The 68,326-nt window shown below is 59.0% G+C and overlaps 4 protein-coding genes and 1 pseudogene across 7 annotated transcripts in view; 3 read left to right on the top strand and 2 right to left on the bottom strand.

Annotated features, from left to right (window-relative positions):
- Nucleotides 1–8,532, top strand: part of LOC123828713 — a 25,363-nt pseudogene extending 16,831 nt beyond the window's left edge.
- Nucleotides 8,533–19,085: 10,553 nt separating this feature from the next.
- On the top strand, nt 19,086–24,139 carry SYCE1 (synaptonemal complex central element protein 1). Of its 2 annotated transcripts, none has more exons than XM_045854472.1 (12): nt 19,086–19,137; nt 19,750–19,809; nt 20,142–20,216; nt 20,796–20,843; nt 21,095–21,149; nt 21,879–21,968; nt 22,221–22,284; nt 23,085–23,151; nt 23,225–23,348; nt 23,426–23,536; nt 23,685–23,772; nt 24,010–24,139. In XM_045854472.1, exons 1-12 carry the CDS (start codon nt 19,110–19,112, stop codon nt 24,067–24,069), a joined length of 870 nt encoding a protein of 289 aa, XP_045710428.1. In that variant the 5' UTR covers nt 19,086–19,109; the 3' UTR covers nt 24,070–24,139. The 2 variants fall into 2 exon arrangements, with proteins under 2 accessions (XP_045710428.1, XP_045710429.1); XM_045854473.1 differs by having other exon boundaries at nt 24,030–24,099.
- Nucleotides 24,140–25,444: 1,305 nt separating this feature from the next.
- On the bottom strand, nt 25,445–41,749 carry LOC123828775 (cytochrome P450 2E1). Of its 3 annotated transcripts, none has more exons than XM_045854078.1 (9): nt 41,522–41,749; nt 40,287–40,446; nt 35,559–35,708; nt 35,148–35,362; nt 34,532–34,708; nt 33,450–33,591; nt 28,806–28,993; nt 28,180–28,321; nt 25,445–27,436 (listed from the first exon to the last, which is right to left on the bottom strand). In XM_045854078.1, the coding sequence occupies exons 1-9, from the start codon at nt 41,696–41,698 to the stop codon at nt 27,246–27,248; spliced, it is 1,542 nt and encodes a 513-aa protein (XP_045710034.1). In that variant the 5' UTR covers nt 41,699–41,749; the 3' UTR covers nt 25,445–27,245. The 3 variants fall into 3 exon arrangements, with proteins under 3 accessions (XP_045710034.1, XP_045710033.1, XP_045710035.1); XM_045854077.1 differs by having other exon boundaries at nt 35,127–35,362; nt 41,522–41,747; XM_045854079.1 differs by having other exon boundaries at nt 35,127–35,287; nt 41,522–41,744.
- An 11,634-nt stretch (nt 41,750–53,383) lies between these two features.
- SCART1 (scavenger receptor family member expressed on T cells 1) lies at nt 53,384–61,501 on the bottom strand. The gene is given in 14 exon segments (XM_045854482.1): nt 53,384–53,527; nt 53,983–54,189; nt 54,667–54,801; nt 55,300–55,335; nt 55,616–55,977; nt 56,224–56,386; nt 56,389–56,532; nt 57,150–57,414; nt 57,416–57,858; nt 57,983–58,288; nt 58,649–58,957; nt 59,242–59,538; nt 60,397–60,714; nt 61,384–61,501. Coding segments are annotated over 14 exon segments (3,195 nt in total). The 5' UTR covers nt 61,451–61,501; the 3' UTR covers nt 53,384.
- Nucleotides 61,502–67,994: 6,493 nt separating this feature from the next.
- Nucleotides 67,995–68,326, top strand: part of SPRN (shadow of prion protein) — a 1,321-nt gene continuing 989 nt past the window's right edge. The window contains exon 1 of the mRNA XM_045854326.1: nt 67,995–68,124. The gene's annotated coding sequence lies outside the window, so the exon portion shown is untranslated. The remainder of the gene's footprint in view (nt 68,125–68,326) is intronic.

Here is a 68,326-nt window from a genome sequence, read left to right as displayed (position 1 = left end):
CGCAGCACTGAGATCATGTACAGTGTGTGTTTTGCTCTCATAGCACTTAAGCTGGAATTCATTGAAAGTGGGTGACTGTAAAATTCTGTTGTTTGGTGCTTATGAAATAGACTCATAAATAACCTCCAAAATGAACCACTACTTGAGTTACAAAATAATGAGCTGAATAATTCTAAAAACACTACATACCAAAATTCCAGGAAGAAATCTTCACCCTTAAATGCACATGTTAGAAACAAGTAGAAACGTACAAGTTTTGCTCCTGTACAGGGAACCTCCATCAGAAAATGAATGAAGTCCAGGCACAGTGGAGGAAATGAGCCCGCAGACATGTCCGGAGGGGCATGTATATAAAATGATAGATAGTACTTTTTTTTACCTCTGGGTGGAAAATTTTGAATAAATTTTACTTTTCTCATTGTTTAAGGAAGCTGCAACAGACAAAGCCAATTACAAACAATTTTCAAGCACACTTGGAATTTTTAAAAACCTGACTTTATTATGCTACAAAGCCAGTTCCGAAAAATTTCACATTAGACACACTTTTTCCTCCTTTCACCTTTAATCTGGAAACCAGTCACCAGGTACCAGAACAGTCCTTACATTTAGATGTTTTCAAATGCACCTGGAAATACCACTGCCATCAAAACTCACTGATATTCCACTGGAATCAACCACTTTTCTTGCTGGCCCGCACTAAGGTGTCATTCCCCAAAATGACCACGAGATGGCAGCCAAGATGCACACTCAGAACACACTTCTAGGGGCCTGGCCACAAGGTTCCTTCGGTTTTCACTGTGAGATGCACTGGCAGGCATTTTTCATTTTCTCGAACAACGTGACTAGACAGCATACTCACCGCTTTGTTCCACTGCCCTCTGCCATCTTTCAGGCTGCTTCACCATTCCATCTTCCCACATCTTTATATATTGGAGCAGAGACATCTCCCAGGTGCCATTCCACAGAATGGAAAATTTTCTCCATTAGGAGAACTTTGGAAAGGCTGAAATAAATGGCAATCCAAAGGGGTGGGTAGGTGAGCACTGTAGATGAATCAGAACAGCCAGGCTGCAACCGTTTTCTCCTGGTCACCACAGAGAAACATGTGTTCTCACCTTATCCTCTCTGAAGATCACGTGTCTTCTGCTGACAAATTCAGGACTCTTTCCCTCAGGTGGTGCTTTCCATTGGTCTGACGGGGAGCAGTGCTTGTTGGAAGTAACCGCCTGGTTTCTGGTGAGGAGCTCCTACTACAGGACTCCCTAATGACCCCACCACATACACAGCATGGCCTCCTTTGGGTGCAGACCGCCCTTTGGAGTGGGTGGTGGTGGTTCCCTCCCTGTGCCCACAGTCTCTCCTGTTCCACATTAGTGTCAAATATCAACAGTTCATCCCCTCCCCCAATTTGTCTTGGAATTGGAAGGTTTTCCTTACTTTTCAGTAGAGAATTCATTTGGAAATGCGGCTAAGAAGGTTCCCCCCTCCTCCCTGCTTAACTTCTATGGGACACAAACATCAAAGCAATTAACATAACTGTGCCAGTGCAGATGATTTTTGATGCTATTGATTAGGATACTTTGAGTATGTCACCTGCTCCCACATGCCATAACATGGCCTGTCCTCAGTTAACATCTGGACTGGATGGCTCTGCACTGCAACTTGTCCCTATGACCCAGAGGGCAACTGCACATGAGAAGTCTGCAGCATGAAACTTCGCAATCCACTTCTGACACATTTGGTTAGTTACAGCACCTTCTCCACACACACCACAGACCTTTGTTTGCATTTCCCTTGAGTTTTCACCTTTCTTGAAATGACAAAGCCTAATGTGCAATAATGTCGCTATGCTCATCCATCTTTAATACGAAAATGGCCAAATATTTATGAGTTCTGGTCAGATTTTTAATGCATGCTGAGACGACAGCTGCCACAGTAAAGTCCATAAAAATGGTTTCAAATGAAGTTAAAGACAAGTCATGGCATCAACCACAACCGCAACCCCCTAACCCTAACCCTGAACCATGCCACACACCAGACACTGGACTGGGTGTCCAAAGCCTGTCCCTGACTCCAGATGCCTGGCTCTGGACATCATACCACAGAGAACAGTCTGTCTTCCTATTTAAACCTGTAAACCCTTGGAATGTAAACATCTAATGTCTAAAAATATAAAGCAGGTTTCTGTAAAAAAAAAGTTATATTAAATCAAGCAAACTAAATGATGCAATAATGATGCATATTAGACATGAGATGCAGGAGGCTGCTGCTGGCATATCATGGCATACTCTTCCAAAGCAAAATCAATTAAAGTAAATGAGTAAATGTGGTATCCTCCTGATTAAAAAATTCTGGATAACAGGAGAAGCTATTCACAGAGTAAGAAAACCACCCACAGAATTGAAGAAAATGGTTGTACATTATACTCTTGATACGACTCTTGTTACCACAACAAAGAACTGTATAACTCATCAATGGAGAGATATCTATATTTTTAAAGAACTTTAATAGAACCTTGTAGACAGAATATGTACATAAGAGTGGTAAAAAGAAATTAGAGAAAACATTCAATGTTTATATCACTGCACAATACACTTCCCAGTCACTACAAAGGCTATAGTTCAGAAAGCAAAACTGAGAAATGTTTATAAGCACAAACAAAAATTAGGATTCACCATTACTTGGCTGAATGTAAAACATGGCAGACCTTATATAAAATGGTTTGGCATTGCCTCAAAAAATTTACCCTACTGTGTTCAATAACTCCACTTCGAAACACATACCTGAGAAATTGAAGACAGATGTTATAACAAACTTATACATGATTATTCACAACAACACTGTTAACAACAACCAAAAGGTGGAAAGCATTCAAATGTCCACCTACAGTTAAATGAATACACAAAATTTGGTTATTCTGTCACCAAAAAGGTACCGGACCCAAGGCAGTTTTGCTCTGGCAAGGTCTCATACATGTAGACTCTTGACTTTGTGCAGTAAAAATTTCACAGCGCAAAGCTAGGGAATTTTGGGAGTTTGTATATTAAATCCATGGACAGTGAAACAAAGAAAGGGCTTCAGATAGAAGAGGTGAAATCACAGCAACAAGAGTGAGCGTAGGCGGAGCTGCTTCTGGGGAAACAGAAAAGTTAGGCACAAAGAAGGACCTTGGAGACAGGATCTGGGGGTGAGCCAGGGATGAGCTGCCCACCGCTCCCCTGGCTGCAAGTCTCCTGGGGACCTTTGCAGATAGGGAGAAAGAAAAAAAGATACACGATTAAGAAAAGAAGAGCAGGGAAGGCACACATGTGCTCAACAAACAGTGCATGCTAGGTCCTTTTTTTAGGGTTTTACCTGTTTTCTAATGTGGAGGACTTTAGAGGAGGTCTCAGAAGAGTCAGCTCCACAGAACACTCAGCTTTCCAGGGGCGCCCTTTGATGTGCTGATGCAACACAGCGAGCACACAGAGTGGTCAGGGTCCTTCTCTGGTGGACTTCTCCTTCAGAAGAGTCACCAGAGAAGGGCTGGGACTGAGGTGGCTCTTCCCCTGCCTGGTCTGGCATGTCTGAACCATTTGCTCTCTCTCAAATGTCCTTGGTCAGGGAAGATAAAATCCTCAGATTTGTTACCTGGCTATAAATTGCTAGGCCTTAGTTAGCCATCAAGCTCAGTTTTCCCATTCCACTTCCAAAGAATTTTCCTACCTTTTTTATTAACCTACCTCAACTCCATACACTTGAGGACTCATATTGGCATTGAATTTAACACATTGATCATTTGTTGACAGACACCAGACACCAGAGCCAAACTTGGGACCTTGGACACAGACTTGGACTCCAAAACCTGTACCCTGGAGCAAACCAAAACCAAAACCAGGACTCCAGGCCCAAAGCCCCAAACCCAAAGCCATGTGCCCACACCCGAGCCAGACCATGCAGTCTGAAGGCCAAACACCAGATGCCAGGGACTGACACCGGACCTTTAATACCAGGTTCCATACACCAGAACCAAAGGCTTCATCTGCACATGGACCTCGCATGTGAACCCAGGACACAAAGCCACATCCTAAGAGGTGCAAGACTGCAGACACACAACCGAATACATTTTGACTCTGAAGCACAGACCCTGGACACAGGACGCAGATCTATAACCAGGATGCCACGGACAGAATTTGAAGCTGGAGCCAGACTCTGGGGCCCCACTGCCAGAGGCCAGAGGCAGAAATTGAATCGGATCCTCACATTGTAACAAACCTGTTATTCAATAAGATAAAACTCAAGTCTCCCTAAATGCAAACTTCCACATTTTACCAAGCCCAGCAACAATGGGCCAAAGACAGAATGAACAAAAAGAATGTTGACTTTGGAGGGCAGGTGTCCATGATCTCTCAGCGGCAACAGGCTCAGGACTTAGCACTGTGTCACCATTCATTCCACACCGCCATCTTTTCAAAACTGTGGGGGACTAAAAAGGGATTATTTTCCACAAACCTTGTTGGCTCTAACACCTGGGATAATAATCAAAATATCAGAATTGGATCAATACGAGACATTCAACATTTAGTATGGGCACGAGCATGAACAAATACCAGGCAGGACAGGACATCAATGCAGAAAGGACAGCGGCACAGCTGACGTATTGACTCGGCTGAGGCATCGACGCAGACGGTACAGAAGTGCGGCTGGGACACCAGGGGAACCTGGACTTCAGCAAAGATAGGAGAGGGGCACAGCTGAGACATCTGGTCAGCCAGGACATCAAGGCAGAGGGGACCTGGACACAATCATGATTTCGGCAAGGCTGGGACATTAGCGTGTCGGGGACAAGGGAGGGACACCGATGCTGCCAGGATGCCGACACACACTGGACACTGGACCACAGAGACATGGACACAGCTGAGACAGGAACACAGGTCTGGCCCAGGAGAGGCGCCTGGGTGCCTGACGTAAAGACACCACTGTTATACATGGGGGAGAAGGAAAAATGAACTACGAAGTCCATTTATATGAAAGTAATAACATCCACGACTAAGTGCCACTCCATTCCACATTCGTAGATCATTCACTGCAGCTGACAGCCTTTCCTGCTGGCCTGCACTAAGGTGTCCTTCCCAAGATGCACTTGAGACGAGAAGAGAACCACACTTAGGACATTTTCCTAAGTGACCATAATGAGCCATAAAGTAAGATTTAAAAAATTACAAAGAACTAAAATTATATAGAATATAATTCTTACTCTCATTTCTGTGAGTTTATAAATCAGGAACAAATGGTAATTAGTAGGTCCTTAAATTGAAAAGTTATGAAACACGCTTCTAATACCATTGCAATCCACAGTCGCTGATATTCAACTAGAATAACCACTTTTTCTGTGGACCTCCACTAAGGTGTCATTCCCCCAAATCTCCACGAGATGGCAGCAGAGATACACACTTGGAACATTTTCAAACCTGACCGTAATTAGTTATAAAGCACGTTTCATTACACTTGCACAGCTTGAAACTGCATAAAGTATGTTTCTTGCTCTCATTACAGTTAATCTATAAACTAGTAGCAAAAGATAACTAGAAAGTTCTTATATGCAGAAGTCATGAATACACTTCTAAATAATCCTCCAAATAAATCACATTTAGAAAATACCTCAAACTGAGTGATAATAAAAATGCTACATACCAAAACCAACAGCAAACTGCATAATCTTAAGTAGTGCATGCACTGGGAAAAGAGAAAACCTGAGGATTCACAAGGCTTGCACCCATCTGAAGGGCCTGCTGCAGTAGAATCCAGAAAGAGCACCACAGAATAAAGGCAATGTTCACTTACCGATGCCTGAAGAGGTAGATACTTATGACTAGAACAGTTCTTACTGTTTGGAGTAGGATTTCACATCAATTTCATTTTCCTGTGTTGTCCCACCCAGGCCACTCAAGGTCGCTGGGGGCAGGGACCTGCCCTGACTGCGGTGGAACTCAAGGATCTGCCCTGGTCTGCCCTGACCCAGCGCCTCTCTGATGAGAGCTGTGGAACTTCCTAGTGCCTTCTTGAAGGCAGTGCCTGGCTACCTCTGCTATGAGCACATCTGGACTGCAGGGTCGATGTCAACAAGTTGGCCTCTCTGACTTTTCAACTAAGAGAAAAAGCACATAAAAGCTTTCCCATTGGGGCAGCTCACGCCAGGTGGCGTCCCAGTGCCAGCTGAGGGGCCTCGAGCAGGGGCACCTGGTACCTGCAGGACGCTGGCCATGACGCAGTGTATGTGTCGTGAATAAAAACGAGGTCACCCCTGCCCTGGGGTCTCCTTGAAGTCCACCCGGGAAACAGGCAGGGCCCGGCCAGGAAGGTCAGGGCGAGCCCCCAGCTGGAGGGGAGGACGGTGTAGCTGCCCCCATCTGCCACGCCCACTCCCTAGGGAACCAGAAAGTGGGTTCTCTGCCCTTCACTAGGAAGTTCACCTTCCTAGTGAATCTGTTTGCATTTCAGCACCCCCAACTTTGGCTGAATTAACAGCAGCTGCATCTAAAATGTGTCTGCCTTCAGTTCTCTCTGAGGTCTTTTAGATATTCAGTATTGCTGTTACCACTCTGGTTGCTGAAAGTAGTTATTACCACATTGCGTTTAATTAGGTCCAGCCTAGCCATTCAGGCTGTACAGGGGCTCAGCTGTGGGCTCAGGTGTGGACTCTGGTGCAGGCTGTGCAGCGAGTCCCAGGTGTACCCTCCACGCTGTATGTCAGCAACATCACTGAGCTTACAAACGATGTTGGCACGCTCCCCAGGGAAAGCAGCACAGGAGGAGGGCGGGGGCCAGGTCTGGCCAGGGGCCTCTGAGCCTTGTCCCCATCCTGTGCAGAGTTACCCTAACCCTAACCCTCCTTTTCTCTGACCCGGATCCCCAGCCCCTCCAGCCTGGAGGACCAAACTCCTCTGCAGGAGAAACAAGAAAGGAGTCAAGGAGCAAGTGCCACCAGGCGGCAGCCCCAGTGGCCGCACAGGACACTTGCCTTGGTGTCCCTCAGAGACCCTCGGGGACAGGTGCAGGTGGAATGTCTGCAGACAGGAACCCGGGGTCATGTGCACTGGGCCGTCCAAGGTCATAGCGACAGCGCATGTCACAGCCCAGGGGGGCCAGGCTCAGGGAGGCCACGCGCCTCATCTGTGGTCCCAGCTCTTCAGAGAAGGGAGGAGGGCCCCATGGCCAGGGTCTATGGTCGACCAGATGTCTCATCTAGAAAGTCAGTCTTTCTACAGGGACATGAGCTCCCAGAGACCACCAGACCCCAAAGCAAACCTGGGGCAGCAGGGTGGAAGGCGGGAGCACTGAGCTTATCGCCCTGGAGTCGGGGAGCCCAGGCGAGGGTGGTGTCTGTATTCGCCAGCCCCCATGGAGCTCCGAGCAGAAGCCACGTGTGCTGACCCAATGAAAGAAACTCAGTGGCATGCCCCTGCATCGAAACCCAGGGGGCAGGGTCTGCCAGCAGATGCACTCTGACCTGTGGCTACCAGGCAACCATGCTGCAGCTGGGGGCCAGGCTGCAGAACTGGGATGGGCAGCTGACGAGCCACCTGCTGGCGGCAGGGCCCGGGGTAGCCCTGAGCTGAACAGCAGTGCGCCGTGCCTGGCCCCACCGCAGGTGTCCTGCCACGGTTTAAGGCTCACGGGAGGCACCCCCCCGCCCAGGCCGGGGTCTCCCAACACTGTGGGCTGGCTCTGGAAGGAAGGTCGTTCCCTGCTGCTCCCACCGCTGCTTCTCTGTCCCCAAAGCCAGCGGTGACTCCTGGGGGGGCTGTGTGCAGGGACGGCTGCTGTCCCCAAGGAGGGCGGGGCGCGGGGCGTCCCAGGGAGGTCAGGGGTGCGAGGAAGGTGCCCTGCTCGGAGCACAGTTCCCGCCTCCCCGCACACCGGCCGGGAGCCTGCAGTCCCCGACGACAGGTCCGCAGGGAGGAAGCGGGCGGCTCCCACAGCCGTGGTGCAGCTGCATCTGTGTCTGGAGAGCCTGCCCACACCTCCCGGCCTTCGGCAGAGACCCCCTGGCACCCAGGGCCGGCGTCTTAGTGCCCGCACCGCCTGCGCCGTCCCCAGGAGCCAGTGAGTGACCCTGAGACACCCCACCGCCCACCACCGCAGCCCGTCATGGCAGCCTCCAGGTAAGTCTTTGCCGGCTTCCAGGTGCCGAGAGCTGGGCACAGCCGGTGGGGAAGGGCAGCGACTCCCCAAAGCCGAGGGCTCCTCTCCCAGGTGCGAGGGGCAGGCCAGCCCTGGGCTGCAGGTAGACAGCTTCCTCCGGACATCTCGTGTGCGTGGCGGGTGCTGGAGAAACGCTGCGCTCAGCTCTGTGTCTGGTCTGCAGGTCTGGGGTGGCGCCGCGTTTCCCTGCGTCTCCATCTCCCCAGGAACAACCCCACCCCCGCCCCGGCCACCCCCAGCCCCGGGTCCGACCGCACCGCCCTCTCCCCGATAACCCTAACCGTCTGGGCACTGTCTCTGCAGAACTCGGGGACCACGTCCCAGGGGGGCAGGGAGACGCTGAGGTAGGGCCCCCAGGAGGCGGCCACAGGGGCAGACCGAGCACAGGGCGGCGGGTCGCATGGGGCCCAGCGGGCGGAGCGCTGGCAGCAGGAGCGGAGGGGCCAGTCTGCAGCTCTCCGCAGACACTCGACCCTGACTGCCTTGTTCAGTCTGGGCGTCACAGGTTAATTCTTAGGTGCCAGAGGGTGGTCCTGGCCCGTGGGCGGGACTTGGGAAGCTCGGGAGACGGAAGAGTTAAAGAGTCCACGGAGGGGCCAAACGGGTTCCCCCGCGTACCCCCCCTCAGCGCGGGTTTTCAGATTGCAGGAGGAACAGGCGCTCAACGTGAAAACTCCGAGACAGGCTGAACAACGAGCAAAGGGCTCCTGCCCACCTTGCTGTCTCCCAGGAGCATGACTGACGCACTGTTTGCAGACCGTCGCTGCAGAAAGCCCTCACAAACCCGTTAAAGGCAAGGTGGGTGGGTGCGCACTGTTTTTCCACAAAACCCCAGCCTGGGGGGGGTTTGGGGATTAGCCACCGAGAGAAGGCGTTGCTGGCCCTGTCGTCGGTACCGCAGTCACACAGGGAGGGAGCAGGGCACGGGAGGCCCTCTGGGCTGCCCTCTCCACTTCTGGACGCGGAGCGAGGGACGCGCACCTGCCGCCGGAGACGTTCCCACGGGGCCAGACCGTCCTCAGGCCGAGCCGTCGGAGGGCGGGTCTTCGTTCCCAGCCCCAGGCTGACCCCAAGCGCAGGGCACCAGACCCATTACAAGAGCAGTGGCAAGAGTTACTTGGGCGCGCGCCCCGAGTTCCATGGCAGGACGCCACCCCCAGAGGATCCCCAATTTGGCTGAGAAGCAACTGAAAAGTAAGCTCGGTCCGAGGGGAACGTGACTTTGCTGATAACTCTTCCCACTCAGGCTTGTCGTGAAAAGGCCCGGGCGAGGAGCCGCCGGCGGTCGCGCGTCCACTGCGCACCTGCCTCCAGGGCTCACTGGGCCTCCGCGGGCTCCCCGCCCCCCTACCTGCTACTTCTCTCCGCAGAGGATTGGGGCTGCGCCAGGAGCCGCTGGCCTTGCTTTGCTTCCACTTGGTTTCAGTGAACCCGCTCCTCTCGGGAGGGCGCCTCCGGGACCCTGGCCAGCGACGCAGCCACGTCCGTCCGTGGCGTCAGCTCCAGCCTCGGCCCCTTTAGCTCGCCGGCAGCGCCACCTCGGCACAGACGCAGGCTTGCACGGACCTCGGGGCCTCTGGGGAAACGGCGCATCTGGAAGGGTCTGGCAGGACGGCAGAGGGGCACACGTCAGGCTTCTGTGGCCCACGAGCAACGTTCCTCCACGGCCCTCTGAGGACCCTCCTCCTCACCGTCTTCCCGGCCCCCGGGGCGGCGCACCTGCTTCCACAGCCGCACCAACTGGGCGTCCCGCGGCGCGTGGGGAACAGGCTCCCAGTCCGGGTTCCGCGCTCCCGGAGCCAGTTTCGGAACCTTCCTGTGCGTCCGGGCCAAGATTTCTCCCTGCCCGGGAGCCGCCAGCGTGCCCTTCCCGTCCCGGGACCAGCAGGGACCGCGCCCCGCACTTGCGCCCGCGCCCCGAAGGGCAGAGTTCCCGCACAGCGCGGGGCTCAGGCCGCGGCAGGCAGTGGGCACCGCCTTGGTCCCGAGAACCCGGGGCCTCAGGCTCCGGACAGTGGCCCCGGGTCCTCCAGTTGCCTCTTCGGAGAGTGCAGAGCGTGTCCGCGCAGACCTGGGGCCGGGCGGGCGGGCGCACCGCGGGACCTGGAGAGGCGCAGACAGCTGCCCCAGGGCGCCCGACCCGGCGTCACAGGGACAAGTTCTCTGCAAAGGGGCGGTGCCAGCAGCCCCTTCCTCGCAGCCCGCTTCGGCCCCGGGTCCGTGCCCTGAGACCGTGGCGTCACGATCACAGAGCCCTTTCAGTGCCAGAGAGCCGACTGGACGTGAACTTCTGTCCGCCTCGCTTCCCCACACTCTACCAAACGGGCCGCTGAGGGCCCCGGCCAGGCCAGGCCAGCGCACGTTTGCGCCCCAGCTCCACAGCCCGCGTTCTCACTGGCAGGCGCCCAGCTGCGGCCACTGCGCCTGCCCTGGTGATGCGCAGCGTGTGGTTTGGGGCTGGAGTTCGGCTGTGGCTCCTCCGGGGTCTCCCCTTGTCTCCAGGTTTAGCTGCTCATTGGTTCGGGGTCTGCTTTGTTGAGTTGGCAAAGGCGGGGTCGGGGGTGTGGGTCGGGGAGGCACACGGCTTTGCCCAGGGCAGGGCCTCTCCAGAGGGTTCCCCGGAGACGAGGCTCTGACTGCAGCACCAGGGACTGCTGTGCCCGGCAGTTCCACAGACAGCGTTTCCGGGGCTGACCGCAGGGCCTGGGCCCGGGAAGACCAGGAGAACGAGGGGAGAGAGCACCGCACGGGCCTCTCACAGCTCAGCTCCTCGGGCACCACCGACTCCCGTCACTGTGCGTCGTGACCCAGGAGATTCTGCTGACAAGCACCCAGGGGAGCCTGGAGAATTGCAGCCCCAAAGCAGCTTGAGAATAGCAGCAGCTCACTTCTGCTCGCAAAGCCCCAGGCTGCTGCTGGAGGTCACCTTGCCCGAGGACGCACTTGGAATGCGCTGCTGTCAGCACCACAGATAGAGGCGTCAGACCGGCCCGTTGCCTGGAAGGGCACAGTCCTGCCTTTGGGGGACCATGCAGAACCCCCACAACTGCCACACCTTCCTGCCGTCTGTCACGATCCCGGAGACACAAGCACCCTCCACTGACGGCCGTAGCCAGCATCGCAGGAACACAGGCGTCCACCAGCCTCGTCCTCACTCCGTGTCACTGATCCTCTGGTATTTGTCCTCCGGCAAAGCGGAGCCAGGCTCCAAGGCTGGGAGGCGGCGCTCGGTGAGGAGGGGCGGGGAGAAGGTGGCAACAGAGGCCGGTGGGTGGGGAGAGCTGGGTGGGACCCAGCCCCCTGGCTCCTCGTGGGGCTCGGCCTTACTGGGGTCCTTTGTAATCCCCCAGGAGAACAAGTGTGTGTGTGTGGGGGAGGGGGCCTGAAATCCTAGCTCCAGGGGCTGAGCTGCTGCAGAGTATCTTTTCTTTCTCCGAAGGAGGAGGAAACAGGCCCAGGGGCCTGAGGGTGGGCTCAGCCACGCAGCCTGGAGGAAAGGGGACATTCGTTTTCTCCTGTAGCAGCGGCTGTCTCGGGGGTCTGGAGTCACTGAGGGGAGGCCAGTGGGGACGCAGGACCCAGGGTCGCCTGGGCACAGCCTGGACCCGGAGGCAGCCCGGGCGGGAGGGGTGAGCCCGAGCAAACAGACTCCCCGTTCGGGAAGACGAGGCTGCGCTGCGGAGCCGGTGTCTGGGAGACGTGGCTGCGGGCGGCCTGCCGTGGACGGTGGTGGCGGAGCAACGCCCTCCCGCAGCGTCCAGGCCTCGAGGCCGGGAACCTGTGCGTGCCTGGCTTCCGTGGCCAGGGCGGTGAGGGGGTTCTCCCGGGCTGTCCAGGTGACGTGACTGGTCCTCACGAGAGGCACACGCGCCACGCCCTCAGAAACGCGTCTGCACCCCTGTCCTCACCGCAGCGTCATCCACAGCAGCCCAGGCGCAGACGCAAGCCCGAGTCTGCGGCGGAGGAGTGGACACGGGTGTGCGCTGTGGGTGTGGATGTGAGGGGCGCGGCTCGGCCCAGAGCCGGGAGGAAACCCGGCGGCCGTCTGCAGCAGCACGGACGGCCCTCGAGGGCGGCGCGCTCAGTGCGATGAGCCGGGGAAGACGCGTACCGCTGGACACAGCTCCCAGTGCTGCCTGCCGGTCCTGTCTCGGTGAAGCTGGGACGGGGGGGGGGGGGTGAGGGGGGCGCAGGGTCCGGGGCCACACCAGCCCGGGAGACCCTGTCCACCTTCCTTCCCAGAGCCTCAGGCACTCAATTTCGGTGGTTTGCGTGCCCTGGTCGGTGGTGAACTATGACAACAGCCACAGACACTGGTACCCACACCACTGGCACACTCACCTGGACCCCACAGGCCGAGGGAGTGGCTAGCCGGCACTGGGATGCCTCAGCTGAGGGGCGTGCAGTGCTTTGTCTGGTGCCCAGCAGCGCCGCAGGACAGAGGGGCAGGGCAGAGGGAAGGGAGGCAGTGCTGCCCACACTTGTGGCTGAGGGCTGTCGGGGACAGACATGCACAGGTGCCACGTCCAGAAGACGCAGAAGGCCAGGAACACCCAAGTCCACACTCCTTTGTTGGGGTCAGAACACTGCCACCACCAGCCATCCCCCACCCCCACCCCCCAGTGAGAAATCCTCCTCCATGAGGGACCGAGGCCTCCATGGCTGCAGCCTGTCGGGGACCAAAGGGAAGGTCTGGGGCCACAGAGATCAGGGAGGAAGTCGGGCCCTGGGTGGCATTGGCCAAGGAGGAGGGGAAGCAGGTGGAGAGCTTGCCCCTCTCTGTGAAGCCTCGGGTGCAGGACCCAGGCAGGGCAGCCTCTGTGGTGGGTCTGCCCCTGCCACTAGGTCACACCCGGGTGCTGTCCTGGTGGGAAAGGGAGCCACAGCACTTGAAGATGAAGCCTTTGACCTGGAAGGACTTGATGCTGCTGAGCAGGTGGCCTTTGCCATGGAGGGTGGGGCCCTGATGCTGACCAAGGCGCCCAGGCTGCTGGGTAAGGCCCTGAGACTGGAGTCCCTGTGCATGATCAGCAGCCCCCAGAGGTGGCTTCTCTGGGAGAACTTGCTCCAGGGCTGACACAGACCTGTCCCTGCCCACACACCCCAAGGCGAAGGGGACGGTGACGAAGCCCACGTCCTTGCTAAAGCAGTGGCTGCTCTCAGAGAGGGGTTCCAGCACAGAGCGGGGGACGGAGCTCCAGATGCAATCGACCATGGGGCCGCTGCTCTGGGCTGGCCTGGCCTGTGTGATGCTGCGGCTCCGGAAAGAAGCAGACACCCTGAAGCAGACCTGGGCCACTGGTCAGAGCAGATGCTCTGCTGGCGGCACTTCTGCAGGACGAACAGGGCCAGCTTGCTGAGGAAGAGCCGTGGGGTCAGCAGCCTCACCTGGCAGTGTCTGGGTGTCTGGCAGGCCCAGCTGGCACCATAGGGCCCAGATGCACATCTTCACCAGCCCCAGGCAGCTGTCCTCAACCCACCTCCTGTGGAACGCAGTGTGCATGTGGGCGGAGGACCGGCCCCACCGGCAACCCAAGAGGAAGGGCAGTGAGTGGAAGGGAGGGTGACCTGCCCCCACGCTTCACACTCCTTGGCCTGGCGGGTGCACAGGGCACCCAGCACCAGCTCTATGACTCACCCCCATCTGTACAGGGACCAGACGCAGGTGCACGGCCCTTCCCTGCAGCCCACAGACTGAAGAGCAAACACCTCTTCATCAGATGGGCGCCACAACTGGGCTGGGGGCTGGCCTGGCCTGACACATGCAGGGTCACCCTAGCACCAGGCAGAGGGCGGCAAAGGTGGGGAAACTGGGACAACTGCAACAGCATAATCAATAAACATTTTTTTAAAAGATTGCCAGAACTTAAACTAAGTGTGAACTGGAATCTATTTCAAGTGCAGGCAAGGGGTGTGAGCCTGTGAGGAAATGCACTGAGCAAATGCAGGGTCTCGGCCCTGGACGGGGGTCCTGGGGCTGTGCCGTGAAGGGCTGGTGGCCACGGTTGTGGGTGGAGCCGAACGAGCCACAGGTGTGTGCACAGGGGTTGGAACACGCCCTGTTGGTCACTGCTCCAGACAGCGTCTGGGTCAGACCAAACGCATGGTCTGCCATGACTGCCCGTGGCTGGAGCCAGGTGTGTGGAACACAAGAGCCAGGTGTGTTATCTCCTGCACATGTGCTGCTATAAGTGGAATTTTTTGGTATATAATATAAATTCACTGAGTCAAGATATATTGATCCCCTGAACTTAATCACTTCCTTCTGATCTTTGTTCAAATGCCCTTGCATTCAAGAGGCCTTCCTTATTGTCCTAAGGTCGAGTCCCCAGTCCCCCTCAAACTCCCCACTCCATCACTGCCAGTCAGCCTGCCACAGGGGTGCTGTTTGCTCTGTCTCAGGCGTGCTCCTCCCTGGGAAGGAGCTGGGGTTTTCGGCCGGCTCCATTTTCAGCACCCAGGACAGCAGCCGGCACAGTGTGTGTGCTCAGGAAGTATTTCTGCTTGGAAAGCGATGCCCTGATGGCTAGAGAAAACTAGAGCCTCTAAAAGAGTAACAGCATCATAAAACACGAGCTGGGTGCTCTTCACTCCAGGGAGAGGTTCTGGAACCCTCTATGAAAAGGCAGGAGAGAATGGGAGCACCACACCCTGATTCAGAAGACCATTCGTGAGCACCTGCACACACTGGAAATCCTCGGAGCCTCCCGTCTGAGCTCTGTCTGTCTGGACCCATGCTTCCCCTGGTGCACAGGAGGGCCTGCCCCGGATGCCCAGAATATTCAACGGCTTTACAGCTGTGTTCTTTCACGTGCTGATGCATCAGAATGAGTGTATAGACAGTTTGGGATCATTCTCTGGTCAGCTTCACTTTTATCTTGCATTTTTGTCTGGCTCTCAATGGTTTTTGTTATTTATTCCCCTGAATTCATCCATGTGGGGGTTTGGCTGATGTTAATGGCACCTTTGGGTCTCTGTTATCTCTCTCCTTGACCAGGGTGATTTAAGCTACTCACTCTCTGGCTGGGGAGAAGAGGTGTCAACCATCCGCTCCTAAGTGTCCTCAGTTAGGGAAGACAAGATCTCTTGACTTCTTAGCTGGCTGTTACTTGCTCAGTTGTCTCAGGTTCCCCATTCCACTTGCCAAGGAATTTCCTACCTTCTTACTAACCTGCCTCACCCTGACCCTAACAATGAGAAGTGATTCTGAATCTGGCCTCTGACATTGACCACTGACCCTTTCCGTGACCTTGGTCCAGACTCAGACCCCTACCTTGACCTTTAGTCCTAACACTGGCCCTGTGATTTTTTCACAGCCTTATCATGGGAGGGGTGGACTTGCAAAAGGCATATTAGCCTTGAAGTGACAACTCAAGTTTTGACCCTTTGGAAGGGTGCTCTTGGTAGAGGTGACAGCCTTTCTTTGTAAAGGGTCGAGGTGGGTCTAAGCCTCTTTGTTTTGAGGAAGAAGCCTGGTGGCTGGAGCAGAGTGGGTGAGGGGAGCCGGTTCAGGCTGCGTAAAAGCTTCAGTGAAGGAACCCTGTGCGTGGTAAGGATGGCAACTTTCACACAGGCATGTCCATTCAGTGCTCCCTCTTGCTATGGTTACTATTCCCGTCTACGGAGGAGCGACACTGAGAGCTGGCACTCAGGGCAGGGCTCTGCACACGCGGTGCTGGAACCTGCTCCTATGGCATCTCAGACAGACTGTACACACGGGACAGGCTGGGAAGCACCCAGGCACGCCGGCCTCACCTCTCCCGAAAAACGGGAATTCCGCAAGGCAGCAAGCGGCCAGGCTGGGTGGGCGCCGGCCCATCCGAGGCCTCGCCTCCACCTGCACAACCCCAGGTGGCCACCTGCAGGCCAGGACCCCCTCGTGCCCAACCGGCCGCCGTCCCTGCACCCACGGCCCTCCCTGCAGACACCGACACGGCTCACCCCTCGGGGCCCCTCCGGCCCTGCCCATCCACAGGGAGGCGCGGCCAGCCTCGGGGCCCAGCTGGGCCGAACGAGGGTCTGGCCCCAGCTTCGTGCTCACCTCTGCACCCACCCGAAAGGAGCAGCCGAGACTGCTGCTGTGGGGCCAGCGGTGCCTCGCTCCAGAGCGCCCCCGCAGAGCCGTTGCTGCCACGGCAAAGCCGCGGTCTGTGCGGTGAGAGGCTCCGCGCCCTGCGGGCCTCCCAGGAGCACGTGCTGCAGCGCCAGCGACGCCCGGCCGCACAGGCCCTGGGGAGCCTCCGCACGTGCGCAGACCACAGGCTCCTGCCATTGGCCAGCCGCCCGCCGGAAGTCTGCACACAGCCCTCCCCTCTTCCAGCCGCTCGAGGACACTCACCAGCGCGGGTCCAGGGCCGGAACGTCTGGCGGGAAGGGGAACGGAGCACACTGCGCAGGCGTGCTCCAGACGCCCCGCCCCCGCCAGGCTTTCCCACAGCCCCGCGGAGGCACCTACCGCCTGGGGCCCTCGAGCTGAGAGGAGATGGCGGCGCGGCCCGGACCTTCCAGGGCGGAGCCCGCGGGAGCCGCGGGCCGGGCTGGGCAGGCCGCAGGTACAGCTGGGCGGCGCGGGCCTCTGTGGGGAGCGCAGGCGGCCTCTCCCTCCGAATTCCGCGGTCGGGCGGGCGGCTTGCGGGGCGGGCTGCGCTGAGCGCGGCGCGGCGGCACCGGAGGAGGACCCGCAAGGAGGGGGCGTGGGTCCTGCGGGGAGCGCAGAAGTGAGCGGCTCGTCTGATCTCGCGCGGCGTCCCGCGGGGCCTGTGGGGTCGCGGCTGGCGCGGGGCGCGCCCCTTGCGGCTCAGCGGTCGCCGTCCGGCCCTGACTGACGGCGGGCCGTCCGCGGCGCGCGCGTGCTCGGCCGCCGGCGTCCCTGCAGGCCTGGCGGGGCCGGAGCGACGCGTCCGCCCCGGGCCTCCCCCGGTGGGGCACCTGGTGAAGGGCGTGCAGGCGCTGCCGGCGCTGCTTTTGCAACTTTGAAGTAAAACAGGTCGCAAGTAGGGGCTCCGCCCGCTCCGGCTGGGTCGCGAGGCCGCAGCCGGCCCACTCCCCAGGGCTTCGCGGCTTCCCCGCGCGTCCCTCGGGCGACACGCGCCGGGGAACGGAGACCTTCCTGCCGGGCTGTGGGCCGCGTGTGCGGCCCGGGGAGCGCGGGCTCTCGGAGCTGGGACCGCGCGGGACGTGCACGCGGCGAGGCGTGAACCCTGCGCTGCGGTCCTCGCCGCGTCCTACCGCGGCGGGCGCCGCTCTGAGGCCGCGGCGCGCGGTCGGGAACGGGTAACCGAGGGTGGCGGCGTCCTCGGACGGTGGCCGCGGGCGCCGGGCCGGGCACGGGCGTGCTCGCGGCGGGCACAGTGAGTGGCTGTCCCCACCTTCGCGATGACGGAGGCCGTGCGTCTTTTCGACCGACCCCCGGCCGTTCGGGTGGTTTTCGGTGAACTTCCCCACTCTCCAGCTGCAAGGGCGGTTTAGCTTTTCCGCATTGAGTAGTTGGTCGGTGGGTTGATTTTTTTTAACTTTTAAAAAATACTTGTTTCTAGAAAGGGGAAGGGAGGGAGAAAGGGGGGAACAGCACTGTGTGGTTGTCTCGCGCGCGCCCCCTGCCGGGGGCCTGGCCCGAAACCCAGGCATGGTCCCTGACTGGGAATCGAACCGGCGACCCCTCAAGCCACTGAGCCTCGCCAGCCAGGGCTACGACTTTGTACCCTGAAAAATGTAAACATATACAAAGTTTGGAGACAAGTGTAATTACTCCACGAACCCGTCTTTCAGCTTCAGTGATGATCGGGTTTGCTCTTCGTCCTCACCCACTCCCCTCGTTCATTCGGAGCACTGCAGGCACCAAAGCACGGAATCCGCGGGCACTTCCATGTACATCTCTACGAGTTATCTGCAGGGTCAGTACTCTCCAGAAAACCAAACGCAGGGCCATCAGCTACATAACTGCTTTGTTTCACTGGGTATCCAGTCCATTTTCAAGTTTCCCTGATTGTGTCCTCAATAGTTTCAAAAGTGCATTTGTTTGAATCAAGATCGATGTGTGGTCCATTTCCTGAGACTGGTTAACATGTCCTTTTAATTAATAATCTCTTCAAGTCTGCAAGGGTCTCCCTGCTCCCCAAAATTTATTTGTTAGAGAAGCGGGGCTGCTTTTCCTGCGGAGCCTGCCAGTCTGAATGCTGCTCCGTTCGTACCCATGAGCGATGCAACGTGTTCTTCTGTGCCTGCGTGTCCTCTGAGTTGGCATTCAGATTGAGAGGCTTAGTAAGTGTGTGTCGTTCTTGGTCAGGAGCCCTATAGGAGCACATCAAGTGTCTCGTAAGTCTGGCTACCTTTCTTGTGGTGATAGTGCCCGTAGTAATAGATCTACTTCGTTAGGGAGTGAAAGAGTAAGCGCCTGTATTGATTACAAGCAAGTCAGTATGAACTACTTTACTGGGAAGCTTCAGAGTAATGATTGATTGCATATGGAGAAGCTATTTGCATTTGTATGTCCTTAAGTGAGACATCTTACCAAACTGTCTTACTAGTCCTCGTAGGTTTTTTAAAATAAGATTCTCTAGCACTTTCCAGTTGATTGTGCTGTCTGCCAGTTACGGTGAGTTCTGATTCCTTGCTTCCAGCTTTTCAGATCCCTTCTTTTCTTTCATCGTTACATCAGGAGTTCGGCCAAACTTTGAACAATATCAGCGGCGAGGTGTATCCTGTCCTGTACCCTGAGTTTTGCTAAGGGGACATCTCTGTGTCATTTCTCCCTTTAGGAACAGCTGGCCGTGAAGAGACTCAGTTTACCTCTCGTGCAGTGTCCGCCTCAGTCCCGCCCAAGGCTGCCAGGCCCTTCCTCGAGCCCCTCTCTCGTACGGGGTTCTGAGGTGTCCCGTTTTACCTCCACAGGGACCGCCCAGTCCTCACAGAAAGTTGAAGACTTGATGGAAATGGTGAAGAGGTTGCAGAAAGGTCATATGTCTCCCTTATAACTCAGGCTCAGACAGAAATGGATTCACTTCCAGACCCTACAGTTCATGGCCTTGGGAAATGAACTCATTACTCTTAATTTTAAAACTTAATTTCTTTAAATGAAAATATGGACCCATGATCCAAAATTAAAATATAAGCAGATAGCAAGCAAAACTTTTTCTTAAAACGCAGTTGCAGCCCCCTTGCTGCACCCATTTGATTCCCACTGCATTCCGTTAAACCCGGGTTTACACCTCCACCTCCCTGCCCTCGACCTCACCCCTGCTGCTCTCCGCTCCACACCCCCTACTCCCCCACCGCCACGCGGACCTCTGCACTGACTGCCTCCCACTCCCACCCACGGAGTGCAGAGCCTGTCCCCTCCCTTGATTTGGGACCCTCGAGCCTTCCCTGTATCTGAAGAATTATGTCCTGCTCCTTCCATCTTCAGTCCTTTCCCCTCTATTTCTCCTGACTACGGTTACTATAGCCTGAGTCAGTGTCTCGGTGTATCTGTTCCTTGTCTCCCCTACCTGCAGTGAGAGCCCCCGCGGCGCTCCCACCCACCCCGCCTGCCCTGCAATCTTCACTCAGCCTTCTTTCCTTCTGCAGTGGGAAGCCTAGAGCCCCGGGTTGAGGTCCTGATTAACCGGATTAATGAGGTTCAGCAAGGTGAGCTCAGGAACCTTGGTTTGTAAGCCAGGCGCAGCCATGTGAGTTGCAGGACCCCTGGTCCAGAAATTACTGTTTCACAACAGCACCACCAGGGCATTAAACCAAGCTTGATCCCAAAGCAGTTGTCACAGTAATGTGCCCATTGACCTGGGCCTGCTGCCAGCAGAGCCCCACAGGAAGGCCTCTGGAAACCTTGTTTTCCTGCTTTGTAACATCAGGGCCCCTCTAGTTTTGCTTGAAGACAGCTGTAAAATGTTACTCTTTGCAAGGAATGGTGCAGCTGGAGGCCGCACTTTCACAATGTCTGTCCTTCTTCCTTTTGGGGACAGCAAAAAAGAAAGCCAGCGAAGAGCTGGGAGAGGCCCGGACTGTCTGGGAGGCCCTGCAGAAGGAACTGGACTCACGTAAGCACTCTGGAGCTCACTCCAAGGTCCCCAGTGTCATGCCTTCCTGAACCCAGTTTTCCAGACACTCAGCTTCTTTGCTGTGGCCAAGGGCCCCTAGCCCCTCTCCAACCTCAGGTCCTACCATACTTCCACCTCAGGGCCTTTGCTGGGCTCTTCCCTCCAGATAATATAGGTTCCTGTTGCTTTACATCATCATTCAGCTCCCAGCTCAAATGTTCCGTGGTCAGGGAGAACCCACCCCAGTCGTCCCATCTAAAGACAACACCCTGCACCACCTGATCACATGCCCCCACCGCTGGCGTGTTTCTTCACAGCCCTTGCTCATGTGATGTGTTTACTTTGGCTCTCCGCTCTCTGTAAACACCTCTGTTCTGCAGGGTCCTCACAGCCACCTGTTACCAACATCAGGGCCCTTTGGTGCTCACAGGGAGTGTGGAGGGAGTTTGCCTGGAGGGGTCCACATTGGTGTTTCGGGGTAGGGCTGTACCAAACCACCCATGTGACCGTGGGCAAGCCCAGTCCCTGAGGGTGCGTTGGGTGGTCCCTGAGGACTGAACGTGTGGCTGTGTTTTCCAGTGAGTGGAGAGAAAGTGCGCCTGAAAGAGACCTTGAGCAAAAAGCAAGGTAATTGCGGCTACACCATCCCCAGGCTTCTGCCTTTGCTGCCCTTGGGAAGCTCACCGCCTGCAGAGCCGCCAAAGCCTTTTGACACTGGAATCAGCTTGCATGCCTCTTGCGGCTCCCACCAGACTTGCAGTCAATGACAAAGTCCCATCAGGTGTCCACGAGACGCCACGTGATGGGACCCTGTTACCTCTCCACAAACCTGATGCCGTGAGGGGCTCTCTCGGAGCCCCCGGTTCCTCTCCCTGCAGAGACCCTCCGGACCCTCCGGCTGCACTGCCAGGAGAAGGAGAGTGAGGCGCAGAGGTGAGAGCTCCTCGGGGCTACCTCCCCCTGCTCTTTCCTGCCCTGCCCCACCCTGCCCTCTGGTAAAGAAAGGAAGGGACGCCTCGCAGCCCACAGCGCTAGTTTTCTCCTTCTGTCGGAGGGACAGGCCACAGGCGTGTCTTCTCGTCTCACTCCTGCAGTCCTGTCACAGGTGGTCTCGCCGGGATCATCGTTCTTTGACCACAACACCAGTTCAGCCCCTTCAGCGGGTTTTCATTCTGTGCCTTCTGCTCTTCCCATGGGCTCCTTGACTGCCTGCTCTCTCACCTTCCCATCTGTCCCTTCATGGAGGGGTTGGGCCAACCCTCTGTCCTCTCAGCCTCTCACCAGTCACCCACTGCCTTCCCACCCACCCAGCTATTTGTGCGTCCACCTCCCCACCTCCTGAGCACTTAACGAAGCTCAGCTTGCAGCCAGAGGCACCGAGCCCTGGCATGCTAAGTAAGACTGGGCCTGTATGGGGAAGTCAGAGGAAACTAACGTGTGTGTGCTTCTGCACTCGACCATACCCATGTCAGTCTCCCTGATCTTCACAAAGGTATTTCCAAGGGCCATGTGCTCCTGTCCCCCACCCCCCACGAAGTTAGAAGAACCCCCATCTGGAAGGCTAGAGCAGCCCTTGGCAGAGGGAGGCAGCAGCCCCACCCCAGCCACTTCCTGGGGACACATTAGGAGAACATGTCTGAGGGCTGCCTCGCCTCCTCACAGGAAGCAGACCCTGCTGCAGGACTACAAGGAGCGGATTTCTGCACTGAACTCGGAGATTGAGGAAGAGAAGCGCAAACAGAGGCAGCTGAGGTAAAGCCCAGTGCCTGGGGGTGGGGAGGACAGCGGGGGTGGGGGGGGAGCTGGAAGGGATTGTGGGTGCGGCTGATGTCAGGGACGAGGTCAGAAGAACTAGCTGAGCTGCGGGTCAAGGCACTGAAGGTGCTCCAAGCAGAGCAAGGGACATAGGCAGCGCCCCAGGGCTGCAAACGAAGATCCCTGGCCTGGGCCAGGTTGGGAGGGGTCGCGGCCCATGACCCCTCATCCTGTGTGGTTGGCCCCCAGATTGGATTTCGAGGAACAGTTGGAAGATCTGATGGGCCAGCACAAGGACCTCTGGGAATTCCATGTGAGTCACTCAAAGAAGCCACCTTCCCCATCTTCCCCAGCAGAACCAGTTCCAAAATTCAGGGTCATCCTCCAGGCTTCCTTTCTGTCACCTGCTACACCCACTGCCCGAGCAAGTCCTGGTGGCTATACGTGAGAATCGCCTCCAGTCAGAGCCTCAGCCCCCCCCTCACTGCCTCCCACTTTCCTCCTTGTCACTCGTCCTGCCCACCCATCCCCACTGCCTTCCACGGGCCCTTCAGGGGTCAGGAGGGATCTTGATGACCCAAGGAGGGCTCGTACGTCAGGGAGATCCACGGACATGTTTGGGGACATCACAGCACAGCAGTGAAGAGGGTGAAGTGTTTACCACCAAGGATCCCAGCCTTCAAACCAGAAAATGGGCAGAGAGTGAATGTCAGATGGAAGGGCTCAGTGAGGGGCCACGCAGAGGGAAGAGGAGGAGACACTGTGCTGGGCCAGTAACTGATTCTCTGGAGAAGACCTCTGATTTGTAGTGTTGGCAGCATCCACAATAGTAAATAATTGCCCCAGGACTGCTTTCAAAGCTTAGAAAATTCCTGAACATTAACCCCTTTCGGAGCCTCTCCAGCTTGGCCCCATAGGTGTCTGGGGAGAAACAGTTCCAAGCAGAGGCAGTGGCCAGTGCAGAGGCCCTGAGGCCAGACACTGCCTGCCATGCTTGGAGGGCCAGAGTAGTGGGAAGTATGGCGTGCTGAGTGAAGACTAGGTCCAGGCAGGCCTCTCTGAGATGATTGGGGGAGACAGGAATGTGCATGGGCCTCCTTTCTACCCCCTCAGAGGCCAGAGCAGCTGGCGCGAGAGATTGGCACCCTGGACAGCAGCAAGGAGCAGTTGCTCAAGGAAGGTGAGAATGGGGAGGTTCTGGTTGGCCCCAGCCCGCCCCGCCCCGCCCCGCCCAACTGTCCCTTCTGCTGCAGAGAAATTGGTGGAGGCAAAGCTGGAGGACGTGAAGCATCGTCTGTGCTCCCAGTTTGGGGCCAAGGGCTGCTCTGCCATCACCGAGGGGCTCTTCCTCCGCAGCAAGGAGGCAGCAGCTGCAGTGTAAGACAGCAACAGGGTGGGGAGATGGGGCGGAGGGAGGATGCTACCAGCACTGATGCCCCCCACCCCCGCCCCAGACATCTGTTCGAGGAAGAGAACAGAAGGGCCCAGGAGCTCCTGGATAACACTGCCCAGCGCCATGAGCAGTTGCAGGAGAAGTGCAAGCAGCTGCAGCAGAAGAAGCAGAGGTGGGCACGGAGCCCCTCCCCAGCCCGTAAGGGAGGGTGGTAGGGAGGGTCTCTGTCTCCAGCCCCTGCCTCCTGGTCTCTGCCTGCCTTCTTGCCCCTCCTCCTGCCCTCCCCCTCTCCACTCTCCTGCCCATCCCTTTCCATCTAGGCTGAAGGAGGAGCTGGAAAACCTCGGAGTCCAGGTCACTGCTCAAGTCCAGGACAAGCAAGAGGACATGGCCAGCCCAGGAGAAGCTGTGAGCCCTGGAGTCAAGTGGCAGGAAGCAGAGACAGCTCGTGAAAGGAACTGGGGGGCGGGAAGGCAAGGAGGGGGCCCAGGGAGTCCTCAGAGGATGGTCTTCGGGGAAGAGCATTCCCACAGGGTACAGCCCCAGCAAATGTGTAGAAGCTGGCAGTGGTGGGGTGGGAAGGCACAGGCCCTGGGAGGGTGTGGCCACAGGGAGGCTTCCATCTCAGACCCTGACCTCCCACAGACCAATCCAAATCCCCTCAGAGTCAGCAAGGAGAAACGCTGCCCACCAAGCAGGACCTGATACCATCCTAGGCAAGGAGGCACCACCCTGCCCTGGAGCCTGCGCCATGGGCTTCAGGAAATAAAGGCACTATTTCTGCACAGCTGCCTCAGCCGGGTCTATGCCAGGGGCTTGGAATTAGGCGGCTCTAGACACCTGACCCCAGAGAGTGGGGCATCCTTGGCCACACTCTGGCTCTTGGCCTCAGCGGGCACTCAGACACTTCCCTAACCTCATAGACTCTGGTCTGCTCATCCCTAGGACCTACTGGTCTGGGTCCCCAGGCAGAGGATGCAGGCCTGAGACCCTCGCACAATAGGTGCAAGGGCTCTGAGAAGCCTCCCTGTGAGGGTCTCTTGCTCCGGTGTGGACTCCACAGAATCCCAGAAACCCCAGCAGTGAGGACCCAGGTGCCGCAGACAGCCCGTCAGTTGCATGCCCACAGTCGCCCCCGACTGGCTGTGGAAAAGAATGCAATTGGAAGCTAAGTGTGCATTGTGCTTTTGTGGGCACAAAACACATGAGACTTGTTACAAGAATACAATGTTAGAAAACCTCAGTGTGCTCGGAGCCGGTCACTTGGGGCTGTTGCCTCTGAGGCTTATTTCAGGTCCACCCCGTACGTTGACCCAGTTGAGGGCAATGTTGAGAGTCAGGTCTGTGCTCCTGGGTCAGAGTACAGTGAATTAAGTCCAAGGAGGTTCCCTGTCCTGAACGGCTCCCACACTCAGGACAGTGGGTGGTGGGGCTGGCAAGGGGCTCTCACAGGCCCCCAACCGAAGCATTCTGGCTCCACGGAAGAGGAAGAGCCTGTCTGGGGGACCTTGTCCAGTTGGTTGGAGAGCTCAGGTGTCCAGCCTCAGATGCAGACTCAGTTGTCTAGCTCTGAGATGGGGATGGTCATACTGGTGGTGTGTGTGAATCGGCTGTGTCCTGTCAAACATGAGTCTCATGAAATTAATATGTTCACCAGAATGATGTGGGAACATCACTTTTAGAAAACTGCAATCAGCCAAGTCCCTAAGTAGAACTAATTCTGAAGACTTAGTTCACAACAAAAAGTAAATAATCAGCTCAACTGATGATTAAAAGGCCTTTGACATCATGCAACACACACACCAAAAAAATCAAAAAGCTAGAGATAGGTGGTAACTTCGTTTACACTTACTGGTCATGTGTAAGGCACATTATTTGTGTTCAAACACTGTCCGCCCACTAGAAGTTCCAGACGGTGAAGCAGGAACCCAAGAGCAGAACTGCTAATGTGCTTCAGAGATGAGTCTACAGGTACATTACAGAATGGCTGGGGTACAAAGGTTTGCTAAACAGAGGTCAGTATTTTTAAAAATCTAATAGATGTGCCTGTATCAGGGCACAAGACCTAAAGTAACAATGCTGAGGTGTCTACAGTTTATTGCAAGAAAACAGCGGAGTATCACAGTAGCTTTCAAGTAAGGGTATGCCTCTCGGCCAGACACTGCTCACAGCAGCTGCTCGGGGGACACCGGGCACAGATGCAGCTTTCCTCTGCGTGGCTCACAGCCGCACTTCCTCGTGTTGGGAACCACCTGTGCACCCGTGCACAGGACACCTCAGACCTGGGGAGCCGTGTTTTTGCTGCAGAACAGCCTGCCTGTGCCCTCACCAGGACGAGCTGAGGGCCTGGTCAGTCCTGTGTTTCTTCTCTCGGTGAACAGCAGTAAGATGGTGTGAGCGACACCCGGGCTCAGCTCACACTAGTGTTGCACCTTTCGAGTCTGGGTCAGAGGTCTGTATGGGGCAGCTGCACTTCCTGCTCCAGCAAAACAACGCAGCCACTTGCAAGCATGCCAGGATTAGGCAGCAAGTGGCAAAAGGAAGTTCTAAAAATAGTATTTACAGTAGCATAGAACACCATGCATCTAGGAGTTAATGTAATGACAGGTGTACATGAACCCCCAGAACTGTGCAGTCCCCAGAAACGTGGACAGCCCACACAAGTGGAGTAGGATGTGTTTGTGAGCTGGGAACTGATGGTAACGGTGCCGTTTCTGCCCATAGTAACACGCGAATCCTTTGCAAGTTCAATAAACATGTTTTGGGTCTGTGCAAGTACAGATGACTGTAAAATGGGTGTGTAAGTGCAAAAGATGCAAAAACCCAACATTCAAAGGGCACCAGCAACATAGCCCCCAGCCGCGTGTCGGCTGCTTGAGGGCAAGCTGTGCCCTGAGTCTCGCCCCACTTCATGTGAGGGGTGTTGGAATGAGACTTCGGGCTTCAGGGTGGACGTGCAGCAGGTTCGACTTGGGGCTGTTGGGGTGAGGTCAATGTGTTTTGCATGTGAGGACACGGGCTCTGGGGGCTAGGGGCGTGTTGGAACCCTAACCCCAACGTGACTGCAGTAAGAGGTGGGGCCGCTGGGAGGTGCTTAGTCCTGAGGGTGAAGCCCCCTTAATGGGATTGCTGCCCTTGTATGAAGAGGCCAGAGAGCTGGCCAGCCCTGTGAACACACAGGAGTCGGCCGTCTGCCAACAGGCGGGCTGGCACCACAGCCCAGCAGGAGTCCGCCTGGGCCCTTCAGCCAAATGCCCCTGCCTGGGCTGGTTGCACATTTATGCTCAAAGGGCCCCCACTCCCTCCCAACTGTTCCCACCCCTCGGAGCAGCACTTCAGAATTTCCCTAAGGCATTCTCTCAAATTAAAATCGCCAAAGCAAGTGAAACGGCATTTTCTGGTCTCTCTCTGTGGCAGGAAGTTTGTTCTGCGTGGTATGATGAGACTGGCAGGCTCCTTTCACAGCAGGAGTGGTAGGGCTTCTGCAGTTGACTGGTTCGCCAGTTTGTCCAACTCAGGTTTGGGTCACACCCCGTGGTGGATAAAATGTGGAACAGTGGGCCCAATGGCATCCTTGTTCTAATCCAGGAACTTGCGAATGCGGTACCTTACTCGGCAAGGGGGCCTCGGAATGTGTGATGAGGATCCTGAGATGGGGGGGGTGACCTGGGAGGACCCCCATGAGAGGAAGGCAGGATGGCCGTTCAGAGAAAGGCCGGGAGATGCTGCAGCTGCTGGCTTTGGACGCGCCCCGCTCTGTTGAGGCCGGGGCGTGTGTGCAGCACGGGGAGGCCTGGCCTCCCTCCCCACTCTGCCCACCCAGCGGCCAGCAGAGAGCGGCTTCCCTCAGGCCTATGCACTGTCTCCAGGGCACCTGTGCCTCACACTTGCGAGCGGGGAAGGACACAGAGCGTGTAATGGGGCGGGACGCTGGCAAACCCATTGACGATGGGGCTGAGGTCAATGTCCTCGGGCGCAACAAGAGACTTCAAGCTGAAGTGCTGCAAAACGGCGGTGAAGAAGAGAAACAGCTCCATGCGGGCCAGGCCTTCCCCGACACACACCCGCTTTCCTGCAGTGGTGATGCACAAGAGAGACACTAAGGCGAGAGCCAGGTGGGGGGCTGGGGAGAGCTGCTGCCCTCCGCAGGAGGGACCCCTTCTGCCCGTGGGAAGGGAGCACAGACTGGGTTTCAGGGTGAGAGCATCAGTGACACATATTCAGGGACCAGCCTCACACCTCAGCCACCAGGACTCCGCTGCGTGACCCCTGGCAGGTTGGAGAGTGGTCTCCACCCGCCCCGTGGTCACCCCTGTGCCTGGCAGGAAAGGAGCCAGCGCTGTGGCGTGGGTGCTGAAACACCAAGTCGGTCCTGTGACCTTCCGTCACACTGACGTGTGAGGAGGGGCCCTGGGAACGGGACCGAGGCTGCTGGGCTGACAGCCCAGGAGAGACTGGATGGGCCCATGATGAGTCCAGGGAACCACCTGTTGTATTCTGTTTAGTAGCCCTGCAGAGAGTGAGGTAATATAGCTTTGAAAGATTTTTTTACCAAGTCCTAGCAAGAGTTATAGCTCTGAATGAAGTGAAATATCTATGTATGGAAAGATAATTTATCCCCAACGCCTCACTCCCAGGACTTCTGGTGAAAAGATGTCACTGCCTGCTCTGGACAGAGAGGAGCACAGGGGGGTCACACTGCGAGTACAAGTAAGGGGCACGGTGCAGGCCTGGGGTGACAGCAGATTACACGTGGAGTGGAGGGCAGGAATCCCGGACGACTCCCTGGGTAGGGTGCTGCATCTGAACTCTTACCTGTGGAAAATGCCTTGAAATAGTCACTGTACTTGAACTTCCCATTTTCATCCAAAAAGTGCTCTGGCTTAAACTTCTCTGGATCAGGGAATTCTTGGCTGTCAAACAAGAGGGAGCCCAGTGTTGGAACTACAACTGTACCCTGGAAGAATAAAGGCCGTCTCAGTCACATTCGCAAAACATGGGCTCAGATCTGCAGGCCCCCAGTGAAGAAGGGTGTTTTGAGTTTTACCTTACACAAAAGAGTGTGTTTCAGTTGAGTAAGTTGTTTGCTTACGGACCAGACAGAAAGCAGCCAGGGGTCAGGTCTAAAGGGTTAGTGGGAGCTCTAAGCTTTTTGGAGGAGTGAAGGGCCGAGTGTTCCTTGTATTGTCTGCTTTCCGGTATTAGAATACACCGCCAACCCGGGGGCTACTGAAGGGGTCCCTTTTCCACACTTCCCCGTTCCTGTGGTCACACGGTCCTTGTGGGGACTTCTGGGGGAACAGCGCTCTGAGGCGTGGGGGTGTGGCCCAGCCACATCTGCCAGAGGGAGGCGTCCTTGGGCCTCCATCCTGCCCCTGGGCAGGACAGCAGCTGAGCTGCTGGGACAGCACTTGGGCTGTGGAGCCCAGCTCACACCTGACCTTGGGGATGACGTATCCTCTGAACACCGTGTCCCGGGTTGCCTCATGGAACAGGTTGGAGGGCAGGAGGTTAATGAAGCGCTGGATCTCATGCACCACAGCATCCATGTAGGGCATCTCCAGCCTGTCCTTGACGGCGGGGACTCGGCTTGGCCCAATCACCCTGTCGATTTCTTCATGAAGTTTCTCTGCAACATAGGGATGGGCAGGTGTGAAGGACTGGCTCTGGGCTGGCCGCGCTCCCAGACAGCCTGCCGTCCACTCGGTAGGTGCTGACGGCGCACTCCCAGAAGCCTCGTGCTGTCGGGTGCCTAAGTCTCCCCCACACCAGTCAGTCAGAGCTGAGCTCGCCAGGAGGTAGTCTGCAGCACCTTTCGGCATCCATCCTTTTTTAATTGTTTACTGAGGTGACATCGGTTTATATGCTTCAGGTGTGCAGCCTTAGAGTTCCGCACCTGCACATGTGACATCATGGGCACCACCGAGTCTGTCACCACCCACCGCTCTCCAGTCACCGCCCCCAACTGCTGCTCCCTCCGTCCCCCGTCTGGTAACCACCGATCTGTTGTCTTGTCTCTGAGATGCCTCTGGTTTGGTTTGGTTTTTTAAATTCCACATATGGGTGAAATCATAGGGTATTTGTCCTTTTCTGTTGGACTTATTTCCCTCAGTATGGTAACCTCAAGGTCCACCCACACTGTCACACACGGCAAGGTCGCATTTTTATTGATACATACATACACACATATACATATTTGCTATGAATAACATCTTCATCCATCTGTCGACACACACTTGGGTTGTTTCAACATCTTGGCTGTTGTAAATAATGCTGCCGTGAATGTGGGGGTGCACATATTTTTTAAATTACCATATTTTTGGACTATAAGATGCACCCCTCCCCAATTTGGGAGGAATAATAGTTGTTAATGCTGCTATTGAGTTCTGTTTACATTTACATTGGTGAAATACTATGTTATTAAATATTTTACCACATTTTTTGCTTCAAAAATTTTTTTCCTATTTTCCGCCTCTAAAACCTAGGTGCGTCTTATGGTCCGAAAAGTACAGTAGCGGCTTTACAGTGTTTGGATAAATATTCAAAAGTTAAATAGCTAGATCATACAGTTATTCTACTTTTACTTTTTTAAGGAACCTCCACACTGATTTCCACAGTGGCTGCGACAACCTGCACTCCCACCAACAGTGTGAGAAAGTTCCCTTTTCTCCACGTCCTCCCCAACACTTCCATATGTCTCGTCTTTTTGATAATGCCACCCTAACAGGTGTGAGGGGGTATCTCACTGTGTTGTTGACCTGAATTTCCCTGACGATCAGCGATGTGGAACGTCATTTCATGTGCCGTTCGCCACTTGTAAGTTTCTTTGGAAAAATGTCTATTCAGGTCCTCTGTCCATTTTAAGGTCGGGTTGTTCAGTTGTTGTTGCTATTGTTGTTGAGTCGTAATGAGTTCTTTATATATTTTGGATAGTCACTCCTTATCACATACATGATTCGTAAATGCCTTTCCAGCTCCGTGAGTTGCCTTTCATTTTGTTGGTAGTTTCCTGTGCAGGAGCTTCTTAGTGTGACGTGGTCCTGTTTATTTTCTGTTTTCTTTCCCTCGTTATTGGAGTCAAATCCATAAAAACTTCACTAAGAGTGATGCCAAGGAGCTTAGCACATATTTTCTATATTTTGTGGCTTCAGGTCTTACATCCCTGTCTTCAGTCCACTCAGAGTTAATTTCCGTGTATGGCACAGCACTGTGGCCTAGTTTCATTGTCCTGCATGTGGCTGTCCAGTTTCCCTAACACTGTCATATATATACGTCTTGCCCTTTCCCTCCTCTCCTTCGACAGTTTGTTGCCACAAACTATCCCTTTTTATGTTGTGAGCTTCTTACCCAATTAAAACAGTTACAGTTATTTTTAATGCTTTTCCCTTTAACTTTTATGCTGTATTCTGAAACAGCTTTGCAATTTTCTGATTCTGTCCATCTACCCATCTCCTTACTCACCGTTTTGTGTAGTTTTGCCTTTTCATTTCAGGTAGAAGAGCTCCTTCCAACCTTTTCTGCAGAGCAGCTCCAGCGGCGGAACCCTCCCTCCGCTGCTGTCTGGCTGGGGAGCCCCTTGTCTCTCCTTCGCATCGGAAGAATGACTTTGCTGGATAGAATCTTCCTGGCTGGCAGTTTGTATGTTGCAAGACTTTTTAATCTGTCACTGCTCTCTCTCCTGGTTTGCAGAGTTCTGCTGAGAGATCTGCCAACAGCCTAATGGGGTCAGCCTTTGTGGGCTGCTGTCTTTTCCCCCGCCTGCCCTTGAAGTCTTTCTGCAACACCGACTTCCGACGGCTTTAAAACAACGTGTTGGAGAAGGCTTTCCTGCACTGAGGTGACTGACTGCTCGCTGTGCCAGCTCTCCGCCAGCTTTGGGAAGTTCTCGGGCATTATTTCCCTAAATAAGTCTTCTGTTCCCTTTCACTCTGCCCTCATTGTGGGATGCCCACCCTTCTGTGTTGCCTTTTTTCTAAAGGAGTCAAATAGTTCTCCCGGAGCTTCTTCATTTTTAAAAGCCTCAGGTCTCTCTCCTCTCCTGCGTGACTCATTGCTGGATTCTGTCTCCCTCCCACGAGCTCTGCCCCATTCCGGGTGCTCTCTGCTGCACCTGCGTCTCACGCATGCAGTTCTTCAGCCCCAGATTTCCTGTCTGGTTCTTTCTCAGAGTTTCAGCCTCTTTGGTAAAATGCTGCTTCCGCTCATTAACTTCACTCCTGAGTGCGCTGAGCGGTCTTTCTGAGTTTCCTCATTGAGCTATTTTGCATTTGCTCTCCACTAGCTCGCACCCTCCTGGGGCTTTCGGTTTGGGTTCTGGTGAACCGTCCACCACGCTGGCACGATTCTTCGTGGTGTTCGATGAGTTCTTCCTCTGCCGCGGCGTTCTCAGTAGCAAACACTGTTCCTGGTTAGGAAAGGCCTCTACTTTGGGAGAGTTCGGAAGGTTGGTAACTGGAGGTCATTCTCTTGTCTTCCAGTAGAGGGCAGGACAGCCCACATTTTTGGCTTCTCTTACCTGATAGCCTGGGTTCTAGTTCGGAGCCAGCCCTCTGCACCCTCTACTGCCTCAGCCGGAGGAGCAGCCCAGGCCCTTGCTGACCCCTAATGCCTCTGAGGTTGCCGGTGCCTTGCTGCTGCCAGGGTCACAGGCACCTCTGTGGCACCCAGGGTTGTCGGGTTTGACGGCACCCCCGCAGCCGCAGAAGAGGGGGCTGAAGTTGTGGGCACCGTCGCGGCAGGGGGACCGGGCTGCAGATCCTATTACCACGGCCACCCGGCTCCCTGTGGCCTCCAGTGTCTCCGCTGCCCGGGACTAACCCAGGCCTTGACGTCATGGCAGAAGCAGAAGACATCAGCAGGGTCTCACGGATTTCCATGAGGAGAGAAACCTCCGGGTGCATGATGACCTTGGGCTGCTCTGCTGCGTGCCTGTAAGGAGCGTGCGGGCAAATGGCGGGGTGGAAACAGACACGCGTGTCCACTCTGGAAGAGCCTCTGGGAACAGGGGTCTGGAGGTCCCCATCTTGCTGGCAGGGGCGATGGCGACCTTTGGCAAGTTACTTGTCCTCTCTGGGTTCCTGGTTTCCCTGAGCCTTTACAATATGTTGAGTGAACTACAAAGTTACGCACAGTTTGGTAGCTGGGTAAAAACTGAAGTCACACACAACAGGACAGATTGAAGGCCGACCCTTGAGAGAGTGAGACGGACCGGAGGCAGGAGGAGGGGCTTCAGCTGGCTCCGGACTCACTTTCTGCTCAAGAGCCCTGAAGCGGACCGCAGAGTGTGCGCACGTGTGGGATGTGGCAGGGGGGGTATGGGTGTCTCTCATCTATTTTCTTTCTCTTTATATTAGAAATTTCTCATAATTAACAACGTAAAACACTTTAGAGTGTATGGTCCCCGGGGCAGCGAGGTCAGAAGTCCCCGAGGGCCACCACAGGCCTGGGCAGGGCCCCGCCCCACGGCCCTCACCCCCCGCTTCCCACTGGAAAGGAAGAGCACCGCCGCGGTGCCGTGGTGCCGCGGTGCTGGCGGAGCAGCCCTGGCCCGGGAGGGCCATGCATCCGCACACCTGGGGAAGCTACTTCTTACCCTGTAACAGCTGCCCTCAGGCGCTGTCAGACAGTGTCTTAAAGGGCTTCGGCCCGTGCCTGGCAAACGGCAGGAGTCCCACTATTACCAGCAGTGGCCAGTGCGGCTGGGGGTGGTGGGCAGCTCCTTGAAACGAGGCCACCCCGGCCCAGCCTGGAAGGCAGCCGGGTACTCAGGGGCGGCGCGGAGAGTATCGTCAGCATCACAAACGGGCTCTGCCCCAGCGCAGAACGCAGGCGGCACCCGATGCTCTGCGATGCTCCACGCTGGTGCGGGGCCTCCCTCCGCAGAGTTCGGGGGTGCCGGGCAGTTGTCAGGTACAAAGACACTCCCTCCATCCCCCGAGAATTTGTCCAGTGACCCCACGTCAGTCCTGCAAGGGCTGACAAGCAATGCCACTTACAGAAGAAAGCTGACACCTAAATGCTGTAGGCTGGCCGTTCAGCTGAGACAGCCACATAGCCCCGGGCTCCTTGCCCGTGACTGGACGTACCTTCAACCTCCGGGTACTTCAGGAGAATCAGGAGCCCATATCTCAGGGTCATGCTGGTGGTCTCCGTCCCCGCGAAGAACAGGTCGGCCACAGTGGCAGCGATGTTGTCCAAGCTGTGCCCGGGCTCTTCGCTGTACTGTCGCTGTGGGTGTCACAGACAGATGGGGACTCAGTGAGGTGACATCTTCGAGCGAACGAGGAGACCCTGGCGTCCATCCCTCTGCGGAAGAGCAGCCCCGGCCCCGCCAGCCCCACAGGGAGGACGGGCAGACGTGCGCAAGGCTGTCCTGTGGAGGCACAGCCGCCTCCTCCGCACGGCCAGGGAGCCGAGCCTCCCGGAAAGGTGAGGGCCTGTGCCTGGCCCAGGCCGCCTCTAGAGGGCGGAGCCTGCTCCAGGACGGCGCCGCTCGGCCCGGTCCTGCAACGCGACCTCCAGCAGCCTGAGGCCGAGCTGTGGGCCTCTGCACACCACCCAGGGGAGTCACAGGGAGGCTGAGCCTCCAGAAGGGCAGTGAGGGGTCCAGCTGCTGGGGCCATCACCCTGGGAAGTCACCTGCTGTTCCAACGCCACACGTGACGTCAAAGAAAAGAGGCGACGAGTGACCAGTCCGCGCTGGGGGTCCCGAGGGGCTGTCAGGTCGACAGCCCAGCCGACCGTCTCAGAACTGCCGAGCACTTGAGGAACCCCTCGGAGCCATGCACAGCCCGGGGTCCGCATGCAGAGGGGGGACGCCGAGGGGCTCTCCCCAGATGAGGCACAGACAGGGTCAGGGCGCACGGCAGGGAGGGAGCTGGGTGAGGGGCCCCAGTGCGTGTTCCACAGCCTCTGCCCGCGTCCCCCAGGCACAGCTGTGCGGCGTTGAAGGGGCCAGGCAAGCCGGCTGTGTGCAAGCAGCGTGCAGTGGCCACACTGAAGCCGCCGTGTTTGTGTGAAACCAGAAGCGTCGGAACGGACCCGTGTGGGTGGTCTGGGCACTGTCACAGCAGTGCCGGTGACAATATAAGTCAGAGAAACACCCGCCTCCCCACAGCCAACGCAGAGCAGCCGAGCACGCGGCTGCCGGGGCCCGGGGCCTGGGCACCTTCTCCATCTCCATGAGCAGGCAGTCGATGAAGTCCCGGGGGCAGCTGGGGTCCAGGGTCTCCCGGTGCTCCTGCACTCTGTCCGAGGCGTAGGCTTTCAGTTCAGACACGTTCCTCAGTACTTTTCTGTGGCTCCCGGGCAGGTAGCACAGATAGCTTTCAAAGAAGTTATAAACCTGGAGAGAGGGAGAGCGAGAGAGAGCATCTTACTACATATGTTTATTTTTCTGGACGCAACATAATTGTGTGTGCTGGACTGACGTTTCTCCGAAGCTAAATCTAGGGCTGCCACTACTGTGTCTTGCGTGATGCTTCGGCCCCCGGGACCGTCTGGGCAGCCCTCCGACAGGCGGCCTGTCTGTGCGGAACTTGAACCCACGGCCCACGCATCACTCGCACGGTGGGGACCGATTTGCCGGAGTGAAACATTAAGCGTCCCGGGCACAGCAAAGGGCCGCACCGGGCTCACGTCCCCGGGAGGGGTGTGCAGGCCTGTCTGTCCACACCCCGGGAGCGTCCCTGCCCTGGTCCTAGTGAGGTCGGCACAGCTGCAGACCCGAGCGGACTCGGGACAAAGGCGGGGAGTGGCGTCACCTGCGCCCAGGGCGTGCTGACCAGGTACATGTTCTCATTGAACAAGCGCTGCAGCCTCAGGCTGGTGCCGTCGTCGTAGTCGAAGCGCCGGCCGAAGAGGATGTCGGCGATGACGTTGCAGGGGGCGCGGCCCAGGAGAAAGGTGGGGTCGAAGGGCTGGCCTGGACAACAGGAGCGGGTGAGCCGCGGGGCGCTGCTTCGCCCCTCGGCTGCTGCGAAGAGACGCCCTAGAAAACCTGGCAGTTCACGAAAAAGGTAGGGGTGCTGGCACCCACTGAGTCTCTTTACCTCTCAGTGATCCGGATGCAACAGTGACACACGTGTCACCACTCTTGCTCCCCCTCCCCCCGTGGGAGAGGCACCCCGAGTTGGGAAACGGGCCTCCCTGCGAGCACTTGAGGTCCCGGGCCCAGACCTGGGCACCACACGCACCGTGCGTCTTCCTGAGCGCCTCCATCAGGAAGGGGATCTCCCTCTGGATCCGGGCCTCGTTGCCCTGCTTCCCCATCCCGTAGTCTCGGAGGATGCTCAGGGAAAACCGCCGGGTGTCCTTCCAGCTCGGGCCGTTGTTGAAAGTAACCCCTAGGGAGCAGGGGCCGCGGAGGAGTTACTGCCAATGCCCAGACCGCGATCGCGCGTCAGGGCAGCCGGGGACCCACCGCAGACCCGCGGCTGGAGCGCGGCGCGGGCACAGCTCGTGGGTCCCTGCCTGCCTCGCCCGTGGCTCCTGGCCCCACTGCACTTAAAACTGGTTCCGGGACAGAAAACCATGCCTGTCAGCCCTTTCCAGTCTAGGACGGAATCCCCCCAAACCCACCCCGTTTTTGAGTGTTGCCTTCACATCGCCGACACCTCAACTTGCAAGCCTGCGCCCCACAAAGTGTCCTGAGTGTGGAGGCCACAGGTGCCCTGGCGCGCAGACCAGCAGCTTGGGGACGACCTGCAGCAGCTCCCCTCCCTGCGAGCCCAGGTCCAGGACAAAGGGGCGCAGCCAGCCGGGATGGCACTGGGCGCCAAATTGAGCACGAGAAGGAGCCGGGTTGGGGGTCCCGGGGCGGGTCTGTGGGTCTGAGCTTGAGGTTCCCATGCGGCTTTGCGCAGCGAGGAGGGGGTTGGTGGTGTCCATGCTCGGGAAGCGTGCCAAACTCAGGTTTCCATCGGGGTCGCCAGCCTGGTGACCCAGCAGTTGGGGGGGATGAGCAAAGGACAAGAGGGACCAGAGTGTCCCCCAGGAGGTGGGGACCAGAGCCATGCACCCGAGCCCAGAGATCAGAGACACCGCCAGGGAGGGCTTGGTGGGCCACAGCCAGGGGCAGGCAGGTCATTCAAAATGTCACAGGCACTTCCGGCCAAGATGGAGGCGTAGGTAGACACACTGTGCCTCCTCGCACAACCAAAAGAAGGACAACAACAAATTTAAAAACAAAAAGTAACCGGAACTGCCAGAAGACCAAACTGTATGGAAGTCTGACAACCAAGGAGTTAAACAACACACATCCATCCAGACCAGCAGGAGGGGCGGAGGCGGGCAGCTGGATGGAGAGGACGCCCAGCAAGCTGGCGGAGCAGGCGGCCCCACACTGGCACGCAGATGATCCGGGAGGAGCACCTGGGGAGCAAGACCGACGGCACAACCCAGGGCCCCAGCTCGGGGAAATAAAGCCTCAAACCTCTGACTGAAAACACCTGTGGGGGTTGAGGCGGCAGCAGGAGAAACTCTCAGCCTCACAGGAGAGTTTGTTGGAGAGACCCACAGGGTGCTAGAATGTACACAAACGCACCCACACGAGAATCAGCACCAGAAGGGTCCACTTTGCTTGTGGGCAGCAGGGGAAGTGACTGAAATCCGGCAGAAAGCAGAGCAAGCCACACTGTTCCCTCTCGGGCCCCTTCCCCACAGACCCGGATTGCCCCGCCCTGGTGAACACGTAAGGCTCCTCCCCTCGCTAGGTAACAGGTGTGCCAAGACAAAAAAAAATTACCCACATGAAAGAACAGTTCAAAGCTCCAGATAAAATACAACTAAGTGATGGAGAGCCAACCTATCAGATGCAGAGTTCAAAACACCGGTAATCAGGATGCTCACAGAATTGGTTGAATATGGTCACAAATTAGATGAAAAAAAATGAAGGCTACAATAAGTGAAATGAAGGAAAACACACAGGGAACCAATAGTGATGGAAAGGAAACTGGGACTCATATCAATGGAGTGGACCAGAAGGAAGAAAGAAACATCCAACCAGAACAGAATGAAGAAACGAGAATTTGAAAAAATGAGAAGAGGCTTAGGAACCTCCAGGACAACTTTAAACGTTACAACATCCAAATCATGGGGGTGCCAGAAGAAGGGGAAGAGCAAGAAATGGAAAAGTTATTTGAAAAAATAATGAAGGAGAATTTCCCAAATCTGGCAAAGGAAATAGACTTCCAGGAAGTCCAGGAAGCTCAGAGAGTTTCAAAGAAGTTGGACCCAAGGAAGCACACACTAAGGCACATCATAACTACATTACCCAAGATTAGAATTACGGAGAGAATCCTAGAAGCAGCAAGAGAAAAGGAGACAGTTACCTACAAAGGAGTGCCCATAAGACTGTCAGCTGATTTCTCAAAAGAGACCTTGCAGGCAAGAAGGGGCTGGAAAGAAGTATTCCAAGTCATGAAAGGCAAGGATCTACATCCAAGATTGCTCTATCCAGCAAAGCTTTCATTTAGAATGCAAGGGCAGATAAAGTGCTTCCCAGATAAGGTCAAGTTAAAGGAGTTCATCATCACTAAGCCCTTATTGTATAAAATGTTAAAGGGACTCAGCTAAGAAATAGAAGATCAAAAATATGAACAGTAAAATGACAACAAACTCACAGCTATTAACAACCTAAAAAAAACCTAGGCAAACCGCGGGCTGGGAACCAAAGTGTCCCAGGTTCGATTCCCAGCTAGGGTACATGCCTGGGTTGCAGGCCATAACCCCCAGCAACTGCACATTGATGTCTCTGTCTCTGTCTCTGTCTCTCTCTCCCCCCCCCCACTCCCTTCCCTCTCTAAAAAAAAAAAACAAACAAACAAAAACAAAAAACAAAAAACTAAGCTAACGACTAGAACAGGAACAGAAACACAGAAATGGAGATCACATGGAGGGTTACCAGTGGGGAAAGGGTGGGAAGAGAGGGGGAAAAGGTACAGGGAATAAGTAGCATAGACAATAGGTAGAAGATAGACAGGGGGAAGGTAAGACTAGTACGGGAAATGTAGAAGCCAAAGAACTTGGATGTATGACCCGTGGACACGAACTGAAGGGGGGATGCAGGTGGGAGGGGGTGTGCAGGACGGAGGGGAATAAAGGGGGGAAATGGGACAACTGTAATAGCATAATCAATAAAACATATTTTTAAAAAATTAACACATCAAGAAATAATAAAGGCTTGGCTTAAAATGAATGTGGGTATAGTAATGACTGTTGTTAACGGCATTCTTCACAATAAAACCCACACATCTTCTGGTTTAAAAGCAGCCACAGGAAGAGAGGTGTAGCAAGGGGCGGGCGGGCAGGCAGACGCAGGCGGAGACAGGAAGGCAGGGGGACGCCGAGGCAGAGGAGGAGGAGGAGGGGGAGGCGCGGAGGCGGAGGCGGGGAGGCGGACGAGGGGCCGCAGAGCTGGGAGCCGCCAGCCCCGTGTGGGGTCCAGTCGGCTGAAAGGAGGATGGGAGTGGCTTCCCCGTGAGAGCTTTCCGAAGTGTGACTGGATGAGGGCGCGGGTCCTGCGCGCGCGCGCGCGCACACACACACACACACACACACACACACACACACACACGCAGCCCGTGCTCCCACCACTGTGCCGCCGCTGAGCGTCCGGGGCCCGGCTGAAGGCAGGGCTTTGCAGCGCCCCCCTCCGCCCTGCCAGGAGGCGGCGAGGCCCCCTTGGGTGCAGCCTGACTGCACTCCGGGCCCACGCCTGGGACCAGGGGTGGCGGCAGAGGACTCTGGGGACCGCGGGGCGCCCTCTGGTGTTCATGACAGTGGCGGAGGTGGCCGGTGGTGCTTCGGTCAAAGCCAGAGAAGTGAAACAAACCCACCACGTGCCGCGGAACCCGGGAGGTGGGGAGTGGACGGATCGGGTGAGGGCAGCGTGGCCAGCTGCACACGCGTCCATTTGAAGACTCCACGTGAAATAGACGAGCATTTTCTAGAAACTTGTTACCAAAGTTGACTCAGGAAGAGCAGAGGCTGCCCCATGTCGTGCGGCAGACGGGACACTGTCTATTTCTGATCTGCTTCGGGTCTCCCGAGGCCTCACCCGCAGGGAGTGCGCGGGCACGAGCAGGAAGGTCGAGGTCGGGACAGAGAGCGCGGCAGGCGGGGCAGCGAGCATTGGGGTGGCAGCTGAGGAAGGGAGCCCCAAGCCGGCAGTGTCCCCCACGGCTCCAGGGCACCCCAGCAGACGGAGAAGGCAGGGTCTGGGGTTAGGGGTCTGGAAAACACTCAGCTACAGGCCACTCACAGCCCCAGGCCCAGCCCTCCTCCGGCTGCAGGCAGTGACGGGCGTGTTTTCTGGAAAAGGGGACTTCGGGGCTGGGGAGACATGAGGCGCACAGGACAGGGAGGTGAGGCTCAGGGGACCGCCCCGTGGGAGACTCATCCTGAGCCGGGCTGCACTCAGCACCCCCGTCCTGCTCCGAGCACAGCCGCAGGTGGGGCACCGGAGGCCCCGGACCGCAGCTGAGCAAAGCCCCGCGGACCCTCAGAGCGTCCAGCAGGTTTCGGGGCCGGCCGTGCTGGGCGGACCCCAGAGGCTGGAGCCGCCACGCCCAGGAGCAGCTGAAGCTGTGAGTGGGGACAGCGTGGAGGAGACCGGGGGCCCGGAGGCCCGAGGTCTGCTGGCCCGTCTGGACCCCCCTTCCGTCACCCCTCTGTAACCCCCGCTGTGGAACAGTCGCTGCCCTGCTGACAGGCTGCGGGTGCGGCGGGCCCTGGTCCTTCGGGGCGAGAGTGTCGCAGAGGCTTTCGTGAAAGTGCGGGTCGGGCGAAAGAACTCACCGGCCGTGCCCCGCCCCGTCTGGGCACCCGCTCCCGTCCACCCTCTCCGGGACTCTTGTTGCCACCGGGCAGCCCCTGCCAGGCCCCGAGAGCCCACCGCCGGCGGCGTGCGGGCCAGGAGGTACCTCTGTGCTTGTGCTCCCGGAACACGACGTATTCTCCTCTGCCGGCGAAGTCACTCTTGTGCTGCAGCAGGGCCTCCCTGACCGCCTGGTAGCCGTGCAGGACCACGATGGGGCGGGAGCCCAGGTGCACAGTGAGCACCGGCCCGAAGCGCTCCGCCAGCTGCGAGACCAGCAAGCGGGGAGCGAGGTCACGGGGGCGGGGGAACGGGAGGACCATGCTTCAGACTGACCCCCCGAGTCCTGGCTGCTGACCGAGAGAACCCAGAGGGACCCGGGGACTGTCTAGGTGCAGCCTCGCTTGGGGAGACCCTGCAGGGACTCGGTTCCAGTGCACCTGTGCCCCCAGCCATACCCACCTGGCTGTGGCTAATCCCCCCACCCCATGGGTCTGCTTCTCGTGTCTCTCCCCTGAAGCCACTTTGTCCACCTCTGCCCTGGCACCTGCACTGTTTGCCGTTTCCAGTCGAGGTCATGGGCCCCGGGCACTGCAGGGAGACCCCGGGAGCCCACCTCCCATGGCACATGGAGCCCTGTCAGTGCCCCCGCCCCCAGGCGAAAACCCTCTCCACGCCTCCCCTGTGTTCTGTGCAGTTCTCTTATCGACTCCCTGAGTAGATTTATCAACTCCGTTGTTTCTTCTTCTATTGTTTATCCTCACCTGAGGACATTTTTTTTCATTGCTTTTTAGAGAGGGTCAGGGGACAGAGAGAGAAGAATTGACTGGTTGGGGCTCAAACCTGCAACCTGGCATGTGCCCTGACCGGTAATCAAACCTGAGTCACTTTGGCCCACGACACGATGCTCCAACCACGTGCACCGCACCAGCCAGGGCTCAGCTCGTTTAGCGTTCAGGTTTGTCCGCTCACTCACTGCTCCCAGCAACCGTAGGGGAAGGTACGGGCCCACTGGCCACGCACCTCACTTTTCCCTGTTCTTCGGCATCTACGGAGAACTCCAGGTGGACGCCACGCACCGCAGCGGCCTCGCCCAGCCAGCCGCCAGCGAGGCGGTGAGCACGCGGCTCAGGCAGGGGCCTCTCGGGCCGTCTGCAGCCGACGCCCGTTCGAGGGCCCCAAGGCCAGGCCGCCCTGTTAGCTGGGTGTTTTGAATATCACTCCTGGACACTGCTATCCATTCAGATCATACAGAACAGTTGGTCTACAGTGTGTTGAACGCACAAATATTACGTCTAACTCCCCAATTCTCCTTCCCCAAATCAACCGCACTTCCCTTACCTTGGTGAAGGACTTCGGTATATTGTTGAGTTCCAACTGAAAAATATTCCCAAAGAAGGGCAGCGGGAAAGGGCCAGGGGGCAGCTTCCAGCGGCTGTGCACCTGCTTGCAGAGGGAGAGGAGCAGCAGGGTGGCCACCCACACCAGCAGGGCGGCCGTGACGCCCAGGACAGCCATGCCGCCTGTGCGTGTGGCGGGGGTGTCTCTGCCCACCCTGGGGAAGGCCAAGCTCTTATAGTGCATCCTGGAGAAGGAGGGGGACCAGCATCCAATGCTGCCACTCTTCTCCTCTGGCCCCGGATGCTGGTTTATGATTAGCTGCTGTTGGCCGTCCTCCCAGGGCTGCTCCTCGGCGGCCGCCTCTGGCAGCATCCGGGGCCTGTCAACACTGCTGACATCTGCGTTATGTCAGTGTTGACTCGAGGGTCCCCAGGCCCGTGGAGAAGTTTCATGTAAACTCATTTGAGCCGAACAGAGGCTACACCTGGGAGCAAGATCTCAACAGACTGAGGAAAATACTTGCAAGGATGACAGTGTGCAGCTTCTTTTCAGCATTTGGATTCAGGTGGAACAGAGGGGGTTGAGTGGAGGCGGGATAGGGCAAGGCAGGCCTAGGGTCACAGGAGAGTCAGCGAGACGGGTGCTCCTCGGAGATGTCTGGGGAGACGATTGCTCGGGCGTTTCCAAGGTGTGGTGACAGAATGCACACGAACAGTGGACAGGGTTGCTTAGCAAAGATGACCTTTCACCAGAGAAGCTGTAGGCCTGAGCTGTGACTCCCCACACGGCCTGCCCAGCGAGGATTTGTGACCGGGTCACCCCGGCAGCTTCCTTGTGGTTAGATTTTCCGGAAGCCCCTTTCCATGCACATCAGTAAACCCAGCGTCCAGAGTCACCCGGACCTGGGGCTGTTACTGGCGACCTGGGTTCCCAGGACCTCCCAGAACAGACACCTGAAGAGGTCAGACACGGACAGAGAGCTGGGGGCATGGGCCAGGAATCCGACCCGGGTCTCCACGGCGGGTGGGAACCCCATCACGGAACGACGCTGGGGTCTCTGGGGCTCCAGAGACAGAAACCAAGAGAGTCTGATAGGAGAACTCGGGAGTGCAGAGTCCAGCTTCAGTGACAGTGGAGAGGCTGCAGTGCCGGGAGCACGTGGACAGCCGCTGTTCCAGGAACTGCAGTGCACGACCCACCCGTGGCTCCGGGAGGTGGGCAAGCAGTTCGACCTTTGTGCCCCAGGGGTCTGCAAGCCCTGGAGATGGTACCTGAGCTATTGCGTTCCGGGGAGGGATTAAAGAGGTTTTTTTTTAAGATTTTATTTGTTTAAAATAAAATCTAAAAAATAAATGAAAATTTAAAAAAAATTGTTTAAAGATTTTATTTGTTTAGTTTTAGAGAGAGGGGAAGGAATAGACAAAGGGGGAGAGAAGCACCCATGTGTGGTTGACTCTCACACGCCCCCTACTGGGGACCTGGCCCGCAACCCAAGCGTGTCCCCTGGCTGGGAATCAAACATACGATCCTTTGGTTCGCAGGCCACACTCAGTCCACTGAGCCACACCAGCCAGGGCAAGAGTTGTTGATCAACCAAGAAAGAAGTACCATGTTTTGCCATGTATAATGCACACTTTTCTGCCCAAATTTTTGAGGGAAAAAATAAGGATGCACATTATACATGGGTAGTACTAATTCTACATCTATATAACTGTTTTTAATGCTTTTATGTATGCTGATGCATTAAAGATGTAACTCTAGAAATCAATAACCATATTTGTATGCAAAATAATACCCTGGAATATGATAATCAGTCTTGTTGAACTTGGGACGAACTTGCAAAAAAGCAGCATCAGCCAACAGTTCGACAAAACGAAACGCAGAGCGACGCAGCGTTGCCCACAGAGTGAGACGCGATGCCGACCACCATCCGCTTGAGAAGACCGGCGATGCCGGCGTCACGGCCATATGGTGAGCAGCGCGACATTTCTCCTCGTACACTTCAGGCGGGAGAGATTATTAGAAAAGGTCAAAACACTGCAAGCTTTAAGCTAAAGGTTATTAGGTGTGCTAGAAAGCGTGGCAACAGAGCTGCTGACAGGCCCTCTGGACCGCCCCCCACGGAGGGTGCCGTCGGACCGTGGGGCAGCAGGAGGAAGGCTTCTCCAGGTGCCCAGAGGGAAGGAGGCAGGGCGCGGGGGGCCTCCAAAGTGGCCAGAGGTGGAGTGGGAGGCGGAGGCCTGGATTCGGGCGCGGCGGCAGACCAAGGGGACACAAGACAGTAAAGGGACTGCACGAGGAAAAAACTGATGACTTCTCGAGACACCTAAGTGGGGCTATGACTTTATGGAGAGAGAAGGTTTGAGCGTGAGGACAACTTGCCCAAAAACTCCCAGCAGCCTATGAGAATCGAGTTTTGGGAGTTCATTCTTATGTTATCTATCAGTCTTCGGAAGACCTACAACTTGGAGCTGTCCACACGTCGCCAGCGTGGAGGAGGCCCCACTCATACCTGACGTGCCATCCCCCAGAACCGCAGACGCCAGAGGAGCAAAGACCGCGGCTGTCAGCAGCAGGGGTCGGGAGAAAACACATTTCACTGCTGTTCCAGCCTGTTGTGCAGGCGGGACCAGGCCCCACCTGTGGTCATCTTTAAAAGAAACACGTTTCCGGAAAAAGAGATTCCAAGCGCTGCTGTCCACGTGCGTGAAGACGGATGGAGGAATGAAGAAGGCGTGGAAGTCTGTTTCAGCGGAGTCTGCTCACGAAGGCCTGGAGGGTTACTGAAGAAACCAGCTTTGCTGGTTTCTTACCACTCAAAGCCCATGTTACACAAACGGCAAAGGCAATCGCGGAGGACTTGAAAACCCTGCTTGCTGTGATGCTTGGTGGCTAAGCAGCCACCTGCAACCTCTTAACGTGTCAGGAAACAAGCCCTCTAGGGCCCTAACGGGAGGAGAATGACGTGGTGGATGCAGTCAGCTGGTAATGACCTCACACGTAGCTACAGGCAGGATCGAGGAAGCATCCACTGCCCGGGTTTGTGGACCCTGAGCTCATGGAACAGTATCAAGAAGGAAGTAGCTGTGAAGTCGGTTAAAAACGCGGCATCAGCAACTCTGTGGATGGAGCTGAGGATGGTGAGATTGACAGGGATGAGGAAAGGGACCCCTCAGAAGACACTGGTGATATAGAAACTGAAGGAGACGATACTTCTGATAGTGACAGTGATGAAGACTTCTTGGCCTTCAATAACGCGTAAATATCATGAATTTGTTATGGGTAGATAACATTTTTTGTACCTAGTATCTGTTCTTGTGTTTTGTAATTCCTTGGGTTTTTTTTTTAAGTTTTATTTATTTATTTTTAGAGAGGGGGAGGCAGGGAGAAAGAGAGGGAGAGAAACATCAATGTGTGGTTGCCTCTCGTGTGCCCCCACTGGGGACCTGGTCTGCAACCCAGGCCTGTGCCCTGACTGGGAATTGAACCGGCGACCCTTTGATTCGCAGGCCGGCACGCAATCCACTGAGCCACACCAGTCAGGGCTGTAATTATTTGTTACATAAACTTTCTTATACCATAACATGTTAAAAAATAAATGCTAAAATTTCTTTATAACACAAAAAAACAGGTATCTAAATAGAAATTAATAATTGAATTAAAAAATTAAAACAAAAGATTTTTTTCCTGGAAGTTTGGGCCAAAAGCATGAGTGAGCGTTATACATGGCAAAATACAGCACTAGCAAAACCACCTGCTGGACTGCAGCTCTTACCCGTCAACCTTTCCCCCAAGCCCCTTACCTGCCCTTCCTTCTCCTTGTGCAAAGGTCGGCTTGAAACGAGATGTGGAAACGGTCCGCCGGGGCCCATCACCTGCCGTCTTCTCGGGTCGCCGGCCCTCTGAATAAAGGGCCCCTGACGATCCCATCCCGGCCTCTGCCCACGGGGTCGGCGGGTGACCGGCAGCAGGGAGCCGGCTGCTCGGGTTCCGAGCCCACCGCAAAGCCGTCCTCAGGCGAGGGGTTCCTCGGACGCGGCTCCGTGCCGCGGGAGGCGACATGCGGAGGGGGTAAGGGGACTGCTGCTCCCCAAACAGACGCAGGGGGACAGTCTCAAGAAGACGGGGCCGGGGAGACGCCTGCGTGCGACGCCACGTGGGCGGAAGCGGAGGCGGAGGCGGAGGCGGGGCCTCTGGCGCATGCACACAGTGGGACTACGCACCTCTCCGTGCGCCGCGCGCCTCCCCAGCACGTGAACTCCCCACCCGGGGCTGTTTCTAGCACCCAAACGAGGAAGGGTCACAGAACAGATGGGCTTTCTTGCTAGTGAGCCTGTGTGCGTGAGCGGCACAACACTTAAGCCCCCCACAGTAAATCCTGCGGAGGGCAGCATCCTTCAGTCTAGCTGGCCATTGGCTGTAGAAGGGAAAGCATTTGGGGGTTGATGGGCTCCTGCCAGCTTCGGCCACGAGGGCACCGCCCTGTGCTCGGACACGGGCTGAACAGGGAGGGTCTGGGTTACGTGTGCACGTGTTTGTCTAGGGTGGGAGCAGCGTCAGTTTCGTGCTGATTGCCCCCAGGGCAGAGTGTCCGACCTCAGGTTCGGTTCCCTGAACATCTGATCAAAGGGGTGTCTGGCAGCCCCAATTGCACCTGAGTCACCAGCAGCAAACTCGTGGGCCAGGGATGGAAATTCACGGCCTGAACTTGACCCCCCTCTGTCAGATCAGCTGGCACAACCAGTGGAGGCAAACAAGGGAGGGAACCGTTGAGCAATTTTGAAAAAGTTAACCTCTGATTATAAAAAAGGTATTATTTTATTGTAGGAAATTAGGGGATAATTATTCTTTAGAATCATTTAATCGAATTCTTTAAAAATTACATTAGAATTTTCCTTAGATTTGCTGTAAATCAATGAGCTGATTCGGGTGGACCCTGTGTGTTTGAGGTCTTACCTGGACGTACCTGGGAACACCTCAGACTCCAGGTGACTTAGGTCGTCTGTCTCTAATCACTTCCTTCGCCCAGGCCTGGACCACACTCCTGTGTCAGCCTTGTGGGGGTGCGGGAGGGGTGTCCACCTGAAGAATAAAAGGCTGATGTGGGAGGCAGCACGCCCCTATTTAAGGTCCCAGAGAACAGGTTCTCGGGGAGGCCCGACCCCGGCCGAAGCCCCGGCAGGGTCCCCATCAGGAGGTTAGGAGGTGACGGCCAGGGGCAGCTCCGAGAAGCGGGAGGGGTCCATCACATGACAGAGATCCGCAGGCCGGGGCTCCTTCTGTCTTCTAACTGGCGACAGAGGGGAGGTCTTCGTTTCTGCGTCATGATTCTGTGCTTTTCTGTGAGCCGTGCATGCTTGTGTTCCGTGGAAATCTCCCATGCTGACAATGAAAAGACCACCTGGCGGGCTTCTGTCTACATAAAAGCGAGGCCACACCCCACATACTGAATTCTAGCCCGGTTCCTTTTCCTGGTGAGGCAGCTAACCCTTCCTCACTCCGCATCTAAAGGTGCTGTCAGGACCTGGTGCTGGCTACGTGACTCTCCTGCATTAGGAAGGGGCACTGAGCTCGGGCGGGACTGGGGCTCCCGGCACCCCTTAGGTGTTCTGCACCTGGAGCCGGGGACCGACGCAGCTGGCCCGTGGGTCCTGCCTCTGTGGCTCCTGCTCCTGTCTTTCCCGTGGCCACTGGGAAGGAGGAGACTGCCCGTTCCCAGAGTGGAGACTGAGCCCTCTGCTCTCTTCTCTGTCTGCTAGACCTGCCTGGGGCGATGCCTGCAGGGTCCACACGGCCTTTCTCCGTGTTGCGATCCCTCCTGTCGGCTCTGGTGGGAGGGGGTGAGACAGACTGTGGGGGTGGGGCCAGCAGGGCTTGCGGCTCCCACTAGCTGAGAACAGCTGCTCCTGCTCAGCCCCCAGGACGTCTGAGTCTGGGGCGGGGGGGCCCCGGAGACAGGTGCTGGCAAGCAGGCGCAGCGCCGGTCAGAGGCCGGGTTCCGGGTTCTGGGACCTCTGGCCACAACGCTTCTGGTGCCCAAAGTGCACCGAATTCTAAGCCCAGAACACATGTCTGTGGAAGACGATGAATGATACTTTTGAGTGCTTCCGTTAGAAGCAAGGCCTTTGGTCTTGCATCTTATTTAATGGCTATTAGAGTCTGTTTTGGTCCTTCATTCCTCTATTGTTGTGTGTGTGTGTGTGTGTGTGTGTGTGTGTGTTAAATAGGTATTTTCAGGTATGCTGCTTTGCTTCCATAGTTTTGGAAAAACTATATATTCATGTAGATCACATTGTAATATAATATAATGCAATACAATATAATGTAACGGAGTATAACATCATATCACATAATACAATGTAATGTAATATAATGTTAATATAAAACATAACTTTTTATGCAATATACCACTCCACTTCAACTACCAGGAATTTTAGTTTCAGAATATTGGCTTTAAGTTTGTTAATAGATATTTTCTTATCTCTCATAAGCCAATTTCAGCTTCCTATAGCCGCCTCGTCAATGATCTGCCCTGAAACAGTCACTTTGCGGTGTCTTCGTCCGTCACCTCCACGTGACGTCTCGTGCTCCTTGGGTTTTGGCTCCAAGCCGTGCACGGTCCGCTCAGCCCGGCGTTATGGGGAGAGTGTGCGCCGCACGAGGGGCATGTAGCTCCCGTCCCCCCACACAGTGGCTGGGCCAGAGGGTCCCGCGGCCTCCTTGGCCTCCCCCCCCACGCTGAGTTCTCCTCGGGGGTCAAGGTATCTTCCGTCAGGCTGCCTCCGCAGAGAGATCTCCCTCCCTCCCTCCACATGCAGAACACAGCATCACTACCCCAGAAGCTCCTGAGATGCAGCTCAGCAGCCCTGAGCCCCCCGACCGCACAGGTGTGCAGGGGAGCACACGACGGACACTGTGGGGGCAAGCAGGGCTGGGAGTGGGACAGGTGGGAAGTGTGTCAGGAGCGCTGGCCTAGGGCGCCTCTCCTGGAAGTGGCTCGGCTCCGTGTGGTGAGAGGGTTGAGACCCCAGACATCGAGGCAAGCAAGCGTGCAGGGTCAATGCGCTCTTGGTTAAAACAGTGACCTTGACAAAAGCCAAAAGCCTTTTCCAAGTACAACAGCAGCAGAGAACACACACTCCGGTGTCCAAAGGGCACGCCACCGTGGGCCGGGAACAAGGTCCCCACTTCAAAGGGAGTGGGGATCACACGTGTCTGTCCTCTGACCCGGCACCTGGCGCCGCCTCTGTCTCGGCAGGCGGCCGCGCCTCCCTGTCCCCACTCCGGTCCGTGGTGTTTGGTGGACAAATGCACGCTGAGGCCCCCAGGAGGGGCCTCCTGATGCCGCGCGCTGGCCAGCTCCCCAGGACTCCGAAGGAGACGCCGGCTGAGAGCCTGGCGGTGACGGGCCTTTCCCCGCGGGAGGCACACACATTCGCCTGAGACAGAGGAACGGCCCTCGTTCAGGCGGGAGCCCGGAGAGCGTCCGGACGAGCCGGCGCAGGCGAGTGGCGTCCCTGACGAAGGGGAGGGCACAGCCACGTCCGGTGCGGGAAGGCACAGGTGCACTTCACATGACCCAGGGACACCAAGTCTACACAGCGCTTTAGTTTTGCGAAATCTTTGTTTATTTACTTTTGGAGAGGAAGGAGCGTGAACTTTCCCTGCATCTGCAGACACGTGGAAGCTCGCTGTGGCGGCAGCGGCAGGCCACACCCACCAGCACTGCAGATTCCCAGAAGGAAAACCGACCGTCAGGACTGGGCCGCAGCACAGGACGGACTTTCACCGGAGCGGGGGGCGGGGGGGCTGCAAGGTGGGCCCTCGGGGGGGGGGGGGACAGGGTCTGCGGGGGTGGGGAGCAGCCAGCAGCTGGGGCACAGCCTGGACATGGCTGGGTACCGGGGACTCCTGCGCTTTGGGGGCGGGCGTCCTGGCCACAGCTGCCCAGCCCCGCCGGCCGCTCCGGGCCACTCCCTCGGGAGGGCAGGCTCCGGAGACGCAGGAGGAGTGCGGCCGGTCTGGCCCCGGCCCGTCCCCTGCTCTGCGCCAAGGCGGGAAGCCCGACCCCTCCACGGGGGCCAGGCTGGGCCAAGGGCTGGGTTCCAGGGAACAAAGGCGCAGACTCAGCTCTGTGCAGCTCCGTGCAGCCCCGTGACCCAGGCTGACACCCCCACCCCCCCCCCAGGCCAGAACAATGCGCCCCGTGGCCTTGCACGCCCTCCTGAACCCATCTCAGGTCACCCAGGCCTCCCGGGCAGGACAGGGCCTGGCTCAGGTGCACACTCCCTGCAGGCCCAGCACCTCTTAAAGAACCTGACCTACTTAGAGATGGAACCACACCGCTGAGGTCCCCCCCCAGCCCCACCCCCCACTGATCTGGGGCTCAGATAGGTTGCAGACAAGCCGACGCTCCACCGTTTCTAACTGAAGCTAAAGACAGCACCGCGCTTTCGGCGTCACTTTTTCCACAATAAAACGGGTCAGAGCAGAGACAGATCTGTCTCTTCAGAAACATCAAGAACAAAACTCGGGAAGGTTGTCCAAAAGGCGGGACGGGGAACAGCGCCCCCTGCACAGGCGGGCGCGCCCCACCGCGGCCTCCGTCTGAGTGTCAGACTCACACGTCGTCCGGAGAAGACAGGGACCACAGGGACCGCTTGCTCTGGCGGGAAGCGAGGCACGGTGTCCACGGTCTCCCCCAGGCTGGCGGCCTGCGTCTGCTGCTGGCCTGTCGGCCCGGTCAGTCCCCTGGGCAGGACGCCGGGTGCGGGGAGCAGCGACGCCCACCCGGAGGTGAGCGGACCCCTGCGGACGCAGGCCCCGGGGGGAGCTCAGCCAGCACCCTGAGGGCGCAGAGAAGGGCTGGGGCCCGGGGACAGCATGCGCGAACGGACCGCCTGCTGCAGAGGTCTCCCCCCACTGCCCCCCCACCCCCGACGGACCTCAGACAAGAGCCCTGCCCACCCCGCCCTGCAGGGAGCACGGGGTTTACGTAAACAGACTGTCCTCTCGAATGTTTCTAAATGTGCGTAAGAACTGAAGAGTCCACCCACACTGAGGTTCCTGAGGTCACACCCAGGTTCCCTTATCACTGACACCTGGTATCAGTGTGGGGTCCTGTCCTTATTAACAAAGGAATATTGGTATGTTATTAACTAAAGTCCACGGTTAATTCAGATGGCCTCAGACGTGCCCACTGCCCTTTCTCTGCCTCAGGGTCCCCTCTAGGACAGCACAGGACTCTTCGGGGCCTGCTGGCCGACAGTCTCTCTGACTCCCCGAGGTTCTGACGACCTCGTTACCAAACGCAGGTCTGGCTGCCTGCGCCACGACAGCCGAGTCTCAGCGAGAGAAGACGCAGGGGGCCGGCGGCCGGACAGGAAGAAGCGCAACTCTCTGCAGTTGGAGACGCGATCCAGGTAGAAAACCCCACAGAATCCACGTAGGGCTGTTAAGGCTAATAAGTGCAGGAAAGTCAAGGTCAACACACAAAAATTACTTGTATTTCTACACAATGGCAACAAACAATCCCAAAGGAAATCAAGAGACAGGACTTCCGGTCAAGACGGAGGGGTAGGTGAACACACCTTGCCTCCACACACAGTTACAGCCAAAAAAAACTAGACTACGAACAAATTTCACCCAGAAGTGTCAGAAAAGCGCTCTGTGTGGAAGTCTGACAACCAAGGATTTTAAAAAGCCACACTCGTTCAGATGGGTAGGAGAGGTGGACACAGGGCCGGGTGGTCCTACGCCCACTGAGGTGGACAAAAATCCGGAGGGATCCCAGATCCCAGCCCCAGGCCAGACCACCCGGCCCAGGGTCCCAGAGCCAGGGAGGTAAGTCCCCGGAACTTCTGGCTGCAAAAACCAGTGGGGGTTGGGGCAGCGGAGAAACCTCGTCCTCTTAAAGGGCCCACAGCAGACTTAGCACTCAGAGACCCACCCCCTCTGGGATTCAGCACCAGGGCAACTGCCGGAAGGGCACAGTGGCAAACGGGGAGAAAGCGAAGCCCTCAGCACAGCGGCACTCACCCGCAGAGGGTCCAATAGGCCAGGACAGGGGGGGGGGGGCACAGGCTCAGAGGGGACAACAGCGTCCCTGGTCACCTGTGCCAGTGTGCTCCCCAAGTCCAGGCAACTGTGTCCGCCACGTGTGGGAGGCAGACTCGAGCTCCGGGCTGAGCCTTCTGAGAAGGAAGCAGGAGCCCCACCCCCTCCCCAGCATGTGACAGTTGTCATCTGCCACTCGGAGCGGAGACACCCCACCCCCACCTCGGCCTGAGCCCACATGGCACCCGCAGCCTGCGGCACAGCCTCGCTGGGCGTCTTGCAGACCCAGGTGGGAGACTCGGGGACACGCGGCCACCAGCAGCCGGGGCAGGCTCCGTGGGGGCCGCAGCTTTCTCTGCCCCGCACGGAAGGTGCAGGACCAACAAGGATCGCTCCCGGGAGTCATGAAAGAACACAGCAGATTGATCAAAGGCATTAAAGTCGCACCTGGCCTGTGACCAGCAGTAGAGCAGGCGGCAAACAGCTCTCCCTGCGAGAGGCCTGACGCCCACCAGGAGGGGACGAGTGACTGGCAGAAGGCGTTTGAAACGCACCCTGGGCCAGGGCGTGCCTGCTGCACGGGGTGCGGAGCGAGCCCGGGACGTCGCTGTGACGACGCAGGCCGGTGTCTGGGCGTCTGCTCGCAGGGGAGGCCTCGCCGCCCACATCCGTGACTTGGGGGGTGGGGGTGGGGGGGGCCGCTGCCGAGAGGCAGAGCGTTTTCCGTTTGCTCTCTTGGTCTTACGAGTTTCCACATCTACAGTAACGTGTGCTTTTTCTAACTAGAATAATGTCCGAGAAGCTCACTTTCTAACAGGTTTGCCAGGGAACCAGTCGAAGAGGGCGGCTCGGGTCTCCGGACAGCATGGATTCCAGAGACGGCGCTGCTGGCCGGCCCGTGTGCCGAGGCTCCAGCCCCTCCCGAACCGCGCCACGCACCACGCCGAGCTGTGCCCCCAGCGTGAGCCTCAGGGACATCCAGCATTACCCTCGAGCCAGAAGGGCCACCTCCTGGGGCCCCAGGGGGCCGCTGTGTGTGCTCAGTGATCCACCCAGGACACCCCTTCTTATCCCCCGAGGCCCTGTCAGGAGCTGGCGTCGGCCTCTCTGGATGCCACCACATCTCTTTCATGGGGGCTCCTGTCAGTCCCTCCACTGCGGCACAATTGTTCTCGACGCCGCCAGCCGGGCCTCTCTTACGCCCAGGGGGTGGGCACGGGGGGAGGGGGCAGATGGAGGCCGTGCGAGGAGAGCCCCCAGCAGGCCAGCACGACCAGGAAGGGTGCATGGAGAGGCGGGTGGCAGTCGCTGCATCCCTGGGAGACCCTGTCGACCAGGAGGGAGGCGCTCACAGGGCAGTGAGGCCTGGTGCCCCCAGGACGCTGACTGGGAAGAGTGGGCGTGGTCAGGCACAAAGCGGCCCCAGAGCCACCCAGCGAAGAGGATACAAAGAAACCTTTCCCGGGGAGGCCATGGTCAGGAAGGGGCAGTCACAAAGGGCTTGGCGGGGTCACCTGTGCAGGGGAGCCTGAGTGTTGTGGGGACTTGGGCACAGGACCTGAGCCAGGGGAGGGCTGTCTGCCCATGCACGGACAGTGGCCTGGGACTGGTTCATAGGGAGCCCGCCCCACCCCGGGCGAGAGGTGTGGGCGAGGACAGGTGGAACACTCAGCACCCACGTCAGACCAGGGTGGGGCAGAGCGGGGCCCAGAAACGGGGCCTGGGCGATGGTGGGCGTCTGAGGGATGTTCTGAGATGAATCAGCGGGCGGACGGAGAAGCTCATGGGGAGTTTAATGGCATCCTGTTTAGAAACGAGGAGAGTGGGAGTCCCCGGGAGTCTCGCTGGTGCCCCCCAAGGCCAGCTCACGGCCACCACATCCTGTGACAGGGGCTGGCGAGGTCTTCCGCCCCAGCCCGAGCTCTGGCGCCCAGGCTGCGAGGAGCCCACCTGTGTTCAAGGAGAGACGAGCGTCGGGTCCTCAGCAGGTCCTCAGACCCCCCAGGGTCTCTGGGCCCTGGACGGTCCGACACCCCAAACCCAGAGGGCCGGACCAGGGCTGGACAGTGAGCTGGGGGTGCACGAAGCGGGTCACACCGCGCCCCCTCCCACCGCCTGCGCAGGCCCCCGTGAGGCTGACTGGACTCTGTGCCGATGACAGAAACCCAAATAACAGCTGCGGCCCCCTAAACTCCAAGCCCACCCATGAGGCTCCACGGTCACAAGCCACTCCGACCGGACACCGAGGATCGACGCCCAAGCCGGGGACGGGAGTGAGGGTTCTGGACACACACAGAGGGGCTCTCAGGGCCTTTAAATGTAGGTGCTGCCCAGAGCAGAGCCGCGGACATAGGCGCAGTACAGCAGGGCCAGCGCAAAGGACAGTGCGGAGCACAGGGGCGCACCCGCCGCGCTCAAGGGCACCCTCTCCTGCTCCTCCTGCTCCTGCTCCTCCTCCTCGGGGCCACGCTGCGGCTCCCAGGCATCGTCATAGTCCTCCTCCAGCACCAGGTCCCGGGGCACACTGGGCCCCTCGACCTTCTCCCCCATGGGGACAGCTCCGATGTCCTCATAAACGCCTTCCGAAGGCAGATTCTCCAACATTCCAGAACCTGCAAGGGCCACACCAGAACCTCTAGTCCTGAGGCTCCCTCTGTCTACGCCCACGCTGCCCGGCCCCTGTGGGGTCTCTCGGGAGAGCCAGGAGCCTCTGTTCCCCACTGGGGCGCACATCCCCCCCACAAGGGGCACACTTCCCCGAGCACCCAGGACCGGGTGTGCTGGCCCCAGAGCATGGCTCACAGAGCTCCCCAGCAACACAGCTGACAAGGAATGGGCACCCTCAAGGCTGTCCCCGCACCAAGGCATCCCCAGAACTACGAATTCTCTCATCCAGACCCTCTCAGGAGCAGAGCAGGGCAGAGCCCAGGGCCCCCTGTCCCTCGCCAGTCGTGAGTCCGCATGGGACTGAGCACGCAGGGCGGGGACCGGGACAGAGAGGGCCTGCAAAGGGCCAGGGTCTCCCAAGTGCAGCTCTCCCCAGCCCTACAGGGCCCAGGCCACCCTCGCCGGCCTCACCCACCACCTACCCCTGCAGGCTGCTCTGCGGCACCACTGCGCCCCCAGCAGCAGGGAGACGATGCCCAGGAGGGTGCCCAGGATGATGCAGAAGGTCATGGGCAGCGTCCCAGCCTTGAGGGCAGGTAGTGGGGTCAGGTGAGGGCCTGGAGGGACAGTGAGAGGTGGGCCCTGCCTCAGTGCCTGCCTGCATGCCAGGGGGATTGTGACCTGGGGCCTGAACCTCTAGGGAGGGGGAGGGGCCCTGTTCTGTACCCCCAGAGCTGGCCCAAAGGTCAGAGGGCTGAGGGCAAAGGTGAGGGGTACAGCAGGGAGGGGACAATAGGGAACCCACTGCCCTCACTCTGCCTTGGGCAGAGTGTCCGAGAGGCCACAGCGTCCAGGGGCCAAATCCCCTGTTGCCCAGGGAAAGGCCCTGAAGGAGAGACTCGGGGGGACTGGGCCTGCGAACCCTCCTTCGGCTCTGCACCCGGCAGTGTTCCTCCGAGGACGGGTGTCTCCAAGTGGCGGTCCTGCTCTCGCTGGCCTTGGCCCCCCCCTGCACTGGGCTCCAGGGGCCCCTCCATGCCCCCCCTTGCAGGGCTCCTCTGGGTCAGAGCCAGACAGGAACACGTGGACTGGGGCCTGAGGAAGGGCCCACCTACCCGACACTGGTGGCCGGACCGTGGCCCCCCTGTCACCTGCAGGACAAAAGGGCCAAATATTGGGGTGAGGAAAAGAGGCAGCCATCACCCTGAGCAGCCCAGACCCTCGGAGCAGTGTTCCAGCCCCATCAGCCAGAGCCTGTCCCATCATCGGACCCCCATGGGGCAGCCTATGCTCCCCACCCAGAGGGACCCGAGTGAGGCAACCTCAGGGCTGGGCCTGAGGGGGCACCCACAGGGGGCGGGCGCTCCGGAGGAACCCTCCTGATCCCCCCTCCCCAGCCCCCAACAACCCCCTTGCCTCCTGCCCACTCACCAGAGCAGCGCACGCCTGCGTCCTCCTTGTGCCCACAGTCCGCGTGTCCCCAGGGCTCCGCCGGGCAGTCCCACAAGGATGCCTCGCTGCCCCGGCAGCCCACCTCGTCCAGCCACACGGGCCCTGAGCCTGGACCGAAGGCGGCCCCTGCCAGGGCGCTGACGGCCCTGCCGCAGCCCAGCTGGCGACACACGACCTCCGCGTCCGCCAAGTCCCAGGAGTCATCGCACACGGTGCCCCAGGAGGCGGCGAGCCAGAGCTCCACGCGGCCTGAGCATCGGTCCTCGCCCCCGCGCACGCGCACTGTGCCCTCCTCCGGAAAAGGGGGCGTGGCCACCACAGGGCGGGACTGGGAGGCGGAGCTGACAGTGGTCAGAGGCGTACCTGGGCAGCTGTCGGTGGGCGGGCAGTTGAGCGTCTCCCTGGAGTCCTGCGTCGTTTTCTCGGGTGATCCTGGTGGGTTAAGGAGCGGCCGTCTGGAGTGAATGCCCTGAAAATCTTCGGGAGGAAGCTTGTGGAGGCCGAGGGACCCCAGGCCCCCGCCATGGGTCACCCCTGGTGTGTCAGCCCCTCCGGCCCCACCCCCGGCCCACGGGCCCCACCTGAACAGGTGACCCAGGCCTCCTCTCCGCGGGCGCAGGAGTGCGGGTCCCACGGGGCGGAGGGGCACTGCCACAGCGTGGAGCTCCGCAGCCTGCGGCACTCGACGCTGTCCACCCAGGAGACGCCCAGGCCCGCGTGGACGGGCCTGTTCTCCAGCCAGCCCTGGTGCCCACAGCCCAGCTGCTGGCAGACCACGGACAAGGAGGCGTCCCTCAGGGCGTTACTGCACACGGCGCCCCACGAGCCGTTGTAGAACACGTCCAGCCACCCGGCGCAGGGCTGGGCGCCGCCCCGCAGCCTCAGGGCCACCGACCCTGGAAGACAAGCGGGTGGGGCCAGGGGAAGTGTCTGCAGGAGGAGGGGCCGCGGCCGAGACAGAGGCACCCACGGCCCGACCCGGGAGGCCCGGGCACCCCCACAGCAACACAGAAGAATCTATTTGCTAAAATGATCAATTTAGCTCTTGATCAGAACTAAAGGAATTAGCCCACAGCGCCACGTTCAGACCCGGCACCAGCCCAGGCTGGCGGGTGTCCGCCGACTGTCCCGCCCCGTGACCAGCGGGATTCCGAGGGGGGGACGCAGTGCGGAAACGAAAACGCAGCCATCTGCGGAGAGCTAGCCCTTCAGACCTGCGCTCCAAGGGCCTGGGGGACCCCGAAACCGCCTGGACCAGGGTCCACACAGGCGGCTGCGTGTGCAGTGCGTGTGACGGGGCCCCCAAAGCTACAATGAGCCTAGAGAACCCAGGGGCAGGGACGGCTCGTCCCGCTGCATCACGGGGCCCAGAGGACACAGCCGGGCTCTGTCCCGGGCCCTCCACCCCTGGAAGAGCGGGCCCTGGAGACGCGAGTGCTGTGGTGTCACCCCCGCAGACAGCGCGACCACGGGCACCCCCCGCCCCGCGGAGGGACGCGGCTGCGGGGCGGACCTGAGCAGAAGGCGCCGGCGTCCTCCTTGTGCGCGCAGTCGTGCCGGCCCCAGCCCCGCGCGGGGCACTGCCACAGCGCCGCCTCGTGGCCCCCGCAGCCAAGCTCGTCCATCCAGATGCGCCCGGCGCCCGCCCCGAAGTGAGCGGCCCCCGGGGCGCGGAGGGCGTGGCCACAGCCCAGCTGCCGGCAGACCACGTGCGCGTCCCGCAGGTCCCAGCCGTCGTCGCACACCGTGCCCCACTCGCCGGCGTGGAGCACCTCCACGCGCCCCGCACAGCGGCCGGGCCCCGCGACCAGCCGCACCCGGTGGCTCCCTGCGGAGAGAGGCAGTAAGGGCGGACCCAGCCCCGCCCCCCTGGGCGGATGGGGAGACCCGGGGTCCTCACTCACCGGAGCACACGACGCCCACGTCCCGCGAAGCCCCCGAGGACGCCAGCTGGGACGCAGACACGTTGCACTGGGTCAGGCGGGTCTCGGCGCCCAGGCAGCGCACGTGGCTCAGCCCCACCCTGCCGGCCCCTCGGCTCGGCGCGGGCGCGTCATAGGCTCGTTCCGCCTCTCCGCACCCCAGCTGCCTGCACACGACACCCGCGTCCTGCAGGTCCCACGCATCGTCCAGGACGCGGCCCCACACACCGTCCAGAGACACCTCCACGCGGCCATCACAGCGGCTCTGGCCGTCCCTCAGCCGCAGGGCGTGGAGGAGATCTAGGGAGAGGCGGGAGGAGGCGGGGACGGGGCGGGGCGGACTGTGTCTGCGAGAGGACCCCCACCTCCCCCTGAGCCCCGCCCACCCCGCCCCGCCCCTCTGCCCACCCTTCCCCCCACCCACCTGCGCAGACCACGGCGGCAGCATTTCCCGGGGCACAGGCGGGGGCCCCCAGGGTGCTCACTGGGCAATTCCACAGATAGGGCTCCGTCCCAACACAGTGGAACCTGTCGGGCCAGATGGGAGCATCCCCGCGCCCAAAATGGCCTCCTCGAGGAGTGGCCACCACGCCGCCACAATTGAGCTGGTGGCAGAGGACAGTGGCATCTGCCAAGTCCCAGTGGGCGGCACAGAGGGGTGCCCAGGCCCCCTCCACCTGGAGCTCCACGCGCCCCTCACAGCGGCTGCTGCCGTTGACCAGCCGGAACTCTGGGGTGGGGGGAGAGGGCGTCAGGCGGTCTCTGACCCGAAGATCCAGCAGGGGGCGGCTTCCTCCTCTGCCCCGTGTGGTGGCCGCGGAGCCGCAGCCTGGCTCTCGCAGCTGGCCCGCCACCGCAGCTGAGTGCTGGCCCGCATGGCGCAGGTGCAGCGGAGCCCACACTGCACAGGGCCACCTCGCGGGGGCGCACGGTCCTCCAGGGCCGGACTCCCGCCACCCTCTGTGTCCCTTCTTCCCTCAACCCTCAGGAGCGATGCCCCTCACAGAACCCGACCCCCGCCTGCTGGAGGCACCTTGGCGAGCCAGGCCGGAGCCCCCGGGACGAGTCCCAGCGCCCCCTCCATCCTCACCTGAGCACCTGAGCCCGGCGTCCTGGCTGTGCCCGCACTGGTGCCCAGGCCCCCGGAGGCAGTGGAACAACAGGGACTCGTTGCCCACGCAGCGGAAGGCCTCCGTCCACACGGGCCCGGAACCCCGGCCAAAGTGGGCGCCCCGGGGCGTGGACACAGCCGAGCCGCACTGCAGCTCCCGACACACCACGTGGGCCGTGGCCTGGTCCAGGTCGTCGTCACAGACGGTGCCCCAGGTCAGGCCACGCCGCACCTCCAGGCGCCCAGCACAGGGGTGCTCGCCGTCCACCAGCCGGGCCTCAGTGTGTCCTGGGGGAGGAGACACGTTCTCAGTGAGGGGCAGCTGCCCTCGGGTCCACGGCTCAGGAGCCGCCGGGTCCCACAGGAGGCTCTGCGTCCAGGCAGCCAGTCTGCCGAGCACTGGCCTGCGTGCAGAACAGAGCGGGTGGGGGGAGGGGGTCCCTGGCTGCTTCCCGGGACCGGAGGTGAGGGCCACCTGCTGCATTTCCTCTGAAGCGGCAGGCAGCACCGGTGTCCCCCCCCGCCCCGTGCCGGCAAGGAGGAGGGGCAGGCGGGCAGGGAGGCGGCCTCACCTGAGCACACCACCTCCCTGTCCTGCTGGAAGTCGCAGCCGCTGCGGAGCCGGCTGTTGAGCCGGCAGTTTCGGATGGTCGGCTCGGTGCCCTCGCACGTCATGTACTTCCTGCCGCCGCCCGCGTCATGGCGGGAAGCCTGCAGCGCAGGGCCGCAGCCCAGCTCCCGGCAGAACACGGTAGCCTCCTCCTCGTGCAGGCCGCAGAGGCGGTCCACGCTGTTCGCGTTCCTGATCTCGGGGAGCCCCGAGCAGGGGCTCCGGCCCTTCACCAGCCGGATCTCCCGAAAAGTTCCGTCTGCAAAGCGCAGGCCACACTCAGAGGGCGCCCCCTGCTGGCCCCTCAGTCACCTGGAGGCTGCGGCCTGCGCCACGGCCGGACACTTCCGTGCAGGCCTAGCAGCTCCCTCCAGGCCCCCACCTGGGACCCGGGCTCACAGCCCCAGGGGCAGGCCCTGCTCCTCCCTCCATGCACCTGCACCGGCCAGAGGGCGCCTGCTCCGAGGATGGGGCGGCTTTCTGACCCAGCATCACGAAGGGCCCCTGGCTCAAAGGGCCCCGCTCAGAGGGCCCCTGCCTGTACTGTTAGGCTCTTGACAACTTTATCGTTTTCGAAGAGGGACACCTGCCCCTCAACACCCCAAGCAGAGGGCCCACTTCAGAGGCAGGCGCTATGAGGGGCCTCGGGAGCTCTCGGCCACCTAAGGGCCCACAGAGAGCTGAAGACCCTCAAGACAGACCTCCCTGTCACTTGAGTAACAAATCCTGATTGGATACCCACAGTGGCCCCTCAAGCCTCCTCAAGTGTCCAAAAGACCAGGGGGTCCCCACCCCAGCCCTCTGTCCACTTTCCGCTCCTCCTCACTTCAGCGGCTGCTCTGCTGCTGTGTTTGTCACTCTGTCTGTCCCTGGGGAGCCCGGCTCTGCACAGCAGCATTTGCCGGGTCCTCACAGCCGCTCCCCCAGCCCCAGCACGGCACCTCACGAGGACACGAGTGCTGGACGACTAAGGGAGGGCCCCTGGCACAGGAGGAAGGAGCAGCGACGAGAGACTGCACCGTCCCAGGGGTCAGGCCGGCTCCTGTGGCCGGAAGGAGCCCACCCACAGAGCCCACAGGCCTGCCCCCCCCCTGCCCCCACCCCTGCGCTGACTTACTCGAGCACAGCACGACCACCATCCACTCATGGGGGCAGGGGCTGCGCGTCCACGCCCCGAGGCTGCACTCCCACAGCGAGGACTCGCCGCCCCTGCAGGACACGTTGTGGAGCACGGCCGGCTCCCTCTCTCCGGGCAGCGGGACATACTTGGGGGCGCCCACGGCCCGGCCGCAGCCCAGCTGCCTGCAGACCACGGATGCCTCCGCCAGCGTCCACTCCCGGTTGCACACGTGTCCCCACTGGCCCTCATGTTGGACCAGCACCACGCCATCACACGGGCTGTGTCTGTTTGCCAGCCTCAGGTTGTCCGGCCCACCTGCGGGGGGACCCCCGGCCTCAGAGGGGCGGCACAGTCCAGCGCCGGTGGGGGGAGGTGGGGCCAGAGCTGCACGGTGACGGCCTCTGCATGCGTCCGGGGCCAACCCCAAGGCCATGGGAGCGCCCCCCAGCCCTGCCCTGTCCAGGCCTCTGATGCCTGCCCATCGCCCCCTCAGCCCCTGTCACCGCCCCACCCCCCCTACCCCCATCTCATCGCAGCCCCTTGACCCTCCCGCCTGGAGCCCCAGGCCTGAGCTGCTGCAGGAAAAGAAAACAGCCGTCCGGGGACGGCCATGTGGGTGGGCCAGGTCACCCCAGGCCTTGCACCTCAGCACCCCCCAGGGTTGCCCTCCACTCACCTGCCCCCTCACACAGCCCAGGACCCCCGCAGCCAGCCCACCCACCGTGGATCGGGGTTGCTGGGACAGATGCAGCCATGGCCCCTCAGGGCATCCAGCCTCTCGCCCAGCGCACCCCCAGGCTCCGAGCCCTGGGGTGGGGGCCCTGCTCAGGGCTGGGACAGGAATCTCTTGCACTTCGGACGCCCCAGGACGCCCCACCCACGTCTGGGATGAGTGAGGCCCAGGCATCAGGTCACCCCTCAGGGTCTGGGCAGCTACAGAGCCAATGCTTCCAGAAGGTTCAGCAGATGGAGGAAGAAACTTACCGATGGGGACCGCCCAGAGAGTGAGGAGAAGGGGCCCAACTCCCAAGGCCCAGAGAGCCGCCCTCATGGCCCCTCGGCCCTGGGGCCTCAGCCGGCACCTGCCGCTCAGCTGGGGCAACGGTGGGGGTGGCAGCCGGAGTCCAACCCGCAGAAGCAGAAGCTGCGCACGGCCTCCCGGGACCAGAGGAGACGCGGGAGCCTCTGCAGAGCGCACCAGGGGCCCCGCTCTCATCTGCGAGCAGTGCAGCCAATGGGCTCCACCGCCCAAGCGCTGCTCAGCTCAGCTCAGCGCGCAGGGCCCCCGGAATGGGGTTTCCGCTCAGGCTGACGAACTGCTGACAGGGCTGCCCCCTCAGAGCCTCGAGCAGGCGGGTGGGCTGACCTGCCCTCTGAGGCGGCAGCCCCGAAACCCAGCCGAGCCCGGCCGGCCCACCCTCGAGGGCACGCGCTCGATCCCTGGTCAGGGCGCGTTCGGGAATCAGACACCAAACACGTGAACACGAGGAAAACAAGGGGATGCTCTCTCTCTCTCTCCCCCTTCCTCTCTCTCTCTGCAAAAAGTAAAGGTAAATGAATGCCAGGCCTAGTGGCCTTTGCCCCCCAGTGCAGACAGTGACAGAGTGACACCAGACACCCTGCAGGCCAGCAGGGCCTGAGCGGGGCCTGCAGCTCTGGGAGAGCGAGACAGGCCGGGACAGTACCGCACAGGCTGCGAAAACTCAGCTGTCACTGGACCCAGAGTGCTCAGAAGGCCGACACCTATGCCCTCGGCGGCCGAAACAGGCGGCCACCTGCTGGAACAGAACATGCGAGGAGAATCCAGTCTCCTGACGTCCTCTCTCCCGTCACACGAAGCTGATCCATTGGAGCTGACCATGAACTCGGCGGTCGAGACAACGGTGCCGCCGCCGGGACTCACAGACGCCTTTTAGAGCGGCGTCCACCGAGTTTTCCCCGCAGACGGCAGAGGCTTCTGAAGCCAGTGGAAGAAAGAGAGAAGTGCAGCAAATACACAGAGGTCGTGAGGTGAGCCTAGGGCAGGCATGCGGAGACCCCAGGGTCCCCACACGCTGCGGGTGGGGCTGGGGTGCCCTGCACCTGCACTCCTCCTCCTGGGTTCACAGCAAAGAGAAGCAAAAGGCCGTGTCCACACAAAACCTGCTCCTAAGTGTCCGTGGCAGCGTCACCAATCATAACCAAAGAGACAGAAACAGCCTCGACGTTCACCGAGCCATCGACGCACAAACACGCACGGTACGTCCGTGCCGTGGGGTGCCGTCCGCCCCCTGACAGGAACGGTGTCTGGACACAGGTCACGACGGTGTGAGCCTTGACAGCGTCACGCTGAGTGAGAGAAGCCAGACACAGAAGACCACACACATGATTCCTTTTCTGTGAAACGTCCTGAACCGGCAAATCTAAGACACAGGCTGCGGGCTGGCGGTTGCCGGGGCTGGGCGGGGGCAGGCGTGGACAGGGACCGCTAATGAGCACACAGAGTCCTCTGGGGGCGCTGAAATACTCTGGAACTGGCCAGTGGTGGCTGCTGCATAATTCTGAATGTGCAAAAAAACGCTGGATCAAACAGCCATGGAGGATGCATTTGGTGGTACGTGAATCAGCTCAGTAACGCTGTTAGTATTTTTTAAAGAACCACATGGATATCAGGGAACTGAACACACAAAACCTGAAAATGGCTTTAATTCACGGGACAGACTCAGTAGTACAGTGGAAACGGCAAAGATGGCATCAGCAAACCTGAAGACAGACCAACAGAATTTACGTGCTGTGAACACAGGGAAAGTGTGAGAAGCTGACACAGCAGCAGAGGCCCCGGGGACAGCCGTGGAAGGTCTCGTGGTCTGTCACTGGGGCGGAGAAGACAGTGTAGAGCTGAAAAACGTGGGGAAAGAAAAAGATGCCTCAAACTTCCCAGATTTGGTGGAAGACATAAACTTAGAGATTCCGGAAGCTGAGCAGACCCCACGCAGGAGAAACCCAAAGAGATTCACATTGAAACCATCATAATTAAACTTTTGAAAACTAGAAACGAAGGGGAAGAATCCAAAAACAGCCAGAGAACCGTGACGCATCGTTGACACAGGAGAGCCGACCTGCGTGGCTGAGTGCTTGTGGTCTGTGTGCGGGCCGGAGGCCGGAGCGTGGGCTCCAGTGACGGAGAGGGGCGGTGGGAGCCCCAGTCCTGTGTTGGGAAACTGGCCCAGGGAAAGGGAGGGGAACAAAGACACCCTCCACCCTCTGTCGAAGGAGAGCTGAGAGGATTGGTCACTGACAGACACGCCCGAAAAGTAAAGTAGTGGTGGGAGAAAACGCCAGCAGGGAGGTGGGGCCCCCAGAAAGGAGGGGGGCGCTGGCGAGGAGAAAGGGGCAGCCCTGGGCACTGCTGCTGGGAATGCAGGTGGGTGGGTGCAGCCCCTGTGAAAGGCAGTGTAGAGACACCTCAAAAATCACAAATTGAGAAACTGCCTTATGACCCAGCGGTTTCACTTGTGGGGATTTGTCCTAAGATTCCCGAAACACTGACTCAGAAGGATACACGTGCCCCGTGTCCATTGCAGCGTCTTCCACAGTTGCCAAGTGATGGGTGCCCACCGACAGTCGAGGGGATACGGGAGGTGTGGTGCACTGACGCTGGGCTGTAAAAAAGGGTGAAATCTCAACCCTTTCTCAAAAGGGATCTCAAAAAGGACACTGCCTGCACGTGATGGCGACCCTCCCACACAGGGGGTCCCGGGCCCGGGGCCGGCAGAACCAGTGCCGTGCGCAAAGCACACCGATGCCGCCCAGGCTGGCTTGTCTCCAGTGCAAAGTTGGTCTAACATCAGAGAATCAATCACTAATTTTCCACATGAAAATACTAAGGAGAAAAATCATGTTATCAACTGAAGAGATGCAAAGAATTTATATAAATGTCAACACCCAATTACGCTAATGGTCTTTGCAAACTAGAAATGGCAGAGAACTTCCTTAATCTGATAACAAGTATCATCAAAGCCTCACCCACAGCAAACGTCCTACTTTCTGACACCGGAAACAGCCCAGAACCCACTCTCACCGGGATGAGGCCTGTGGTCTTCACCAGGACGGCGAGCCAGGAGCGGTGAGGTTGGAGGGCCCCACCACCCACGGACAGTGCCCCTGGGAGTGAAAAAAGTCCAGAAGAATCTACCTCGAAGTTAGTAAAAATTCGTAAGAACGTTTAGCGAGCTTACAGGACACAGTCAATAAACAAGAGTCACTTGTTTTTCTGCACACAGGCACTAAACAGAAAATGAATTCTTTTAAATAGCTAGTTATTTAAAAGGCAACAAAAATATGTGCTTAGGAATAACGTAACAAAAGCTGTGGAAGATCTCCATGCACAGAACCGAGAGGCACTGGCGGAAGGCTCAGTGGACGGGAATGCACCGCGTTCATGGGCTGCAAGCCTCCACGGGCAGAGCTGGGAGCTGCTGGGGGAGGGGCCGGGGCCTGACACTGCGATTCTCAGGTTCTCACGGAAACGCAGTGGGGGGGACAGCCGTCCACGTCCACACAACAGGACCGAGAGCCCCACACGGGTTAACAGGACATGTGGCCGAAGCGTGCTGGCTGGGAGTGTGGGATGGAAGGATGGCAGGGACCACGTCACAGGTCACAGGAGTCTGGGGGAGTCCTGCCCAGTGGGTGCGAGCAGGGGTCAAGAGGCAGGGATGCTGGCTGCCGAGGGGAAGAGAGCGTGGGGGTTCCTCCCCTTGTTCACAGGACAGGGGGCTGGAGCCAGTTTCCAGGCTGACGTTAGAAGCCGGGAGAAGGAGATGGGGCAGGGGAAGGGTCCTCAGGGTGGGGGGAGGAGGCCGGCCCTGCTGCTGGGCAGGAGGCCCCCCAGGGAGGTGCATAAAGATAAGGTCACTGCAGAAAAGGCAGGAAGTGGTGCGCCAACCCTGGCTTGTGTTCCAAGAAAGGTTGCAGCTCAGGGAGCCTGTGGGGAGGCCGGCGGGGGGGCCTGCTGCAGGGCGGAGGTGGGGGCTCCGCAGGTGCTGGGGGCACCGTCACTACGGGGGGCAGGGTGGTGGGCCCAGGTCTTGGGCGCTCACGGAGGTGACAGGGGTCCCGTGGGGTTGACTTGGAAATGGCAGGACCTTCATCTCCACGCCTGGACCTGGAAGGGGAGCTGAGGCAATGGGGGCTGGGTCGGGGTGGGGGGCTGAGGTGGCTGGGGAGCAGGGCCCCAGAAGCAGGAGGCCAGGGAGCCAGCACCTCTGTCAGCGGGGCTATCCACGGAAGCTGGGGTCCCAGGAAGAACATCAACCACGCGACAGAGTCGTCGACAGAAGGGGGGACTTCTGAGACTTCAGCAGCCTGAGACGCACAATGCCCAGACACAGCCTGGGGAGGGCCACGGCCAGCACACAGGGCCACAGGGCCGGGCTCCTGGGCCGCAGGGCTGGGGAGACTGGCCGAGAGCTGCGTCCCCTCGAAGGTTCTGGCCGCCCCTCTGCAGGCTTCCTGGTGGGCACAGCAAGTGAGGCCATAGCAAGTGCGGCCACGGCCGTGGACAGCGGCCCGGGCCAGCCTCGTGCAGCCTGTAGGCACCATTGGAACTGAGTGGGGTGGCCCTGCCCTTCGCAGGGAAACGCCAGAGACCAGGATATCAGGAGGCTGCACCCGGGCCCCTGACACGACTGCGTGCGGGAAACTAACGGTGTCCTTTGAGCTGAACCCCGAAGTGAATCTGTCGTCCTCACTAATCGGGTTCCTCCTCACCACCCTCCCCCGAGAGGCTGCTCAGCCTCCGCGGCTCCCCGCCCCCATCTTTTTGACGGGCCCCGGGGAAGGTGCACCTGCGTCTCCCAGCACTTAAAACTCACAGGGTGGGGGACGTGGGGAGTAATGACACAGCTCTAGGTTATTGCTGAGGCGGCCCTGCCCGCCAGAGAGGGCCGGGAGCCACCCTGCCAAGAGCCTGGTGACAGGCTTTGTCCCACTGGGCCTCCCACAGCTGCACCCCCCTGGAGGGCCGCTGCTCCAGTCACTCCTCACCATCCACACCGTGACCGTCCTGGAGAACCTGGTCACCATGGTGACCGCCCGAGCCAGCTTCTTCCCGGCCAGCTTGTCGGGTCTGACTCTCTGCACCTCAGTCACCGTCCGCAAGCCGCTGGCTGACCTCAGGCACCGGCCGCGACTGGCCCCTCCTCCGCAGTCCTCACCCAGCTGCTCTCTTGCTCCTGCCCGGCTGCTCCAAGGGCTTCCCCCTGGCTCCCGCTCCCCCTCCCCCACTGGCCAGCATGGCCTGAGACCAGTGCCTGGCCACCTGTTGCCCTGTATTACCTGGCCATCACAGCCTCACGACTCTGCCTGCATCTGGCCCTCGGTGCCCGGGTCGGCGGCTTCCCGGCCTCCTTCCCGTCCACGGCTCTCATCTCCTGCCTCAGGTTCCCGCCGCACTGCCCCCGCCCCCATCAGGGGGCCACCCTCGGGTTCTGGTGGGCACCCTCCTCCCACCTTCTAACCCAGAAATGGATGACTATCTCCCGTGGGCCCCTCCGCTCCCCTTGCTCATTTCTTTCCTGTGGTTCCCATCAGGTCTCAGAAGAGAAAGGGGCTGGGGGTGCCTACAGCCAGCAGCCCTCACTGGCCAGGGGCTCAAAGCCCAGTCGTCCCGCTGCCCCCCAAGCAGGCTGAGATGCAAGCAGTATCCTCACCCATCCTCAACAGTAGTTACAATCTAGAAGAATAAGCATGGTTTTATTCCCACAGTGCTTCCTTCTGAATCATCCGGGAAGCTGGAAGACATTTATTAGAGGTGAGTACGAATTCGCCCACTCTTCACACGCTGGCTGGGCACTCCCATGTGGCCAGTGGAGCTCTGGGAAGGTCTTGCAGGCAGGCAGGCAGGTGCCACAGCAGAGGCGTCTGGCCAGGAGGTGCCTCTAGCCCGGATGGCCTTTGAAACCAGAGAAAGAGACGTCTCTGACCCTTTGGGGCCAGGAGGAAGGAGGTCCCGGTGCCCGCTCCTGAAGCCCCAGGCCCAGCGGCTGGGCTGGAACCCTGCTGTCCAAGGTGGGACTGGACGGGCCCCCCACAACAAGACAGCACAGTCCCAGAAGTGTCCTGGGCCCCCCCAGGCGGCGGCTGAGGAGGCCTGCTGGCTTGGGCAGCTGGTTACAGGCGGCCTTGCCACGGAGGGGCCACGTCCCCTTCCCCAGACCTGGGCGGCAGGGGCGGCCTTGCAGCCACCGCTGGGGCTGCACCGCAGGACCTGGAGCTGGGGGTGCGCAAACTCCACAGTCCCTGGCCCCCGGACATCCCCCGGGGCAGAGAGGAAGATGAGGAATGTGGGGAGGGGGACAGCTGGGGGTGAAGTGAGGACAGGTGCGGGCACAGGGCCCGGCCTTCACTGCGGATGGAGACCTACGGCGATGGCAGACCCCCTGGGGGCTGCTGAGCGCGAGCGGGGCGGGTGGGAGGGCGGGCGCGGGCTGGAAGGTGGTAGCGCTGGGAAGGGAACGGGGCCGCGAGCTCCTGGAACTGCCTTTGTCTCCTCCCTTCCCGCTCCGGAGGGACGAGCCTCTGTGTCTGCCCGCCCCCCATGCTAGGGCGGAGGCCTCGCGCGGATCCCGGCTGCACGGCTCCGCGCTCGGGCGGAGGGTCTCCGCCACAGCCGCCGTCTTTTCGCTCGGCTGCAGACCTTGGAGCAGCCCTCCGGCCCGCGGTTCGGACCAAGGCCGGTGGAGGGTAAGGCCGGGCGGCGGGATCCAGGCACGGGCCCGGGGCCGGGGATGGAGACGCCGCGAGGGGCTCGGAGGGACCGGGAGGGTCCAGCGGCGGCCCGGATCTCTCGCCGCTCCTGAAGCGGGGCCTGCGTCCCGGCTGGTCCCTGTCTCCCGTCCCAGTAGGGGGCAGGGTTATCGGGGGAAGGCGGACCTCAGGGCCGGGG

Source organism: Phyllostomus hastatus, unplaced genomic scaffold (genome assembly GCF_019186645.2).
Source record: "Phyllostomus hastatus isolate PE091 unplaced genomic scaffold, TTU_PhHast_1.1 phas_scaffold_1066, whole genome shotgun sequence".
In the NCBI taxonomy this organism is placed as follows: domain Eukaryota; kingdom Metazoa; phylum Chordata; class Mammalia; order Chiroptera; family Phyllostomidae; genus Phyllostomus; species Phyllostomus hastatus.
Note: the sequence above shows the minus strand (reverse complement) of the source record. Positions and strands in the feature narration are given on the sequence as shown.

Bases quoted from the DNA above. Each gene is read 5' to 3' on its own strand.
- SYCE1 (XM_045854472.1), top strand. From the start codon at position 19,110: ATGGAAATGGTGAAGAGGTTGCAGAAAG. The intron at 19,138-19,749 runs GTCATATGTCTC...TTCCTTCTGCAG, and splicing joins GGTGAAGAGGTTGCAGAAAG to TGGGAAGCCTAGAGCCCCGG. The intron at 21,150-21,878 runs GTGAGAGCTCCT...GCCTCCTCACAG, and splicing joins AAGGAGAGTGAGGCGCAGAG to GAAGCAGACCCTGCTGCAGG.
- LOC123828775 (XM_045854077.1), bottom strand. From the start codon at position 41,698: ATGGCTGTCCTGGGCGTCACGGCCGCCCTGCTGGTGTGGGTGGCCACC. The intron at 40,447-41,521 runs GTAAGGGAAGTG...CTGGTCTCGCAG, and splicing joins TACCGAAGTCCTTCACCAAG to CTGGCGGAGCGCTTCGGGCC. The intron at 28,322-28,805 runs GTCAGGTGTGAG...TTATTCTTCCAG, and splicing joins GAGGATACGTCATCCCCAAG to GGTACAGTTGTAGTTCCAAC.